Here is a 70,896-nt window from a genome sequence, read left to right as displayed (position 1 = left end):
GCTTTATTTATTTGGTCCAAGATTTGTTCTTTCTCCATTCAACTTTTGCTATATATGAATCTCCAGTGTTGTTGCTTGACACATTTCACCATAAGCAACTCACATTTCGGAAACAAATTTCTTTCTGACAAGAAGGAAAAATTAAATCTATATCATGGTTCATGCTTCTTAGTATCTCTAGTTAGAAATAACATTGTAGTTAATATCAGTAAATTACACCGTCGATGCACAAAAAAAATAGAAAACCTTTCTCAAATCGTTAGTAAAGATAACCGTCAACTTCAGACTACTAAAGTAACCAGATTCCAAGGATGCATCAATAAACCAAAACTACAAGTATTGAAGAAGAAATTGTTCACTCACAGGAACATTGCAGTTCTGAAGGACATCCAAGATGAGCCTATGTGACCTTTCAATCGTACTCCTTGGAGATTTTACTGCACCTTGCAACTGATGCCAGTATTTCCTCCTACTTGCTTTATAGGAAGGTAACAACTGTCGTCTATACTCATTACCTCTTTCTCCATCAATAACCTGTAAAATAATCAGCCAGTTCAAACAATATGTAGTTCATGATGCATTCATATACCATCTACACCTTCCAAGCAAGGTCCTAGCTCATTCAGACGAACTCCGTAGCTTTTTCTTAGACTTTGTATTGAAAAAAACTACTATTAAACATGTACAAATACTTTAAGTACAATAAGGTGAATCAACAAGTAAGATTATATTTATAGAGTATACCACCCCTAACACTTCAATTCTTTTCTTTTTCATTTCTTAGCTCAACAAACAGAGTAATACACAGAGAGGAAGCTTACAGCAATAACAGGATCAGTGAGGCTAACTTGAGAGAAGAAAAGGGAAATCCAATGAGCAAAAGATTGCAAAGAAGGAATGCTTCCTTTGTAACAAATAGGATTAACATCCAAGAAAAAAACCCTCTTTTTTCTTGAATTCTTGTAATGGGTATCTCTACTTTTCCCAAAAGGTTCATTCCCTTGTTGCAAAATTGGGTCTTGCACAACAGGATGACTATGAGAAGAAGAAGAACAAAAAAGAGGGCTTAGTTTTAGCAAATTTCTTTGCTGTTTCAGTGGGGAAACAAGAACTGGGTGGTGGGTAGAGTTTGGAATTGGGTGGAAATGGCGAGGTGTGATAGTAAATGGTGGAAATTGCTGAATCTCCATGGTTGCTAATTGCTAAACCTCTAATGGAGTTCTTCTACCTATCTCATCTAGTCTTTAAGGTTCTAATGGAAACTTTAGGGATTGAAAATAGTGAAAATTATAGTTGATGTCTATAACCATAATAATCCTTACTTTAGGGACCAAAGATGTAATTAGGATAATAATGTAAATTGGGAGAAAATGATCAAAATGGAGTACTACATGTATATATTTGGTACTAGAGGGAAATAATATTTTTCAATTTTCTCATATCTGATTGTTAAATCTTTGAAAAATAACCTTTTTCAAAAATGTCGAAATGAATTTTTTAATGAAATGATATGTATGCATGGTTGAAACGTGGGAGAGGGAAAGGGAGAAGAATGGTCCAAAGAATGAATTTTTTATAATAAACAAACAAGTTTCGTAAATCACATTTTGAAGTTTACGGTCTCCTTCCCATTAATATGGATCTTTTTCCTTCTGAAAATAAGTCCATCAATTAATGTCAACAACTCACACTGTTCCTTTTTACATATTTCGTTCTGCATTTTGTATTCCTCCTAAGAAAATATTAATCNCTACTTTTCCCAAAAGGTTCATTCCGTTGTTGCAAAATTGGGTCTTGCATAACAGGATGGCTATGAGAAGAAGAACAAAAAAGAGGGCTTAGTTTTAGCAAATTTCTTTGCTGTTTCAATGGGGAAACAAGAACTGGGTGGTGGGTAGAGTTTGGAATTGGGTGGAAATGGCGAGGTGTGACAGTAAATGTTGGAAATTGCTGAATCTCCATGGTTGCTAATTGCTAAACCTCTAGTGGAGTTCTTCTACCTATCTCATCTAGTCTTTAAGGTTCTAATGGAAACTTTAGGGATTGAAAATAGTGAAAATTATAGCTGATGTCTATAACCATAAAAATAATCCTTACTTTAGGGACCAAAGATGTAATTAGGATAATAAAGTAAAATGGGAGAAAATGGAGTATTACATGTATATATTTGGTACGGAGGAAAGTAATATTTTTTAATTTTCTCATATTTGATTGTTAAAACTTGAAAAATTAACTTTTTCAAAAATGACGAAAATGAAACGGAATGTAGGGGTGTTCACGGGTCGATTTGGATGGGTTATTGGTCAAAACCAAACCAATTTAATCGGTTTTAAAATTATCAAAACCAAACCAAATCAAATATAATATACATTTATCAGTTTGGTGGTTATTAGTTTCGGTTTGGTTTGGTTTGGTTTGGTTATTAACCATATACAAAAATAAAAGAAACAATTCATTCAAAATGTGAAAAAGTGATAACAATCCATTCAAAACGAAAAATAGTTAGAATGACTTAAATTACTGAACTTTCAATCACTAAATTTACTATCAATAAAGCTTTAAAATTCACTATATTGGCCTAGAATGAAGAGACTATAATATTTTCAGTCCCACAAAGAATTGTCATATAGACACTCATATACATGAAATTAATAAGATAAATGTTTTCATCTTGGGCATTTTTGCTTTCAATAAGTAAATTATAATGAAATTTTAATGAAAATATATATAAGATCTTTAAAAATTGTTTATAAGAATAATATATTAAGTATGTATATTAATAAAATATATGCATATTATTCATCGGTTTGGTTCGGTTATTTCTTCGGTTTTTTTCGAATAAAATCATAATCAAATCAAATACTATCGGTTTTCAAAAATCTAAAACCAAACTCAAATAAAATCAATTTTATTTTATCGATTTGATTCAATTTTTCGGTTTGAATCGGTTTTTATCCAAACCGTGAACACCCCTAACGAAGTGTATGCACGGTTGAAACGTGGGAATGGGGGTAGGGAGGAGCATGGTCCAAAGAATGAATTGTTCATAATGAATAAACAAGTTTCGTAAGTCACATTTTAAATTTAGCGTCTCCTTCCTATTAATAGGGGATCTTTTTCCTTCTGAAAATAAGTCCATCAATTTATGTTAACAACTCACACTGTTCCTTTTTACATATTTCGTGTAACTGATTTGAAAAATGGTTATTTATTTAATGATAAGGATAAAAAAAATAAATTATTCTAATTTGTCCAAATGGACGAAGAAATTTATTTTCAGTACTAGAGGGTGTATTATATTTTGAGAAACATTCAAAATTAAAATAATAATTTTAACTAGGCATAAGCTAAATAAGTCATATCCATAAGTAAAGTAATGACAATTAGCTCAACTTTTTGGCAATTCACAAACTCCATATGTTTTTGCGAATTCGAATTTCGTTTATTACACTTTCTTATTAATTAATCTATTTTGAGAAAAAAGAAAAGGGTGCATATCTCTCTTTTTAAAATGGTTTAACATAAATAATCATTTTCTTCCACATAAATTTCATCGATAACAATAACAAACAATAATAATAGTGATGAAAATCATTACAATAACAATAACAATCCAATTAATCAAGACGACGTAGAAGGTATTCAACTTCGACAAGTTTAGTCAAAGGCATTACCCATTCATCATATAAACGCGAAACTAATAATGGATCAATTTTTTCCTTCACTTCTTCAACACTATCGTTTAAGGTCACTTCTTGACCAAACACTTTAGCTTTCTTCGCTACTCTCTTCTTTACCATCTCTTCAACTGCTTCAAATGTTAATAACTTCATTAAAGCATCTCTATCCTGCAACAACAACGATGCATCAAAAAATATTACTGCGTGAACTGTAAATGAGTACACTAGTTAATCGTAAGTAATGAGATACCTGAGCAAGAATAAATGGTTTATATTCATCAGTGCTATCTTTGAATTTAACTTCAGCAACAAATTTTCCATAGTGAATCCTTCTAGATAGTGCCTTCAACAACAAAAGAAAAAATCAATAAAAAAAATCACAACAGCTTATAAATATTGAAGAAAAAAATTCAATGTTTACCCAACTTTAAATTTTATTTTATTTTATTTTCATTTTCCCTAGTTCACTGGCCTTCAACTAGTAAAGTCAAATTATTTATTTTTGAAATAATTGTAAAAAACAATATTAAAAGGTGTAACATGAAGTGTCAGGTCATGTTATTTTTAATGTCGAATAGGCTTTAATTAAAATGATAAAAATAAGGGCAAAGGGTCTGAAAAATACTTTAATTTTGATTGAAATCATTATTACAATATCAAACTTTATGAAGGATTTTTTATCCCTGCACTATTTAATAGTGTATTTTAAAGGTGTATATGTGTCCACGTGAACACATTACTACTTATAATGATGTTATATTTATGATGTCTACGTGGGCACATATATACTTTTAAAATATACTATTAAATAGTGCAGGGGGTAAAANATGATGCTATATTTATGATGTCTACGTGGGCACATATATACCTTTAAAATACATTATTAAATAGTGCAGGGGTAAAAGGTCCTTTTCAAAGTTCAGTATTATTACAACAATTTCAGTCAAAGTTTAAATATATTTCAGACTTTTTTCCTTAAAAATAATGAGTTGCTCATTCTAACATGTGTTGAAGTAACATTTTTTTTTTAGAATAAGCTGCAAGTTGCTAAAAAAAATCAGAGATAAAAAAATATATAGCTTAATTGGAGAATGCAGAGAACTTTATTCTTTATGTTTGCCTAGCTGGATCAAATTTTATATTGTGTTAAGTGTGGGTTTTTTTATATTTTTTATTTTTGAAATTAAGATTTTAAGACACAAATTCAAATTAGTTCATCTTTAAAATAAATAGTAAACATCGAATGAAAAATCATAAAATAAAAAGAAAATATTCATATTTTGTATTTACAATAAACTAATGAGTGAATGTGAAGCACGTGGTCTCTCGTACGATTGAGTAATATGTATATTCACTTTTATAAAATTAAATTGCTTGATATGATAAAAGTATCGAATGCAAATAAGTATTTACCTGCAATAATTGAATGTCACAAGCAGCAGTAGTTGCAAAATTTGCATCATCATCAGCCTCAGTACAAAATAGTGGAAGCATTTGATTTATATAAATATCCAATATCTTCTCATTTACATTTACTGATTCTGCTGCAGGATGCAAAACCTATATAATATTAATCAAATTAATTAGTGTTAATTATGATAATTTTAAAATCCTAATTAAAAGCACAACATAATTTATTTATCTTTAAAAATATTACATTATTTATCTAATAAATAGATACTTACTGGTGTGCATTTGGTAAGTGGTATAATTGAGTCAGACAAATTATCTGGGAAGAAAGGATTTTCCTCTGGGGATAAGTATCTACCAACCTGTTATATAATAAAATCAATTAAATTAAAGGAATTTAATTTTTCTTTGGGATAAAGCTCCCCATATCCAAATCCAAAATTTTTAATTAAATATTTATTATTTTATCATAATCTTTGATGATAAATATTTTCTTTTCAAACTTATTAAAGAAACGCACAACAATCGTTGAAAGTAGGATCCTAATAATTTAGTCAATTTCTAAAATAATCGCTCAATCAATAGTTATTATCTGAGATAGACGCTTTCTTTCTTTTCTTTTTCAAAGAAATGGAGTAAAAAAGAAAAGTGATTTTTTGAGATAATAACTAGTAATCGAGTAAATCTCTAAAAATCAATTTGATATTTTCCTAATTTAAGAGATCATTTTAGAAAATTGTGAGGAAAGTACCATTATCCTGATATTAAGTAAGTGAAGAAATTAAAAAAAAATCAATAAATAAATATGTGATTTAGATGCACGTCATAATTTAATTTAAGTGTCAGATTTAAGAAAGGAGGAACAAATATAGAATGAAAAAATAGAAAAAAGATAAATAAATCATGGTCAACCAAAACTAAAATAGCAAGCAAGTAAACAAAGGAATCTAATAAGTTCCGAAAAATAAGGAAAACCTACCAAAAGAGTACAAAGATAAAGACAAACACCATTAACATTTCCAAGAACTCCAACAACAAAGTCGAGTCCCACCGAATCTAATAACTTTTATTTAAATTATATATTTATGTTGAGAAAATTCATTAAATCTATATACGTATCAATTTAAAACCTAATTATTAACACTTAAATATATCATTTTAAAAATTTTAAATTCATAAAGTTAAAATTCTGATTACGCTTCTGAAAAAACAAACTATCATTCAACATTTGATCAAAAACAGAGGCGAAATACATCGACAATCCATTAAAATCATATGTACAAACACAAGAAGAGAATTGTTACCTTAGATTGAAGAGCTTCTGTTTCTTGAAACAAGTATTGAAACAAGGATCCTGAAATATTTGAAGAAGAAGGTAATTGTTGTTTGTATAAAGTTGGATTTATTGGGAATTTGATTCTTTCAATAAGGTTGAAAATGATGGTATCTTCTTGTCTAATTAAACTATCTCTTATTGAATCAAGACTCAATTTACCATCATCACCACAAGCCATTTTTTTTTTCTTTTTTTGATTGATAAAATTCTGAAAAATATTTTATGTGGGGAGAGGAAGAAAGAAAAAATGAGAAGAAAGAATTAATGTTATCTGTTTTTGGTTGGTTGGTTGGTTAAGTTTGGACTATATATTGAAGAGGTTTTTATGTTTTTAGTCCCTATATTTTAGGTTCATTAAAGGTTATGGTCCTACTATTATACGTTTACGTAAAAAAGGTTATGATAGTTGTTTAGATTGGTCTCGATTCCTCAAATTGAGCTATAATAGTAGTTGAAGAATCTCTTGTTCCGAGTGGGTTTAAAGCCATGACTTTACTAAAAAATTCTTGCCATCTCGAAGAAAATCTAATGTGAAGCTCGGGCTAGCGAACATGAATAAGGGATGTCTTCCTTTTTTTTCTTGATTTAGGTGACATAGTCTTATCCTATGAATGATAATGATGCATGATATGTGTTTGCACTTAGAATTCTTTTATTTTATTATATGTAAATTATAATTATACAAATTGACAACTTTACATTTTGTTTCTTACTTTTGATTTCCTTAATCATGTCCAATCTTTCTATTCAATACCTAGATTCATTGATTTCTCTTGCAAGTTTGATGAGATCTTTGTGAGAACTGAAAAAATGTAATGACTTAAGAAAATAACGTATGTAATTATGATCTTCTCAAGAACAATATTATCATATTTTATTTAGTTTCTTATAATTCAAGTTTTATTTTTTAAACTAAGAAATCAATAATCGAATTAAGACTAAAAATTTGAATATTTAATTTTCTATTTTGAAACCCTTCCATCTTTATCCTTTTTGAAACAGAAGAAGTATGTTATAATTTTGTAAAGCCAAAATTAGACTTTAATCATAATTCAAGTGCTAAAAGTGCAATTTACTTAACCAAACAAATTAAGTCTATGTGAAGGTCTAGAAATGTCATGTGCACACTTGGAGCGTAGTGCGCAGACAAAATCATTTTTGTTAAAAAATATTTTATGTATATTCAAATTTAATCAAACTTTTTTATAAATATAAAATATCGAATCAAATATTTTTTAAAAAAAAACTTGCTCACTACGTAAGAAGGATGTTTTGATGCGTGTGAAAGACGTGTAATGGGGATCCACACAACACTTTATATGCACTTTCTTGTAACATGTCCTTTGTGTTGTCCACTAAAGTTCATGGAATCAAATTACTTTTTCACTTTTTTTTATCCAATCAACCAAAGAATTGTCCCAAATATCGAGAAATGTGGTTTTTTCTCTGTTTAAATTTATATTATACTTTTAATGTCTCTAGTTATTTGTTCATTTTTTAATTGATACATTTATTAAGAAAATAATGATTAACTTAGCGAGTTTATCATTTTATCCCTATTAATTATGAAGTGAATAAATTAAAAATTTAAGATTTTCAAAAAGCTCTACATTTTTCAAAATTAATTAATTGAGGGTATAATATGTAAAAAAATAATTGTCCTTTTTTGATTTATCAAAATGGATAAATAAATAAATAAAATTGGACAAGTAATTAGAGATAGGGGGAGTATAATTTGATTTGATATAGAGTTTGAGAAAAATGAAATATTTTTTAAATTTGCGATCTAAAATAAGTCATAGATATTTGTGTGACTATAAATCATTTCATTAAGAATAAAAGAAATATTTTAAAGTTAAATTAATAATACTAAATATAAAAATGTATCATTCTTGTTTAAACGAACTAAAAAAAAGTGGATCATAAAATCAAACAAGAAAGTATTTTCTATAACGGTCAAAAACATCCCTTTTAACTATAATTCAAACTTAAAGTCTTAATCTACATTCTTCTATTAGAATAATGAATACATAACATTCTTGAACTATCTTAGAAGCTACAAGTTACATTCCTCTGTTACTTTTTTGTCAAAAAAGTAACGTTTCAAACAAAAAATGTTCTTGAGTTTCTAGTTGCAAGAGTCATCTTTGCTCAATTTTTTTACATAGCTTTTCTCATTTGTATTAATTTTATTTTTATTTTTAGATCAAGTAAATATGACAGTATGCTATTGAGATACATAATTTGTCTTTTACAATAACAATAGTAATACTAATAATAAAAAAATCCAGTGTATTTATTTTTTCTTTTTATAAAGTTGAATCTTTTTCTTCTATTTTATTTTGGTGTCTCGATATAGTCATATTTTGTTCATGTTAATTTGCTCATTTTGAACCTATTCAAATAGTAAATAATCATGTTATTGATCAGTATGGTTTACACATACTAAAAGAGGAACAAAAATTATAGGTGTTAAAATTTTTTTTGGAACCTATCGTTTTTTTTTAGTGATTAAGAAGTTCAAAACTCAACTTGAGATTTCAAGATCAAATTGCCACTGATCATATGAAACGGACTAATTTTGTAAATCGAAGCCTAATTCAAGTATGTATTTCAATTGGTAGTGATCTATATTGCGTACCAAACAAAAAATGTGTCAAATTTGTTAGAGTAAAATATGAACCTTTAACGAGAGAGTTATTTCAAATAGTAGCTAGCAACATAGATAAATATGAAATATTTCATTAGATTAATGGAGAAACTATGTAATTACACGAGCACTCTTATCATTTTTATTAATATTTTTTATAGTTTGAAATAATTACATTTTATATCACTAATTAATAATTTTATATATTAGATTTCAAGTTAAATACATCTAACTAGACATATGTTTTTTGCTACCAGATACACTGATTTGGTGAACTTTTCTCTATTAAGATTGAGCATGGGACTGCTAATTAGTTGTGGAGCCCGTTTGGATTGGCTTAAAAGTCGGTCAAACCTACTTTTAAGTCAGTTTTTTATTTCTAGAATTGTTTGACAAATATGTAATATAACTTAAAATAAGTCAAAAATGACTTAAAATAAGTTACGAAGTGTTTGGCAAGGTAAAAAATGACTTAAAATAAGTCAGAAACCAAAAGTAGGTCTCCCCTACTTTTTATTTTTTGACTTAAAAGTCATTTCCATTTGATTTTTTATTTTTGATTTAAAAACTACTTTTTTAAGTCAATCCAAACGGGCTCATGGTTGACTGATAGTGAAGGTTGAGTATTGAACTTCATCAAATTCTTCTCCGATAAACTCCTCAAGATATCTTCCATCGGCAAAATTGAGTTGTTAAATACTTTCTCTATTCCATATTAACTAAATTTGTGAGGCAATGCACATTTATTAAGAAAAAATATTTAAGGACATAATTTAAACTTTATTTTTCTCTTATTGTCCTTTTTGTAATCATAAATATAACTTTGCAAGTGGTGCACTTCATCTCCTAAAAAAATTCAAACTTTTTTAAAGGAAAAGGTAACCATGGAAAAAAAATATTCAAACATGCATCTTGAACTTTGAACAATGAAAAAAATCTCAATTTTTCGGTTAATATGGAATAGAGGGAGTACAATGTAATATACTTCATTCGTCCAACAATAGTTGTCCACTATACTATTTTGGAATATCCAACAATGCTTGTCAATTTTATGAAAATTAATGGATAATTTTACACTTAGTTCCTAATTTATCCTTATCATTAATTATAGTCATTTTCCTATTACATTTTTTAAGACATTGTATTATTAGTACCATATTCAAAGAGTGATATTGTAAAATTACCTTTCTATTTATAATTTCTTAAAAAGTGTGCAAAATCAATAACCTTCTATTTATAATTTCTTAAAAAGTGTGCAAAATCAATACCCTTCTATTTATAATTTCTTAAAAAGTGTGCAAAATCAATACTCCCTCCGTCCCTTTTTAGTTGCCCACTTTAGAAATGACACACAGATTAAGGCAACAATGATTAGCACAGTGAAGTTACAATTTTACCCTTATGACAACTTTTCACTTCAAAATTACAACCACTTATTTGAATTTAAGTGAAATAAATTGGAGGGAAACAACATACACTTTTACAATTTTCAAGAAGTGTAAATAAGGGTATAATAGGAAAAAATTTGTTGTTCTTTCTTGATTTGTCAAAATGGACAACTAAATAGGGACAACTAAAAAAGGAAATATGGACAAGTAAATAGGAACGGAGGGAGTACCTTCTATTTATAATTTCTTAAGAAGTGTGTAAAATCAATAGTAAACAAGTATTATTGGACCGAAGGAATATTTTCAACGAAATTATTGCATTCTAACATGAATATTTCCTATGCATTGGATTGTCGTCAGGTTTTGGGCTTTAATTTTTTGAAGTCTCATTCGATTCAGTAATATGTCATTTGACACAAGCGCAAATCATACCATTTCGTTCATTGTTGTGATTTATTAATGTATGTTCATGAAAAAATTATATTTTTTTATGTTTTATTGTTGTTGTTGTAGTTGTATTAAATTTGTATAGAAATTGTATTTTTTCTTATGTTTTGTTATTATTTTAGTTGAATTAAATTTGTATGAAGAAAAAAATGGCAAATATACCTCTGAATTATTGTAAATGATATGTCAATACCCTTAGTTCTACTTTAAGGTTGTATATACATTTATCGTTAATATTTTGGATTGCGTATACCCTTGAGACTAACGGCTAAACATGTGGTTACATCTCAATAATTTATCTAATTTTTTTTATAACTGAAATGAAAAAAACTCATCCATAACCCAAATTAAAACACTCATATTTCATAATTCCCTTCAAATAGTGCTAATTGTCCATCTTCTTCTCTTCTTTAGTTCTCAAAAAATTGTTGCACAATTCAAAACTTTCACTAACATTAGCCATTTTTTGTGTTTTAGAGTTCATGGATGATTGTGCACAAAATGATCAAGTTAATTTTGTGGTTGGCCACCTCTGTCGCCGCTGCCTTCTTCTTCGAAGTTCACACAAACATCTAAATCATTAGAAATGAGATTCATGGCGTTTCTCTTGGTGGAATGCAGCGATTTTTTGTGGGTTGTGTGCGCCTTGGAGAGGAGCCCAGCTTGGGATTGACCTTACTCCATTAAGGCCGCCGAAAAACTGCCATTGACGACCAATAATGGCCTGTCGGAGTTCAAGCCATTAGAATGAGCTGAAAATTCTTGATGTAGAAGATAAGAGGGCGGGGAATAAACCCAGAGATCAAAACTTCACGAACTTTCCCAGAAATTGGCAGAAATGCCTTGCGATAGTGCATCATGCTATTACGTTGAAAATTCTCAAAGCTTCTCCATCATTTTCTTTCTCAAAATGTAAGGGAGAATGAGTTGAATATTGGTGAGAGGGTAGATTTGATGATGCTCCATCATCTCCACTAGGCGGAATTTCATGAATCAAACACATGAATTTGTTATTATTGGAAAGGTTTTGAATTTGATTTCGTAGCTTTGTTCAAATAGATTCGAATTATTTCAAAAAGGGTTTCAGGTGGGTTTTTAATTTTGGGTAAAAAATAAATAAAAAATTGGGTTAGTCGTTGAGATGAAGCCACGTGTCCAGCCGTTAGTCTCAAGGGTATACACAACTCAAAAAATATTGATGGTAAGGATGTATACAACCTTAAAATATAACGGAAGGTATTGACATACCATTTACGATAATTCGGGGTATATTTGTCCTTTTTTTCTTGTATGAATATTGTATATGATACTGTAGTTATATTAAACTTTCAGAAATCTAATACAAACTTTAAACAATTATATACATATTTATATTATTTTTATATATGAAATTGTGAACAAAATTTAAAATACTAAGTGAGATTCGAAGTGTGATTTTTTCCCCTCCAAATTTCAAAGTGAGATTTCAAATTGTATTAAAGTTATATGATAATTGTAATTTAAATTTTGTATGTTATTGTAATTCTGTGAATTTTGTATTAATATTGTATGAAAGTTGTATACAATGTCATCGTATTTGTAGTCCAAAACTCATGAACTTTGTACAAAATTTATACATTAATATACATATTTCATACTGATTTAATAAGTTCTTATACACGAATGATGACAAAAAATTTAAGCTTTGTGCGAGATATGCATATTTCATATCGATTCTATACAGTTTCATATATGAAAAGTGTGAGCGAACTTTTAAGACTTGAGCGAGATGTACATATTTCATACTGATTTCATTCATGAAATATTGAGCGACTTTTTTTTCAAGTTTGTTGCGAAATTTCTGATATGTTTTGTAAAAACTCATGCTATGTTTAGTAAACATAAAACTCTTGTCACTTTTTGTAAATATGTTTCTTATTATATAGGTGATTCTTTCTTTGACGGTACGACTTCAATCTAAAATCTCTACCATTCTCTACAAATATCTTGAGTACAACTCTACAAGAAATATGAATAAAAACCTAAACAATTAATGATTAACAATATAATTAATCAACTAAAATGGTAATCTCACATTGTTACAGTTTCACAATAAAACACAAAAAATGACATTTTTCTATTCATTATAAGGTTGCATATTGGTCGGTTCGGTTCGATTTTAAACTTTATCGGATTAACTTATCAATTATCAATATATAGACATGTTAAACAATTATAAAACTATTAAAATATTGATTTATCTGTTATTAATCGCTACCGGTTCGATTATCGATTTAACCATTAAGATTAGACTCAATTTTTTTTTAATGAAAATTACTTAGAAACAAGATGCCAAACCAAATAAACAATGCACATGAGTAAACATAATGCATCATGCTCAAAAGCAAACACACTCACATTCTAGAATAATCGACAGTTTGAGACAGTCAAAAATAAAAATATTAAAGTACACTCTAAATCAAGGACTTTATATACTAAGTAGTATAAATATAATTATTTTTAAAAAACTGAACCGATAACCCGATAATAAAAGAAGTCAAACCGTTACCTAAGCAGCTAATCCAGTAACCCATTATTGATATAACTAATATTTTTTTTTGATTCAGACATATCAATTTCGATTTGATTTTGAACAATCCTTAATACAATTTCAAACATCGAATGAAAAAAAAAAGTTTTGTTATGTTAGCATAAAAAACACTAGTTTGGGTACCAAATTTATAGTTCCCACTTGCATAGTGTCAAAACAACCAAAAATTGATCACCAAAATACACCGGTAATGTAGTTGAATTCTCCGCCCTCTTTCTCTTTCGATGCATTCGAGAAATCCATTTCCATAAAAAACACACAAACCTACGCTTTTCTTTTCACCATTTCTAAAATCATTCATTTTTTCTTGATTTGTTCTCAAAAATGTCTCATCTTCTTCAATCCACCTTCATCCCCACCACACCCACCACCCTCAGCCGCCGTTCTGTGTTTCCGACGACCCATTTACGGAGAACCCATGTTGTAGAATCGAAGATCCGTGAGATTTTCATGCCGGCACTTAGTTCTACTATGACTGAAGGCAAGATTATCAGTTGGATGAAAACTGAAGGTGATAAACTAGCTAAAGGTGAATCAGTTGTTGTTGTTGAATCGGATAAAGCTGATATGGATGTTGAATCTTTTTATGATGGGTATCTTGCTAGTATTATTGTACCTGAAGGTAGTTCTGCACCTGTTGGTTCTCCAATTGCTCTTCTTGCTGAATCTGAAGATGAAATTTCACTTGCCAAATCGAAAACTCCGACACCCACTTCTACTTCTACTCCGGCTGCTGCTGAAGCTGTAACCGAAGAGGTTTCTACGGTAGCAGCTGCGGTTACGGTTACGTCATCTTCTGATGCTGGACCGGTGAAAATGGCGTCGTCTATTCACCCGGCGTCTGAAGGGGGGAAGAGAGTGGTGGCTTCACCGTATGCTAAGAAATTGGCTAAGGAATTGGGGTTGGATTTGAGGAGAGTGGTGGGGAGTGGGCCTAATGGGAGGATTGTGGCAAAGGATGTTGAAGCAGCGGCTGGTTCTGCTCCTATTGGTGTTGCTGCAGCGGCAAAGCCAAGTGGTGGTGCACCAGCGGCTCCAGCAGTAGAATTGGGGACGACTGTGCCATTTACGACAATGCAGAATGCGGTGAGTCGAAATATGGTGGAGAGTTTGGCAGTTCCAACTTTTAGAGTGGGGTATACTATTACTACTAATGCCCTTGATGCTCTCTACAAGAAGGTATGGTTTTTTGCTTTGTATTATTTCCTTGATTAGTTGTAGAAAGATTGGATTTTTTGGGATAAACTGGGGAGTTTATGCTATGTCATAGTTTAGATAAGCTGAAAATGCTAGCTGAAGTGGTATAGCTGAAAATCAGTAGAGAAATGTATTTACTGCAATATCTAGACTTTCTTCATTTGGATGAGATTCTCTGAGAATAGGCAAACAGAAGTGGATCTTCTATGTTTTAGTAAATTTTAAGATAAGCAGTTTCATAATTCAGTTCCTAAATGTATTTGTGAATTTGTAGGTCAAGTCGAAAGGAGTGACAATGACAGCATTGTTGGCAAAAGCGACAGCACTTGCATTGGTGAAACATCCTGTTGTGAACTCTAGTTGTAGAGATGGGAAGAGTTTCACATATAACAGTAGTATTAACATTGCTGTTGCAGTAGCCATAGATGGTGGCTTGATTACTCCTGTACTTCAGGATGCTGACAAGGTTAGTTTGAAAATCATATTTTAATATTCTGATTTCACATATAGATGGTCTACCTTCCTCGGGTTATCGTGAGGTGATTGATTTGATTAAATATTCCTTCCAGGTTGATTTATACTCATTGTCAAGGAAATGGAAGGAGTTGGTTGATAAGGCCCGGGCTAAGCAACTTCAACCCCATGAATACACCACAGGTATGCTATTATGTTTGATGAGTGAACAGTCTTTGATTTGATAAAGGTGTTCATGTATATACCATCACCAGCTGATCATATTTTATTTTTTTTGAAAATGGTAATTGTTTCTATTTCTGTAGAACAGTACATAGGTCATCCTCCCGAAAACCATATTTACATAAGGAACTCTGATAATACTTGACCTATCCCTATAATGAGTCTAAGACATCAATGATAGAGAGTATCATTAGAGTAAATCTGATTACACCAAAAACAGAGAGTCAAAATGCAATTCAGTTTGACTTGTTGCATACTACTCTCCCTATTCTCAAAAACTCTTAAGGTTCCTCTCTTTCCATATTGTCCACCAAATAGTAGCAGGGACAATTCTCCAGTTACTTCTGTTTTTTGCGCTTGTGTCCCTGATGTCCAGGAGATGTTTTTAAGTCTCAGGAACAAATTCCACAACTGGCCAGTGACTTTGCATATTGTTAACTGCAATTGCCTGTCTTTATATTGGATGGTTTTCTTGAACTAGAATATGGGTAGTCCTGTCTCTGCATTTCCAAGATTTAAAGGATTTTCCTTTGATATCTGAAGCCTCTTGAAATCTTTTACACAACCAAAAAAGAGCAGGTCTGCTAAGCTTCATCCTGCGCATATATAATCTTGCATCCTCCACCCATTCAAACCAGGTTCCTGAAGAGAGATGTGACTTTGTCAAATCGTAAGACTTTCCCCCAAGTCGGAAATAGATTCTATCAGCCATCTAAAAGAAAGAAGGTGTGTGTCGTCTTAAAAAAAAAAGGATTAGGTCTCCGGTGAAGGAAGTTCACCGGAGGTGGTGTAGCACAGGGCCAGAAGGGTCCCTAAGCTTATACCTAGGATAACGTGCCTGGGAGCTTTTTCACTTTCAATGTATAATGAGATTGGTTGTTGGTCATGACCTCCTTTGTTAGTTCCTCACACGAGAGAAATCAACACAAATGTGAACAGGAAAAGACCACATCAGACATTGAACTAAAAAGGCATGATGCTGATGCTGATTGCTACCTTAAAATCAAATATAAATCAGCTGATATTTTTATCATAGAAAGCAATTATTAGTTTTAGTTAAACCAAATACCACATGTGTTCTAGACAATGGTCAGAGGTACAACTGGAGTTACTTTATACATATCGTGTCAGATGGAAAGTAGGACATCTTGATGAAACATAGATCATTAACAAGAGACTTACTGGACTAAGATTGTATATACCTGAAGGATTGTTTCGCGTGTATGACCAAAATCTGGATCCATTTGCTGCTGGGAATTTGAAGAGAGAGCTTCTTTCAACATCTTTTATCCATGCAAAGAAATTCAACGTTAGATGGACTTCACAAGAATATTGTTGTCAAGTTAATAGCTTGATAATTGGAGAAAGAAAAAAGAGAGCAGGAATTTAATATTTTGATGTTCGAAAATTCTATAAATCACTAAGAAAGTGACAAATGAAAATCGGTCTCCTTATAGTTCTATTACCTCTTTAGCCTCATCCCCTTCATTTCTCAGTCTACATAAAGCTTGGCAAGTTCTTTTCTCAACGCTGACAGGAAATCTATCTGGAAAAAATGAGACAAATTGGATAGCACAATAAGCACAATACTGACAGAACTCAATCTTATATCTACTTTTGGTTGTAATAGAAAAGTACAAGAAAATTATACCATTTCCTCCTAATGCAAAACTTTCAATACTGCTCCAAATATTTTCAGGAATAAGTGAAATATCTTCAACTGGAGAGTATAGGCAAATACTGGCAAAAAGTATAATCGAAAGTTGCGCTAATGGTCCTTCACAGGTTGGTTGTGATAGCTTTGTCAAACACTGTAGAACTGTATCAGCTGCTGCAAGAAATGATTGCAAGTTGCGTCTTTCAGAGAATGGTACATAGTTGACAAGAAGAGCCATTGCATGGATTCTTAAACGCTGTGATGGGTCAGATGAAACCAGCAAAGCTACCTGATTCCATGTACCAGAAACAAGCGCAGATATAATCGGCTCACATGCAGAAGACTTACTTACTGATGAGGCTACTTTATCGCAGATACTAGAACATAATAATGCAGACCCACTATGTCCATCTTGGCTCATGAGCCTCCCCAAGTGTTTAATTGCAATAAATCGTTGCTCAGGCTCCGGATGGCAAAGCATGAAAGAGAACAGATCAATCAGAGAACCTTCACATTCATGGTAGGTGTGGATGCCTCTTTCACATAACTGAGAGATCCATTGATCACTGTGAAGCCTCCAAGCAATACTTGGGGCACCATGCAAGAAATTTTTAACTGCAGAGCATACATTGCTAATTACACCATGCAAAGAGAAGCGTTGAGGAACAGCAAGTACAGAACCAAGGATCACAGAAGCAAGCTCCCACAAGTGGTTCTTTTGAAGCAATAGAATCATTTCTGCAAGTCCTTCAAGACTGATTTTCCAAAAATCAGTGAAATCTGAAATAGATTCCATCGTAAGCAGAATTCCCTCTTCACTGCCTTCAGAAACTGGAACTTTCTCAGCAACCAAACATAAGCATCTTGAGTACACGAAACTTTCTGCAGAAACAAGGGCAAGACTCTCTGCTAATTTATGGTGAATCCTAAAGCATCGTTCAATAGTTGGATTTAGCTTAGAAATGAGTGCTTCTAGGTCCTTTAAGAATCTTACAACTTCCACAACTTTGAGATGAGACTTCTTGTTCACAACAGCATTATCATCCATGTTTGTTTCATTCATCTCAGTTGAGTAGATATCCAAAAGGAAAGTTGAGTGCTGTTCAGATCTATTACCACATGGTGCAGAATCCATTTCAGACAACGGAGATATAGCATAGGGAAAGACACCCCAGCCTCTCAATGTCTCAAGTAGCAAAACTCTGCAATTTCTTATTACAGCCTGATATGCACAAAGATAATCATGAAATGAAGTAGTTGGCTCACAAGAAGTAAAATCAGCACAGGATATAGAAGACTGCAATAGTTCAACTTTGCGTTGCAAGGATAGATCAGGAAACACCGATGCCAAAACAAAAATTGGCATTGCCCTGCACAATCCATCCTCTCTTAGAGTGTTATGATTCTCATCTTTGATGATGTCAAAAAGTTCATCAAAGCATAATGATTCTAAATTAAGACATGAATCATCACTCACTAAGTTCTCATTGGCAGAACATTTTCCCAAAGAATATGAGATAATTGGCTTTACCAATTGCAACACTGAACTGAGAAATGACACATCACAATATGAAGACCTACACAAGGAAACAAGAACTTGCATCAAGGTTGGTACTTCTGGTACCAGTGCTTCCATGTGCTCAGCTACAATGGCTTCAAGCACATAAAAGACAATTGCTTTTGCATTCTTAGCAACAAAACCTTTTGCAAACCCAGTAGATCTTCTACAAAAAGGTTGGTTCTCTTCTCGAAAAAAAGGCCATGAACAAAAATCAGAAAACCAACACAATAAATCTGGTACAATAGCAGAAGAAAAGGATCTTAATTGCAAAGCAACAGCCTCCAATATAGATTCCCCAAAAACTTCAAACTCTTTTTGCAAATTGGGAAAGAACTGATTTATGTCCGGGGATATAACAGAAAAAGACTGATCTCCATTCTGTGGACTACAACTTTCACCCCCTTTCCTAGAACTTGAATTGCTACCAGATTCTTCAATTTTCTTGTCATCTTTCTGCTCCAGGTGACCTACTACAGGAAGCTCATCTGAAAATATAGATAGGAGATATGTCAACTGTGAAAGATCTGAGACAAGGAAGAGTTTCTCCTTCTGATACTGTTTAGCATTACGAGATATTGCCATCCAGCCAAGAAAACGGGCAAGAGGGGAAGTTGAAGATGAGAATGCAGGTATTTTCTGCAGCCAAGCTGAAGCAGGAACTAGATTAGCAAACCGAAAACCACTCCTGTAGTTAATTGAAAGCTCGGACCCTTCATCACAACCACTTGAAGCAATTATCAATCTCTTAAGAAGAATCCAGCGACGTCGAACTGCCTGCAGCTTCCACTCATTAAACTGGACAGTTCCTTCTTTTAATTGATAGTAAAAAGTTCTCAGCTGCTGGTTTAAGTGCTCAGCAGATTTTATGATTGTGTCAACAATGAGCACCGGAGGACAGTTCAATCTAGTTCCAGAGTGCAATAGAAACAGCAGAATTTGCAATAGTATCTCATGTGTCGGGTGCTCCTCTTTTTGCAGACGATGAATTAAAAAATCACATATAAGTGCTTGATTTTGACGAAGTAAGGTGATAGCATCTGCTGATTTTATATCTTGCTCAGATAAATCAAGTTTTTCATCATTCCCTTCAACATAGGGAGTCACACATTCCCCGTCTGAGTTCTGCTGATACTTCCTGTCAAGCTCAGCTGCTTCAAGAATTATTTCAAGAACAAATTTGTCTCTTTTCCTCTCAAGATCTGCTACAATTTTGAAGTCATTGTCCTCCTCAAAAAGTTCTCGAAGAACAGAAACTTCATGGTTTTTACACGGCTTCTTAGTATTCAGTTTATTCATAATAGGTGAGCTGTCCCTGGAAGACACCATAAAGAACGGATTAACATAACACTCTGCTGCTAAAAGCAAAGCATCTATAGCAGCATCATGACCCTCCGGAGTGATCTCACACTGAGAATGCAAGTCCAGAGCTAAACGCCTAAATTCAGAAGCTTTCATCTGACAATCTCGATAACTTACAAGCTGAAAGTAATCATCATGCAGATTAGAATACTCAACAGTATTATCAATAGCAGATAACAAGCCATGGTCAAACTGATTGTTTGTGGACTTCTCAACAATGTGATTAATTTCCTTCTTGACATCAGAACTTAAGTCTCTGCACTTTTTCTCCAGGCTCCCAGAGACTAGTGAGATTCTATTGAGCTCTAGGGGGGAAAAGAGAAGGTTCACTTCCTCGGGGATGTCTCCTTTTCCAGTCATATCAGAATCAACTTTTGCATCAGAATCCTCATGACTGCCAGATCTAGAAGAAGCTCCAGCATTGCGTAGGACAGAAGAAAGAGGTAAAACATTCAATAATTGTGGTCCTAGCAGCTCAACATTAGGAGATTGGCGCAGGTCGACATCAGAAGGAAGCTGCATGTGAGGTTCCAAAACTGAGAGAAGAACACTGCATATTCATTGAGTCAAGACAAATTCAGTGCAGTCAAGCAGTATGCATATCTTGGGAAAAAGTTTACTATCATATGCATATCTGGGGAAAAAGCTTACTATAATATGCACTTAAGCACTAGTTACCAGACAGAATTCAGGAAACCAGATAACTCTTTCACTATGACACATAATACACCTTTATATATAGAATCAACTCAATAAAATAGTAACTATTTTGTTTCACCAATTACGGCTAGCAAAACAGCCCAATCGGATTCGCCACAACAATCATTCCCATTAAAGTTCTTTTACCTGACAAAGCTTTTGCCCTTTTTTTTTGGTTTCTCAAAGATGTACAGAAATCCTCTTTCCAAGATAATGAACAGTATATGGACTACCTTTGTCCAGGCCAGGCACATTGACGCCAACAACTAAACAATTAATCATTTACAAATAATAAGAATAGTCATAGGACAAATAAAAGTAGTTCTTACTTGCTTAGCACCAGTCTTAAAAAACATTGAAAAGATGTTTAGCACCGAACCTATTTTCAATGTAGAATATCATTTTCCATCAGTACTAAAACCTGCTTTAATCAAGTACTTCATACAGGAAATCTGTCTTTCTGAGACGAATACAAGGTGAAAATTCCAAAGTAGATTGGCAGCAGAATTGAACAAGATGCAGGATATATTCAGAAATAAACCGAAAACTTTATTTCACAATTAGATAATTATGATCACTGGAATATATTCTATGCATTGGGTTTAGAACATCAGGATACCATCCAGATTGATGACATCTTACTCTTTACTAAGCATAGACTACCAAAGTGGCTTTTAAATTAAAGATATTCCTTTCGTAAAACTAGACACCCTTTCAAAGCACTATCTTACCTAGCTAACAAAATATCCTCCAAGTCTTGGTGTGCAATTCAGTGTTCTCTAAGACTCTTACAGAGGGTTAAGCCCTGAAGCTAGGTGCAAAATAAGTTGTGCAAAATAGATTGCTTCACTTCACTTAAGTAGCACTTGGCTGCACGCACTAAGATGCTAAGGCATGCACATTTTTACCCATGAGCTCTGTAAAAGATTCACACATTGGCCATATAAGGGATGGATGATCTCTTTAATATGTCTTGGGCAATCCTCACCTCTTGAGCTAGTTTTTGGGGTTGAGTTAGGCCCAAGATCCATTTCTTTACAAGCTGTCCTGAAGAGAGCCACATTGTGCAATAAGTACCTCGCTTAGTTATAACTTTTATGTTCTTTTATCTGCATTATTGTGGTTTGGGTTTATTTATTATAATTAACTACATATATATTTTTTATCTTTCCCTTCAGTTAGGCCTTTCTTCATTGAAGCCCATGCTTTTCTATCTTTTCTTTCAATGGACCTATAAGGTGACATCTAAATCAGCAATCTGAATCTGCATCTCCAGAGGTATAGGTTCCTCATTGGCCATTGTTGTTCTTGATCAATTGGAAAAAGCCTGCAATCAGTTTTTGGGTTGGATTGTTTCGTATGTATATAGATAGATAGCTTAGTTGACCATCACCATATTGCAATTTCGCAACTTTCAAAAGCTGGCATCACATAAAACAAGATACAAAAGCAATTAATGGCACTGTTACATCAATTAACTGATACAAGCCCCAAAAAGGAAGTAAAGTAATTAAACATGCTAAAAAAATCAGTCATAAAATCAAAACAGTATAGAATCAAGAGGAGATAAGTTCTGAATTATAAAACAGGACATAGAATGAAGTAGTTCCCACAAAGAAACTCAATGTTTCAAACTTGTGCATCCTTCTATTACCTTGGAACAACTGATCCGCGCCTCCACTCAGCTTCCAGAGAGGGAAGGACAGCAGGCTTGAGTACAGCTGTGTGAATCACATTTAACGCAAAAGCACAATTTTTCTCTTGATTTTCAAGGACAACTGAAGAAACGTTCCCAAAGGCTATAATGCTCTGTGCAGGGGTTATTGCAGGATCGAGATATGGTTCTAGCATCTCAACAAGAAAAAGCACTTGGTGCTTAGCATCCTGAAATGATGAAGTTCCCAAATTTAAAAGTTTAAAGGTATTAAATCGAACAGCTAAAGAGCAATTGTAAGATTCCCTGAATAATACAACTACCCCTCAGACCCAAACAAGTTGTGGTCGACTATATGAATCCTCATTTCTTCATTTAAGCTCATATCTTACCATCATTATAATATAATTCCCTGAAGAATAATTGACAAAAATTTCAGTCAAAAGATTACCTTATATTTGACCAAAATATCATCCATAACCCCAGATAAAGCTAAGACAATATATTTAAGGGCTGCACGTGCACGAGCAAATGAGTGGTGGGCGCCCTGATACACATTTTGTCCAAAGGTAAGTATTAATAAAAGCATATATAATGAAAATGGGCTCTCAATAGCAAGAATATGGTCAGATAATGGCACCAAAAGTTAGAAATTATCTTTGCTTAATATGAAATATCCAATTGTTACAGCACAAGAAAAGATAACTGAATCATGACCTGGAGGACTGCCCAGAGGTACTATTATGGCACTACTGTCATATATCAACAATGACTTCTCTGTATTAGGTTGGTGATTAGTATCAGCATTATCAATTAGATATGCTTTTTATGTACCAGGATTTCAAAGATGTAGAGCATCCAGCCATAAACTACTGCAGTCAAAGGCATCCACCCAGCATGTTTATTAGAACAATGTTGACTGTCTCCTTCAAAATCAAGGATACAGTAGATGAGACTGTAGAACATATCTTGTTCAAGTAAGGTCGTTCGATGATGTTGACTACCATGCTTCATATCTTTTACCAAGAAACATTGTCTTCAAATATCTGTACTATGAGATCCTACAGAATTTACAATCTTATCTGGCAGTTGCACTCATCAATGAAACATTCATCTTCCTAGTTGCAAATTTCCACTAAATCTACTTTTCTAGGCCTTCACAAAGAGATGAGAAATTACATAGGAATTTTGTTGCTGCATTAGGTACTGCACCAATATTCTCTCCATCATTCCTTGGGTTATAAAATGTTTAAAAAGGTTCATTGTCCACAAGCAAGTGTTTACTGGTCAATCAGATAAGCACAGAAAGCTAACTATAGTAAAATGAAAGAAAAATAGAAACACACACCTGGATCACAGGCAAAAGGTCCTCCAAAAGCTCAAGTGCTAAGTCAATCTGTATTAAAAGAAATCTAAGAAGAAAATTTTCACAAGCAAGGTTGCAAGGTAAAACCTAAATTCTACTACAGCCTACACAGCAGAGTAAGAAGAAAGTATTGAATAACCTTGGCTATCACTTGAGGCATCCATGGAGCCAAGACACCAGAACAAAGATCAATGAGCACACATGCAGCCCTCCCCTGCCAGCATGTGTCAAATAGATTTTAGTAAAGAGAACCAACTTCAGAACAAGAAAAAACAGAACTAGATACTACTGTAAAATATATTTTTTTCAATTCATTTGTAACATCGTCTTGGATTGTATCATTCTTTCCTAGCTCTATATTTAATTAAATAACTGCCTAGGGACCATGTTGAGAATGGTAACCAAAGTCCAAACAGAAAAGCACAAAACAGGCTCATCTTCCCAGATAAAATTCACAGGTAATGAAGCAAAGGAAAAATACACTTGGTTGATCTTGCCAGATAAAAATTCAATGGATAACAAACCAAAGGCTGAGAAAGACAAATGAAAAATGTTCAGCATTAACCAAAGTGCAGATGTTGTGTTGACAGAACAGAACCTAAAACGAAGTGGGAAAACCTACATTTGATGGTGAAAATGATGATAGGTAACCTGCACAAGCACGAAGCAGAGGACGATACACTGATGAAGACGAAGTCCCAACAATCTGCACAATAGCAACCGTAATGACACACTGATTCTAGATTAAAAAAACACCAAAACAAATGTTATGACAAGATCACAGAACTACCTGGGACAGAGCTTTCTGTACAAAAGGTTGTTTCCACAGAGACAAATCTTCATCAATTGGGTCACTACTGTTGATACTAGGACGAAGTGCTTCAGGTCATAGAAAAGCAAGAGAAAATAAGAAAAGGAAAAAGAATAAATAATAAATAATTTAACTTGTAATGGAATAGGTGGGTGAGAGACACATCTTATATCCAACCAATGAGAGACTGACTCAAAAGTAACAGTCACTACAATTTCATCAGAAAATTTGCTGTGGTAACATTAGCTGGAAGAATGATCAGAGTACTGGCCAATAGAGATGGTACTGCCAAAACAGTAACAAAACAAGACACAGTGTTGCCAAAACGGTCACCAGAAAGAGGAGCGGTTATACGGAACAATCAACAGAAAGATATCGGAAACAATCACTGGAAAGAGGAGTTGTGCCGCCAGAGCAATTACCAAAGGCAAGAGTAATAAGACTACGAAATAAAGAAAACTTAGGTCGGTCAAACAGCATAAGTCTGAGTACTAGTAGGCGGAAGCCATTTAAATCTCTACCAAGATCATAAGAGACTCTAATATCGATTGAAAATAAGAAAAGGAAAAATAATGAATGTAAAAGATGATGATAATGGAATACAAGATACAATAAATATACATTTAGCTGACAACGGCCTAATTGAGTGTTAACTCTGACAGTCTAACTCAATAATATGTTTATATTCCTAATAGTAAGCATACTGAATGCTCTTCCGTTACTAAAATACTCAAAGAGGATTCAATATTCAATGGTGAAGCCATCTAACTAAAAGACAGTCCTGACAGAGAGGAAAAAGAACTCTCCACAAAACCCTAAGGTCTCAAATTGATATGCACTTCAGGTATAAAACATGTCAGTTTTTTTCTTTTTTATAATGATAAAGGGAAAAAGATAATCAATTTTGAGCAAATATTAAATCAACGACGCAGACTATCAAGCTATGATCAAGTAATTATGGAACTGCAAAAGCGGTATACCTGGAAGCAATGCTTGAACTAGGGGCAATGCCAACCAAAAATCAGAAGCATTATCTGCCAACTTGCTGCAGTGTAGGGGCTGTTAAAAATGAAATGTTGAATGTCAAAAGAAGCATCAAATATTAGTACACATGAATACGGTGGTTTATCTGTAGCAGAAAGCTTTGGTTGTGATTGACCTGGGATACACAAGCATACAGAACATGTAAAATCCCTTCTTCCACTAGGCCAATATCTAAGACATTACTGAAAATGGAGTCCCATGTATATTCTGGTATCTTAAATTCATCTCCAAATAAATCTGAGTAATCAGCAAAAGAAGGAGGGGTGGAAGGCTCAGATTGTGATCCTTCATCAGGCACTGAAGTTGTAATTTCACTACAAGAATGTGAAGCTTCTGGCGGCTTTATAGGCTCAAGAAACTTCCACAGAATCCAAGAGGCCTAGATATAAGACAAGAACTGAAATTAATATAAAAGCAAAGGTTACTTTTATTCTCAAGAAACTTCAAATCACACAGTTTTGAACTCTCAACATTTTGGAAACAAAAAATGGAAGAGGCACAAGTAAATATTTGTATCTAGTTAAATCTTGCTTTATTTTCTTTCTGTTACGTCTTCTAATTACTCAGAGGAAAAAGCGAAGGACAAGCTTTTTTTAATAGGGAGAAAGAGTAAGTGTATTACCACTCTGCAAATATTTCCCAGGTTAGAATCCTTGTAAGCTTTCCTCAGTAAAATGACGATGGCATCTGGACGAAAAGCTAAGTAACAAGATGTAGGAAAAATAAGGGTAGACATGTTGCGTGATCTCCTAGGCTGCCATGATAAAAACATACAATTAGCCAGCAGCCATGCCATATAATTAAGAAACGTAACCACCTTAGTGACAAGTGTGCCTAAATCCTTCTACATGGCAGTAACACTTTCTTTCCACAATGAGCCAAAAAAGTAATAGATGAAATAATAGAGAACATTTAAAGATCCTCGTCAACCCAAAAAACATGCAAGAAAATATATGAAATAAAGCATAAAATAAATTCCTAAGCTGAGCCTGCAGAATCACAAAGGCTGGCAAAGCTCTTTTCTAAATAGAGGTTAAGAAGTTCAGAAATAAAAATAAAAAATGACTCATAAAAATAAGATTGACCCGCGCACGATACAAAGTTGCAACCCTGTATACATCAAGTGTTGAGCCAGAAAGTGGAGTAAGCATAAATACGAAGGAAAACCTCCCCAAACTCCAAATGATGCAATATGTCTAGATTAGGTCAAACTTCCCCCTCCCACATGTATAAGAGGCATTTGCACGTACAGGAAATAAACATTACAAGGATATAAGGGCCATCGATACAGTATACACATATACACTAGACACGAAAGGTGAATCATGTCAGAATTTTGAGGCCATCCAAATCTCTTCTGCCTTTCTACATAACTGCCATTGACAATTAGGAAGGCTAGCTAAGCACTCCACTCCAGGAGAAAGAGGGGTTACCATGTTGTGGCAAATGAGAAGGAACACATGAAAAATCTCCTTCTTGTGTTCATTAAACCAACTATATGAAGATACTTCTTTTTGCCCAATGTGCTTAATGGGAATTGGTCAATTCTATTGTCAAGTTGTTAAAGTAAAGGTTCCTCTTGTTTTCTTATCTGTATAAAACTAGGCTAGAGATTAACAATCAGTGTAGTTTTAAAGAAGCAACAGATAATCCGTATCCCAAGAAACTGGATAGCAATTTACTCCCTCAGTCCACTACTACTTGTCCACTATACTAAAAATAGATGACCACTGTCCAATTTTAAAATTCAAGAGATAATTCATCACTTAGTTTCAAATTTACCCTTATTATAACAATAGTCATTTCCCAAAGCATTGAATTTATTATATTCAAAGGGTGATATAATAAACTCTTCCTTTTAAGTTAGGAGTAAGCTCTGCGTACGCACTGTCCACCCCAAACCACACTAGTGGGATTACACAGGGCATGTTGGTGGTTGTTGTTGTAAAGGGTGATATAGTAAAATTTTCATTTTATTTATTGCTCCTTAAGTCAAAATTGGACAAATAAAAAATGGATGGAGGGAGTAACTTCAAAATGTTCATTGTACCCTTTATTGTTTTTTAGACAAAAGGTACTGTTGTATTCCTCAGCATTAATGAATGCTGGCCACCTCCAAAAATTGTTAAATGTTCACAGTACCGTTAATGAGATGATTTATAGCCACAAAATGTCTAACTTATTTAAGACCACAAGTTTCAAAAGTCTTCTTTTGTTTCTTAAATTCAATCCACAGTCAATCACCATCACAGAATCTGGATGGAGAGAATACTATTTTTCCTTTCAGAGGACAGTTAGTTTTTATGAGGTAAAAATTCACAAACTGAATGACAAGAAAAGCAGAAGAGCAGTACCCTATGCATACCTCAAAATTTGATGATACAGTCAAAGCTATTACAGGTTGACTGTTTCTTGAAGCTTCAGATTCCGAAACATTGCCTACTGACCTGGCTGTTTCCCTGCTTAAGCAGGAAAATAATAGTGAACGAATAAATTTTTTGAGAGAAGGTTAACTAATAGTGAACGAATAAATTCGTGCTCAAGGAATGAAGCATGTACAATACTCACATCTAATACAAGAGAAATGAATATTCTTTAACTGGAATCAAGGTTGGGAACCATCTCGAAGAGGCTCAATAATAAAATTACCAACAGCCGATGGTACCCGAAAGATGTGGGTAATCCACAATAAGAGAATTTTACCCAAATGAATAAGCGATCCACTTTCAATGATTAGTAACAGCAATATAGAAGTTACACAGGGTTCATAAGTTAACTTCAGACAAGATAATATCTATAGAAGGGGTCAGCGAGGTTAAGGCTTCATTCACATGCTTCTGTCACAAAATGACTTTATATCAGTTTTATTCTCCATTTTATTTTATTTTTGAAAGTGGTAAAATTGTTTTTCTCAGCATCAAGGGTATGTTGACTACCTCCAAAAAGAGTAGCAATTACAGACTTCCTATCAAATGTATAATCTGATCTATATATTCTATACAAAGTTTTTACACCAAAAAGTAAAGATACAAATACAGTTCAATTTAATCTGTAAACATCTTCCATTTATTCCCNCCCCCCCCCCCCCCCCCATATTGACCACCACATACATGATGGTATTAACCTTATCTCTTTGGGCTTTAACTGTCTCCCCCTCCTAATCCAATAGCTCAAGAGATCAGATGTATGTTCCGGCATTGTCCAGCTCATGCTAGTAATGTTGATGAACAGATTCCATAGTTGAGCAGTGAACTTGCAGTGTAAAACAAGGTGCTTATTTGTTTCCCCTGTCATGTTACAGGGGAAACACCTAGGAACCAATTGCCTGCCCTCTTCTGTAGGACTTCTTGTGTTAGGCATGCTCTCTTTATCACCAGCCCAGTGAAACACTTCACTTTGTTGGGATGTCACTCTTCCAGAAATAGTTCCAATGATATTTTGACCCCAGCCAGCACCTGCAAGCCTCTTTTGTATGCATTACTGACTGAAAAAACTCCATCCAATGCTATGCTTCCACAAGACATTGTATGTGATTGTTGTTATTATGTTCACTCCACCTAGTTTTCCTAGTAAAGCTGCCACCCTCTAGACCTACCAGTCATTTAATAATCTTCTAAATAATATTGTTTCATCCCTGTTCTGTCAAGCAATCACACACTCTAGCATCAAGATTTTCACAAATTAGGAATAGGTTTGGGAAAAGGTCTCTGAGAGAGGTTTGATCTATACAGCCATCCTTCCAAAATCTAGTTTAGTTACCATTCCCACCTTGATAATATACTCTCTTCCATCTGTGGCCACAAGTTTCTGATTGTTCTCCACACACACACCATATGGTTCAGTGGCATTTTCTATACACCAGGGACTCAGCTCACCATATTTTGCTATTATAACCTCCTTCCAAGGAGCTACCCCCTTCCCCAGTGTATCTCCACAGCCACTTCATCGGCAGGCACTCATTTTGTAATCTCAGACAGGTTTCTGATCTCCAGACCCCTTTGCCTTTTCTGAGAATTACAATCTTCCAATTCATCAAGTTGTAACCTTTCCCTTCCTTATTTCCTTGTCATAAGAAATACCTCCTACGTTTGTCCGATTTTTTCACCACTTCTGTTGGGATTGGGAATAAGGACATCACATAAGTAAGCAGAGAAATGTAGTACAAAATTGATGAGGATCAATCTTCCACCTAGAGACAGTTATTGTACCTTCCATCTAGTTAGCTTCTTTTCAGTTTTCTGTAGAAGACCATTCAATATTTCCATTGCCTTATGTTTGTTGCCCAAAGGCATGCCCAAGTAGGTGGTAGGAATTTGATAAACTCTGCATCCCAATATGCCTACCAGTACCTGAATCTGGGGAAACCTTATTTAAAGGGAAACGACTGTCTTTCCCCAATTTACTCTCAGCCCTGAAACAGCTTCAAACAAAAGCAGGATAACTCTTAACTAAGCTAATATGTTCTACTATAGTCTCACATAAGATGATAGTGTCATCTACACAAAGCATGTGATCGACTTCTTTTTCTTCCCCCAACTCTTTCTCCAGCGAAAACCTCTGATCCACCTTATTTGTGATGCAATCCTCATCATACTGTCAAAGCATTCCATTGCCAAGATGAACAGAAAAGTGGAGAGGGGATCACCCTGTCTCAACCCCCTTTCTGATGCAAAAAAAGAAAACAACAAGTTCTCCTAACCTGACTTGTTTTTATACAGAACTCAATCCACTTCAACCATCTACTACCAAATCTCATCTGACTGAGAGTGTTCAGAAGGAAGGGCCAATTCACATGGTCATAAACTTTCTGACCATCCAGTTTGCACATTATGACAGGAGTTCCCCCTTCCAATCTTGAGTCTATGCATTCGCCGACTAGGAGTGTTGCATCCATGATTTGGCTTCCCTTTACAAATGTCATTTGATGCTTTTTGATCAATTTATTCACAACCTTTCTTCCATCAGTCTAGTAATGATCTTGTAAACCCCTACCAAGTTGATTGGTCTGAAGTTCTTCAATTCTGAAGCTTCTGGCTTCTTTGGGATAAAGGCAATAAAAGTTGCATTGCAGTTCTTCTAAGAAGCCTGGTTGAAGTGAATAACTAAATAGTATTAATGATATCTCTCTGGCCAGAATAAAGTAAATTAAGGCACTGAATCTTAATCTTCTGGCTGCTGCTCTTTTTGCATTTGAAAACATCTGGGATTTCTTTCCTTCGAGAGTGTCCACCCCACACAAGTTGGGATGTAACCCCTTTAACTTTACTACTAGCATTTTCAGCTTCTCAGCCAAAATGTAACCTGGTCTGCCATTCACACAAAAAGACTCCCACCATTCTTTTACTTTCTCTTTAAAACCCTCCACTTCTAACCACCGTGTTTCAAATTTAGAGTAGGACTTCTTCCACTCTTCAGAATAACAGAATTGTGGTCAGAAGCTATTCTGGGAAGACAACTCTGTTTGATGAGAGTAAAATCCCCCCCCCCCCCCCCCCCCCACTCTGCACAGTGGAAAATATGTCAATCCTAGAAGCACAAAGACTCCATTGTCACTGTGCAGAAGATAGCTAATAATCAAGCAACATCTTTGATAAAATCCAATACAGACAAAATTGTGGACCTATTAGAGAAATACCGGGTACAAGAAATCAGGGATACCAACCTTTCCTTTACAATTTGAAGAATTGGGTAAAGGGGACCAGCAAGCATTGCAAGAAAACGTGTAGCATATTCTGCAGCATCTGAAAAGCTGTTAAGATCAGCCTGCACGAATATAACAGAATTCTCAACAGAACCACGTAATCCCCCAAAACAGCACTACCAGCTTGCCCATTTCATGTTTCAGAATAACAAAGATACTCTTATTTCTACACTTCAATTCAAAGAAATACCTCTAGTTGGGGAAGGAACACTCCCAGCCGGTTTGTGATATCTTGAAGCAGCTATAAAACCATAGATTAGACAAGAGCTGAAAGATTTACAAACACACTTGCATACATCTAAAACAAGCAATATATCACTGCTTATTAAGACAGCAATCCAATAAGTTTTATCCTTAACAAAAAGGAAAAGACTTAAAGGAATGATGTGCCACAGCACATTTATCTGACCATGACAATGTAGAAGACTCACATATGCATCTTACAATTAATGTGTGCAACAGAAGTTCAGCAGTAGCAGTATCTTCTACCTGATGATGCATATCATCTACCATGACAATGTAGAAGACTCACATATGCATCTTACAATTAATGTGTGCAACAGAAGTTCAGCAGTAGCAGTATCTTCTACCTGAAGATGCATATCATTATCGTCCTGCTTGCTTGATATTATGTGGGGTAGCAAGTAGTTGACGATCGGTTGAAACTCTGGTTCAAGACCAGTAACTGTAATACCAATCAACTGCACAGCAGAAAAGAGGGAATAAGAGATGACATTAGAACTCCGAACTTAACTAGTACCAGCAAACAACCAACAAATTAGGGAAAAAATCAAGAAAGCAGAAGTTGAGCCCAGCTCTTTGCAACAATATCTTAGTTTCCATTGTTTCTTTGTGCCGCATCTAAGGTGGACAGTAGAATGGTTTATAAAGTGATATTTATCTTTTTATTCTACCTGATTCTATCGAAGCTATAAATGTAATCTGTGTCTGACCTAGTTGAAGAAAGGATAGCAGAGCTACTAATGAAAGAAAACAAAGAAATGGAACTTTGAATAAAGTTCAGATAGCTGGGGGTACGATTTCCATAATAGAGTCAAAATAAATTGTTCATAAATAGCAGCCCAATTTGTTCTTTTCTTCTATTTCCTTCTGAGTTTCCCTTTTTCTCAATCAGCTCTTTGTTGGAGCACAAATGAGCATATCCTTCCTTAACAGTGAAAGCTCCATCCATAGAATCCCCACCACCATCCCCAGAGAAAGCTATCTTTAATTTGAGGGTTAACAGCAACCCCAGCCAGTTAGCAGATATATCCCAGTAGTTCAAGTCAACTACCAACCTGGAAAGTTTCTTCTGAAGAGCAGATCCCAAGTGTACTGATGCCAATTTTGAAACAAGAGAGTTTTGAGGGTGTAACGATGAATTTTGTACAATTAAGGAGTAGTCTCTTATCCATTATTTACTTTTGGTGCACCCATGAGGTCCCTTGTAGTGTAGAAGATCGGATGTCTTTCATACAAAACCATCTTCTTTTGTAAATTTTCTACCTTTTGGTATACCTCTTGACTCTTGTATACAGGCTCTGCCTTTATGTTTTTAAAGAAGTTACTTTCCATATATAAAAATAAGACTCTTGATTGCTAGCCATTTTGTATAAGTTTGAAAATTCATGTTTCAAAGCCACAGGGCCGAGCCACTTGTCCTTCCAGAAAAAAAACTTGAGCCATTCCCCAACCTGACTTTGAGTTGAGCTATAAGTCCCACAAAGTTTTGAAATATGCTTCCAAGGACCTGTCCCATGAGGTGAGTTTCTTTGCTTTGAACACAAGTTATTCTTCTCCCACTATTTTGCAGTTACTACATCTTTCCACAGCTTTGTATTCTCCATATTGTATCACTAGTGTCATTTCATTAGCATGTTCTTGTTTCTTTGGCAAGTGAAAAAAAGGGACATGAAATATGTTTGGAATACTGTCCAACACACTATTTATCAATATTGACCTGACCCCCAAAAGAAAGGTATTGTATCTGTCAGGAAGATAATCAATTACTCCTTTCCAAATTACATGAGACTTTTATCTTGCACCATAAGGTAGGTCAAGATATGAAGTATGGAAGGATACCACATTACAGCACATCAACCCAGCAAACTCAAATTTAGGGACTGCGTTTACTGGGGAAAAAAAGGTTTTCAGCATGTTCATGAGCAATCCTAAAATAGCTTCAAAGATAATTACAGTGAGGTTCATGTACATTACTTGGGATCTTTCAGCTACATAGAAAATACGAGTGTCATCTGTATATAGCAAATGACATACAGTTATAGAGTTCCCACTTCCTTTTTCCCACCTTAAAACTCTCCCGTCAGTGAAATTGAGTTGCTTTATGAAGAATTTTATTGAGACCTTCCATAGCTAAAATAAAAAGGAACGGGGGATCTCCCTGCCTGAGACCTTTCTGGGGAAAGAAAAAACTAGTTGGTCCTCCATTAATCAAAATTCAGTACTTAACAGTGGCAATACAGAACTTGATCCACCTAATCCAGACTTCCCCAAACCCCATTCTTCTGAACATTGCTAAAAGATATGACCTTACTGGTCAGAGGCTTTCTCGATGTCAAGCTTGAAAATAAGGCCAGGCTGTCCAGATTTCAACTTCCAACCACTTCAATGCCCATTCTGGAAGTGGTTATGGAGAGATGGAGTTTAGGAGGGCATAATGGAAACCCTAAATATGTGACAAATTTTGATTCGATAAAAGGGGTGACTGATTAGATTCTACAGACCCAATTTATGGAGGATTATTATGAAGTTCCTGGGTTAGTTTCCCCAATTATCAAGTTCAACGTGAACAACAGGACTCCTTTTTGGGATCACTAGAGGTGTGAAAAGATTGTTTTGAAAGTAATGCTTACTAGCTTTCTATTTCTTATGACCGATAATTCCATTTGCGTCTATGTGCCAAACCCTAACACCAACTGCTGTTAAACCCTTCTTCACTTAAATACCAGGCTTAGTTGGCATAGTTTAGAGCACAAACTTGTGACCTAAATCGCAAGTCCCTCCACCTTTGCCACTTGAACCAAGACTTGTGGGCCAAACTTCCCATATTACTATCATAGGAAGCATTGGTTGCAAACATGACCGGCAAACAGGAAGCAATTTAAGCTGGGATTTAATCTTCAGCCAGAATTTCGATAACTGAGGGGGGAACAGTGAAACACCTATTGTCCGCTACTTATGACATTAAAACTGGGAAACGGGAAATTTTACAAAGTCTAAGAATTCACCCGAAAGATGTTCTGCTACTACAAATATGAATATTTGTTGTCATAATGAACACGGAATATACAAAAATCTTTAAATTACAATCAAATTAATGTAGAACATAAATCCAATAAGACCGGTCTTAATAAAATGAACACGGATTATCTTACATATTTTAGTGAGTAATAAATGACTAGGTGACTTTAAGCTCTTAAACTTTTGGAACATGACTAAGAATTTGGATGGTTACATTTGTATAAACTGTCACTGAAGAACAAAAAGGGAATTGGAGGAGTCCAACACAGCAAAGCATTATCAAACTCAGGACAAGCTCCAAAAGTAATTCACCTGTACAAAGAAAATTGCTATAGGGCTCCCTCGCAAGCAAGATATTCGAACATAACGGCATGGAGTATAGTTCATAGGGTACATCATGTCCCGTCGAGGGGCTTCACAACGTGGGCGAACTTTTGGAAATGTCTCTGGCTATGAAGAACACACAAGCAGATAATCAAGAAAACAGGCACAGTTAATCAAGTCCTCATGAGGAAAATCTGAAAGTTTTACAGCCATTGAAGTAAATTGCTGCTAGAAAATAAGAAAACAAATACGCTATTAATAATCAACAAAAGAAGAAAAGAATAATAATATTTATGAAAAACTTGATAAAAATATCCAACAAAGAGCAGAAAAGAAAATAACAAACGAAGGACATAATTGCTGCATTCTCCAGTTCACAAATCTTAATTAGAGAGTAAAAAAGCAAGCAAAGCATTATTTTACCAGAGGTAAAGTAATTTCCGAATGTTCTTCATGCACTAAGCTCCAACTTACAATCAAGGAGTTAAAAACTAATAGAACCTCCATAAAATTGAGAAGTCCCTGAGCGTGTGTAGGGTTCGAATCTGTGACGTGTGTTACCAACACATCACAAAATATGATCTTACCACCAAACCGAATCCCCAGGAGCAAACCCTGATACTTATTTACGTGACAACTTGATACATCATCAAGGAAATAAATTGGTTAGTAATACATTGTTAAAAGCTTAAGTACATACATAATAGTCTTAATAAATTTGGGTAATAGGGGCAACACCAGACCATAATGTGAAGGAATTTAAATGTATTGGGCCTGGATACTTCTAGAAGTTACAGAGAGCATTATTAAATGCTTTTTATTACAACCGAGAAATCCATGAGGGTCAGTGGCACACAGTTCAAAAATCGGTGGATAATGGGTCCACTGCTCTACCCTTCCCGCTTAGATAACACGCTTCTGTCTGCAGCAGGATTCGAACCCATGACAAGTGCCTAGCCCACACATCATTTGTTGTACTCATATCACTAGACTTAAACCTTGGGAGTACATATTATATTTATTGTAGATGTCAAACATTTCGGTACATCTCAAAATATAAAAAAAAATCACATTTTTTTTGATAAAGGTAACATTTGTATATCAATCATCAGCTCAAAGCTGGTATCCAAAATTTACATCATATCGTCCCTCCACACATGTGTGTCGGGCATAAACAAAAGATAAAGAAAAGAAAAGAAGAAAAAAGAGAAACTATCCCTAGATCCTCCTTTCATCTTTATAAGGACCCTAGAATGTCTACAATAGCCACAGGGTCATCTATATACTCTGAACTACACCAATAGCAAAAAGTGATAATGCAGTTCATTTTAATCTTGTGCAGAGGGCTGCTCTTGTTATCAAAATTCCTAGAATTCCTTTCTTTCCATATGGTCCACCAAATAACAGCTGGGACAATTTTCCATCTACTCTTGTCTGTGCTGCCACTGCCCTCCATATTCCAGCTTTCTAGAGCCTGTCCTGTTCTCCCTGGAACAGTCCAACTTATACCTCTGAAGCTAGTAAACAAATTCCACAGCTGGCCAGCCACTTTACAATGTAAGAACAGATGATTAATTGTCTCTGCAACCTGCTCACAAAAACAGCATCTTGGGCACATTTGTATTCCCCTCTTCATAAGATTCTCTTGTGTAAGTACAGCCTCTTTCACCACCAACCAAGTAAAAACTACCACTTTATATGGTATTTTAACCTTCCATATAAGCTTCCAAGGCAGAAAGTTAACTTGGGATCCCATCTGATTCATAATTCTATATGCAGAACTAACAGTGAATAAACCTTTATTATGACATTTCCATTTAAGAGTGTCTTCTCCATCCTTGAATCCTAAGAACTGATCAAGTGTTCCATAAAATTCAGCCAATCTTTCCACCTCCCAGTCTTGCATCAGTCTTCTGTAGGTAAGGTTCCATCCATGTTCAGACCAAACTTCATAAAGAGTCGACTCTTGTTGTTGGTTCAGGTGATGAATATCCGGGAACAAGCGTTTGAGGCTTCCATTCCCTAACCAGTTATCTTCCCAAAACCTGATCTTCCTCCCATTGTTCACATTACATTCAGTTTTTGCATAGAAACCATGCCATAAGTTTCTAATTGATCTCCACAAACTGGTTCCATATGTGGATGTCACTTCCTTAGTCTTCCAGGGTCCTTCCTTCCCATATTTGGCCTGGATCACCCTACCCCACAAAGATTGATCTTCTAAAGGAAATCTCCACAACCACTTCATGAGAAGACTTTTGTTCTGCTTTCTAATATTTTTGATTGCCAGTCTTCCCTGCTTCTTGGATAGTAGCAGTGTCTTCCATTCGACTAGGTGGAAACCTTTATATTCCTTCTCACCGTGCCACAAAAAATTCCTTCTCAGAGCATCAATTCTTTCTTCCACCTTTGCTGGAAGGGGAAAAACTGACATTAAGTAAGTTGGTAATGCATCCAGGACTGAGTTAATCAGCACTAATCTACCACCTCTTGATAAATATTGAGACTTCCACCTAGACAATCTTTTCTCACATCTTTCCACTACTCCATTCCATATCTCTTTGGATTTGCTATTGGCACCCAAAGGCATACCCAAGTATGTTGCTGGTAACTGCCCTATTTCTCCACCCAAAAGATCCCCCAGATTTTGTATTCTGGGCACATCATTGATTGGAAAGATGTGACTCTTTCTCCAATTAATGTGCAACCCTGATACTGACTCAAATAGTATGAGAACTATCCTCAGAATTTTTAGTTGGCTGTCTTCTGCATCACAAAAAATCAAAGTGTCATCTGCATATTGCAGATGGGTGATTTCCAATCTAGTATTCATCTCTTTGACCACATTAAAACCCCTTATCCAATCATTCCTATGTGCTGTTTTAATCATACTGTTCAGGCCTTCCATGACTAGTAAAAATAAGAAAGGTGAGAGTGGATCACCTTGTCTCAAGCCTCTGCTTGCCGGAAAGAAACCTTCAGGAGAACCATTTATTAGTATTGAGAACTTGACAGTGCTAATGCAGAACCTTATCCATCTTATCCACTTCCTCCCAAAACCCATACTATGTAGAATTCCAAGCAAATACTCCCAGTTAACATGGTCATATGCCTTCTCTATGTCCAGTTTACACATTATGCCTGGGATTTTATCCTTCACTCTTGAGTCAAGACATTCATTTGCAATGAGAACAGCATCAGTGATCTGTCTTCCTTTCAGAAAGGCCATTTGTTGAGTGTCAACCAGCTTTGGCATCACCTTCTTTAGCCTTTCTGTAAGAATTTTGGAGATTAGTTTGTAGACACTTCCAATCAGACTGATTGGCCTAAAATCTCTCAATTCTTTGGCTCCATTCTTCTTTGGAATGAGTGCAATGTAAGTTGCATTAAGGCTCTTTTCAAAATCTTCTTGAGAATGGAACTTCCGGATAGTAGCCATCACATCCCCCTTTAGAATCTCCCAACACTTCACAAAGAAGCCCATAGTATACCCATCTGGACCCGGTGCCTTGTCTATAGCACATGCCTTGAGCCCTTTCAGGACCTCATCTTCTTCAAAAGGTTTCTGTAAATCTAGTTGCTCCTCCCTGTTGATTACTGGACAGGGGTACATGTTGTAAGCAGGTCTCCAATTTTCAGTCTCACAGTACAACTTTCTATAAAATAAAACCACCTCCCTCTTGATATTTGTTGCTTCTGTTAGTTCATCACCTTCCACCACCAATTTGTCAATGTGATTGGTTCTTTTGTGAGCATTTGCAATCCTCTGAAAGAATTTAGTGTTCTTGTCCCCTTGCTTAATCCACAATGTCCTTGATCTTTGCCTCCAAGCTATCTCTTCCTTTTTAGCATAGTCTTCAAACTCCTTAGTTAAACTTGCCTTTTGAATTACTTCAACATCAGACAGAGGTCTGTCCTGTTGAATATTGTCAAAATCAGTGATTCTATTGAGCAACTCTTTTTTCTTCTTTTCCAGATTTTCGTAAGTGTTTGAGCTCCACTCTTTTAATTTGGTCTTCAAAGCTTTCAACTTAGAAGCTAGAATATAGTCTGGCCTTCCTTCAAACTCAAAAGATGTCCACCACTCTTTGACTCTTTCATTAAAGCCTTCAGTCTCCAGCCACCATCCTTCAAATTTGAAGTAGGATTTGGAATAGATCCAATAACCACTTGCGAGCACCTACCTCCACAAGAACCACTCTCTCCCCCATGGTGCAACCTTACGAGTACTCAATCCTTTTAGTCTAGTTCCCTTGTGCACCAACAAAAGGAGGACACAATAGTTTTCCCTCAATACAGGATCCTAAATTAACTTAAGTTAGTAAAAAGGGAATCTTTCTTAGTTTAGTGATCTTTAGTCTTGATAGGTTTACCACGGCTAACATTAATTGTTTTTTGTTTGTCTTTTTCCTTTATTATTGATCATTCAATTCGATTTCTTTTAGAAATAAAAGAGTGTGATGACTACTGTTTTAGATTACTACACGTTTTCTTAACATAGATGTATATGCAGAAAGACAAAAGGGTTCTATCCTTATCACTCATATACTCTTCAAACAAAAGAAAAAAATGAAAAGTTTCTCCTTCACACTTCAATTTTTCCATGAAGAAATCAGTTGAATCTTTTGAAATTTAATCTCGCCAATTACTATATTCTTCCATTATCAAGTTTAGACTTGTGTCATGTCGGATAAATGCCAAAAAATATTCAGCGGAAACTAGATCCCACGTAAAATATGAGTGTGTTACTGCAAATTCGATTGTAGTTTGGAATCATTTTAGCCATTTACAAAAAAGGCCTTGAAATTCATTTTTCATCTTTGAAATCAAAGTAAAGAACAAGATAATTGTTTAAAGTCATTTGCTATTTTTCAATAATTTATTCTACTTTTATACATTTTTTATATATAGTGACTGACAGCTTGACGTGATGCACATGTGCAACGCACGGACTCTAAACTAGTTTAGGCAAGGTACTTTTGGGCCTCATCACAATACTTGTAACTTGTAGCAATTTTGGTAGGAGTCTGGAAGCAGCCACTTGGTGGAAACATCTTCCTTATTTAACCCTTACCTTTTTAATCATAAACACTGCTTATATAAACTAGATCTTTTTTCTGATAAACCCAAAAAAACCCTCCAATAGATCTTCTGGGAGATGGTTCCTTCAGAGAGGACGGTGACTATAATTAGTGATTCTGCAAACCACCTTCCACCCTCCCCAATCCCATCCTGGCTGATAAACAAAAATAAACACAAGAAAAACTAACAGTGTTACAAACTTGCCTCTATGTGGAATGAGGCATAGCATATCAAGGGTTAAGGATGCCAAAAAGGTCAGTAACCACTAAGCTTCTCAGAAAAGATAAGTTGTCTTCTTTGGAAACCCGCAGACTCAGCAACAGTAACCTGATATTAAGGATATCATTTAAACCAGAAATTGAACTCCTTTATTGTAAACCCATCCATTGTAGCAACCAACTGTAGAAGGTTTGTGATTAATAAACTTACTTTTTTGATTTCAACAGGAGGTTGGTGATTAAAATGTTGTAAATAGATAGTGATTGACGCCCTTTTACATTAGACATATACAAGAATTTAATGGGAGTAATATAATGTCAATCATAGGGATTCCAAACTTCAAACGCTTCCTATTGCACATAAATGTGAAACAAGAAACAAAAACTTCAATCATACAATCATTGATGCAAAATATCTTTACGCCTAACCTTGTAACGCAAGCCAGCTGAAATTTCCCATTCCAGCACAGACTTGTTGTAAATCCTAATATGTGAAAGTAGGCAGGGTTCCTGTATTGATGAACAAAAGCACACCAACAATCAGTTAACTCCAAAAATTAGTTATCAATAGGAAAAGGAAATAGGCATAGGAATATATAATGACGGCCATCCTAGATAAATAATGCTTAGGAAAGCAATCTTCTGAAGCCAGTAGTTTAATCATATGTAGCAGGTAAAAACGAAATTGTCTAAAACCTAACAATTAACCAGCAACACTGATCATTATCAGAGAAATATTCATTATTAATTGGTGCATTTTCTCAGTAAAAAAAGAATTATTTTGAGCTTTAGGCTTCTATTGATCAAGTATTACAAGGATGATAACGAAAACTAGTTTCCCCAATGAAAGGACTTCAATTGTATACTTGCCTTCCAGCCAAAGACAGCAAATAACTGAAGAGGTGTGGTTCCATCATTTCTTAATCTACTTGTCTGTTCCATCCAAAGACAGAAAATAAACTAAAGAGGTGTGGTTCCACCGCTTCTTCTCTTCAAAACCAAATCCCCGAGACAAAATAAGGTCTTTGTAGATCAGGGCTTTGCCCGAAAGAAGCATTTGAAGAAATATAAGAACAGCATGCTGCAATGCAAGTCACCTAGCAGCAGTGGCCAAGGTAAGCTTATTAGCTATGGGTTCAACCGAACCCATCACTTTTAACACGGAACATGAATATATACGTGGAAAGCCACTAAGACAAAATGAATCTCATGGAGAGTAAATGAAGCAAAACCCCAGCTTCCACTTAAGCCATTAGGAGGCAAATTTTTAACTCGAACACAAACCACCACATGACCTAAGATGAAACAAACGCAATACAACTTAAGTCGTTAGAAGCCAAATATTTCACTTGAAACCAAAATCCACCTCAAGACAAGCCAGCGAAGCAAACCTATAGTCTACTTGAGCCATTAGAAGGCAAAATTCTCACTTGAACCCGAATTCACCACATGACAAGCAAATGAACCAAACTCAATTCATCTTAAGCTATTAGAAGCCACTTTTTTTCACTTAAACACAAAATCCACCACATGAAAAGAAAATGAAGCAAATCCATTTCAACATAAGCTATTAGGAGTCAATTTCTAATGGAACCCTGATATAACCCTTTTGTAATGATTTCCCTTTTAGGAAGAAGATCAATTAGTTAGGCAGTTAGTTGTTAATAGTTGTTAAAGTCAGGCATGTGACCTGCACGTAACCCCAAAAGTTTTTAGGAGTTCGCTATAACTAACTCCCAGAAATCCCATGTTCCCTTCCTGCACTTCTCTTATTAAATAGGGATAGATTCATCCATTGTAAGAATCTGGAAGTTAAATCAAGATCAATAGAGTATTTTCTCTCTCTTTCTCAACTTTGGCTCATATGCGCTTTGAGGAGATGTTCAAGAGCAAGTCTCTTCAATTTTTTCTTTAGGCGACTCATATCTCTTTCTAAATTTGAATTCAAATTTCAGTAGTGTATCAAACCCAAAATCCACCTCATGACAAGAAAATGAAGCAAACTAAAATTCAACTTAAGCAATCAGAAACCTAAATTATCACTTGAACCCCAAACTCACCACATGACAAGCAAATGAAACATAACCAATTCAAATTAAGCTACTCGAAGCCAACTCTCACTTGAACCCAAAATTCACTTTATGACACGTAAATGAAGCAAACCCATTCGACATTAGCTACTATAATCCAAATTTTACAATTGAACCAAGAATCCATCAAATGAAAGAAGAAGAAAAAAACCCAACTAAACACAAACTATTAGAACCAATTACACCTTTAACCCAAAATTCATCACATGGAAAGCAAGTGACACAACCCCAAATCAACTTAACCCATTAGAACCTAAAGTTACAACTAAACAATTAAAAAATACAAGAAATTGAATGAACTGGAAGTGCAAAAGATACATACATCTAATTCGAGTAAAATCCACTCTTTTGTATTGGTACCAGTGGACCAGTGATTTCTGAGGTCCGAGTCAAGTACATGGGAAGCCTTCTGTAAAGGTGATTCTCGAGACATACCCTTTACTTTAAAAGGTAAAGGCTTTACCCTCGGCTCTAACTCCACCTCCATTTTTTTGCTCCGCCGCAACTCGACTGTCAACTGCTTAGATACAGACGAACGGAGAGTATGAATAGACTTGAAGAGTATCGAATTTTTCACTGAAAAATCTCTCTCAGTTGAGTAAATCCCAGTTATTTGGACATGGAAAGGACCTCTTCACTAATCGGGATGAACAAACGGGGCCCCGACTAGCTAAAGGGGATGAACTTTAATTGGGTTTTGGAGTTTTCCTTAACTTAAATAATTTACTACCATTTATGGATTAACAATTGGGAAAATTAAAGAAAATATCTATTGGGTCAAAAATAATATTGTCCAAAATTACTCAAAGCTTATTAAAGATGAAATATTATTTATTTTAGAGTTATTTAAAATGTGGAATTATAATATTCAAATCTGTCACTCCCCGAGCCTACACCCTGGGCGGGACTGGCACTCGGAGACCATTTCTGGCCCCAAGCGAACCCTTGGCCTGACTTACGTAACTTAGCGGAAGACTTAACTCAATGAAACAGTCTCAAATAATAACTTAAAGAATAATAAGTTGGCCAAAATGGCACTTAAGTCTTAAACAACATCTGAAAGATAAAGAAAGACATATGAACTAATAACTATATGATTGTCTATGAAGCCTCTAAAATACTGAGATGGATGTTGGGACAAACCCCACAACATCCTAATAAATGAAAGACTGAAAGTGAATAAAAGAGTTCTCCGGAATGCAAGGAGGCTCACTACTGACTCTGAACTGCTCAACTAGATCAACGAGGTGCTGGATGTTGATCCTGGTTACCTGCGTCTGCATCATAATAAGATGCAGGCCAATTGGCATCAGTACATTGAATGTACGAGTATGCGAGTTGAAATGCTAAATGTAACACCCNCTGGCATCAGTACATTGAATGTACGAGTATGCGAGTTGGAATGCTAAACCACACATAGGCTAGAAGGAATCTGAAAGAAACTGAATAACTTACCTGGTTCACTCAACTCAACCTGACTGACTCATTTCAATATAAAGCAATTTAAAGCAAGTGCAATATAAAGAAAAGTTGTTTAAAACATGTTATAAACTCTGTGTGTATGCAAAGATACAATAAATCTGAGATGTATGTAGAAATACAAATGAACTGATGTATATAGAAATACAATAACTGTTGTGGGAGTTTCTCTAACCGACAACCATTACATAAGAGTTATAGTGATGATACAACGATCAACCTTACGCTGCCAGAGCATCCTATACCCGGCCAAAGGTATAGAACCTGAACTGCCTAATGAATCCACTAGTCTAATTTGAAAGGGATTCATCTAAAGAGTATGAACCTCTTCTACCCATGATGGCTACATGGTTCTATGGGGGCTGTGGGTTCTTTGAACGCTCCCACAATTCGGTGCTCAATACTACTCCCAAAAATGTACTGACTCTTATGTTTTTAAAACATATTTCCTCTGTGATTTGAGATTATTGCTCAAAAACTTAGCTCAAAGGTTATCTTGGAAATCTAAGTTCCCTTACTTACTTCATTTAGAAAGTTATTACTCTTTTCTGAAAACTAGCCCGAAGGCTCTTTGGAAATCTCAGTTTCCGTTCTTATTTAAATGTGAAAACATTTTAACTCTCTTTGGGAATACTTACTCCCTATATACTTTTGAAGAAATGAACTTCAAACTTTACTTTTTACTTTTTACTCAACTTGAACTTTAAGTCTTAAAACAAAGTTAAAACATTTGGAAAAGACTTTTGGAAAACTCTAAGAACTTATCTTGACTTGACTCTTACTTCTCTTGACTTTGGTCTTAACTTTCCTTGAATTGGATTATGGATTCAAGGTTCATGATCTCATGTTTATGGATGATTTCATGATGTTTAGATGTATTTTAGAATGTTAGAATCGACTAGGAAACATAGGTACATCGCTTAGGAACACGTACGAGAAGGTGGGGAACGAATGGGGAGAATTGGCGTCCCTGGCACTCTGAGAGGCATGGGGCGCCAGGCCCCAAACCTCAGAGAGCTGGGTGGGGCGCTCTGGCTGGGGCGACGCGCCAAAGGCCAAACCTCAGAGAACATTTTGGGGCGCGACGCCCCAACCCCTGTACCCATGTGTTTTCGACTTTTCTCCTCCGTTTTTCATCTCTAAACCCTCCAAACTTCCATGATACTTTCCCCAAACCCCTAGGATCAATTGTATCCTCAATATACAACCAATCTAACTCGCAAAACAACCCGGAAACATGAATCAATTGAACACTAGGCATTCAACAATGTTCTTCAAGAACTTCACTTTCTTAACATTCAAACAACTCCAATTTCGCTGAATTGAAACAAGTTAGTGTGTGGGTGAACTAACCCAACACGAAAGAAATCTCACATACCTTAATAGGGATCACCCCCAACGAACTCCACTCGCAAATCTTGAATGATCTTGGCTAATTCTTGCCTTCTTCTCTCGTTCTTTCTCTCTTCTCCAAGCCCTAAGCGTATGTCTAACTTTTCAAAACTATATTAAGTTCTGTTTTTACCCCTATAAATCCCAAAAAACGAATTAGGAAATTAATTAAGGAAAAGACTACTTTGCCCTTCCCTAAATCCGGATTGAAACTTTCCTCAATCCAACAGCCCAACTTCCGGAAGGCATATCTCACTCATACGATGTCGAAATCGTGCAATCTTGGCGGCGTTGAAAAGATCTCTCCAAGGGCTTTCCAAAAATATCAAGAGCTGCTCCTAAATCCTCCTGAGCTAGGAGTTATGGTCGTTTGAAAATGGTCAAAACTCACTTTCTTAACTTAGACAATTTCCAGACTTCCTTATTCTTTCCAAAAATCAAAATTTCCATATTTTAAACTCTTTATAGTCGTTTCTAGGTGCGAGATGTTACAAAATCAAACAATCATTTCAAAGTTTAAAAAATAAGTAACATCGAAAAATCAAACGAAAATATAACTTAAAACTTATCAAAGATAAGGACATACAATATTTTTAGGACTATTATTTAAAATTTAAATATTTACTAAAAACTAATAATGTAACGATTACGTATATATTTGGAGGGAGGACTTCCTACCTATGAAGACCACAAATATGATTTTTTTTAAGATAATTCGAGAAGTCACGCTAAAAATATTGATTTTTAAGTGGGCTAATTCACAACTCGTAGCTTGTTTAAAAATAATTAATATTTTTTTTAATCTTTGTTGATATACCAAAAAATAGTAAAATAAAAAATGATAGAAAAATCACTTTGGGTAAAAAATGTGAGTAACAATCATTGAGGATAAATTAAGAGAAAGTAGATTGAGATGATTTGGTCATGTCTTATGTTAACTTATATATATATCTAAAGCATATTTTCACGCTACAAAATAAATTGCAACAATAGATGGCACCAATATCCTACCAACTTGCATTGAGCGAACTATTATAACATATTACGTACCTCATTTCTTATGAATAAGCTCATCCCAGCCATATAAGTTATATGTATGTATCATGTATGAAGGATCCAAGAAGATTTATCAACCACTTCGATTGGTTAGATAAAATACATTTATATCTTTTTAAAAGAAAATCATGATCATTTGTCAAAATAAATTATTATCATAAATTTTATTCTTGAGAAAATCACACGTCTTATTAATTCACCTTTTTATAATTAGGTTAAAAACTCATTATTTAACTATAGAGCAAATCATCCACACATGATACACGAGATCACATTTAAATATTGTTATCAAAATGTGAGTTGATGGTTAATCTACCTCAACGCCAATTCTTTTTATTATAATTAAGCTAAGAGTCACTCCAACCATATCAAATAATTTTAACAACTTCAACCTACATAAACTAATTCATATCTATTTTTTAATCAATTAAAAGTGTTTTACACTTGAATTAAATTTCTGAAATTTCACTGATACCTAGGTGAATCACCAAAAAAAAAAGTATTCTAACAACAGCGTTAATATACTTATTGAGCCATATAAGTTCAACATTTAAAATTTACAAACACTATTTATTATGACAGAGCTAATATTTTTTATTATGGTGGCTCAAAATATTATTTTTTTAGCAAATCTTTATCCATAACCTTGTGGGTAGGACCTGAAAAACCTCTAACCTCCCTCCTCTTACCAACCACCCTCAAACATGCACAACTAAAATGATACCTCTTCTTTACTTTCAAGATTACCCCACAAGAAAACCCCTTTTTCAATAAATACATATATGTATCTCCCATGACTCAAACATATAAACCCAAAAAAAGAAGAAAAAAAGAAGAAGAAGATTTATGGAGCAATCAGGTAAATGGATGATATTGATAGCAAGCACATGGATTCAAGCATTTACAGGGACGAATTTCGACTTCTCCTCATATTCCTCTGATTTGAAATCTGTTCTTGGAATTTCACAAGTGCAGCTCAATTATCTGTCTATGGCTTCAGATTTTGGGAAAGCATTTGGGTGGTGTTCTGGGGTCTCTCTTATGTATTTCCCATTATGGGTTGTTCTTCTCATTGCTGCTTTCATGGGACTTGTTGGGTATGGCCTTCAATGGCTTGTCATTCAAAGAATCATCTTTTTGCCTTACTTCTTGGTCAGTTTTTTTCTCTCACCTCTCTTTTCTTGATTGGAAATGAAATTTGGGAACTTAATCCATTTTTTGCTGTTCCCTGTATATTCATTGCTTGCTTCTTTCTCTGTAACAATTTCTTCTCTCTGGATTCTTTGGTGGACTGGTGGTTGACAGTTGTTGGAGCTACCACAAGAAATTAGCAAACTTTATTAGATCTAGAAATGACTTTTGGACAACCCCCTTTGAAGTACTAATCAAATAATCTCCTGTAAAATAAACCAAGAATGTCCATCAAGTGAAGTCAAATGATATGTAGAAGGCAAATTAACTTAATTTATCATTTATGAGGTTTCTCATTAGGTGAAAGGTCTTTCTGTTAACAACTATGCAGGGACTGCCTCCAAGGAGAACATTTTATCCTCAATCACCTTCCATTCTAGTCAGTTAAATTTTGGTGCTTGAAAACTTATTTCCAAATCTTAAAAAACTTCAAGATTCAAGTGGTTCTTGAGAAAGATGCCTTTGTAATCAACTGAAATTGAAAACTACAGAAATTCAAGATATTACATGATTATTTTCTTCAGCTCTTTACTTCACTGCGCTTGAAACTTCGTTGGGATCCTATCCTGTTCTCAAGCTTTCACTGATAAATCTTGCAGGTATTTCTGTTGTGTGTGCTGGCTGGCTGCAGTATCTGCTGGTTTAATACAGTATGCTATGTGTTGTGCATCAAACATTTCTCGGCAAATAGGCCAATTGCATTGTCCCTCAGCATAAGTTTCAATGGTGCAAGTGCGGCCCTGTACAACCTCATTGCCAATGCCATTAATTCTAAAGATGACACTCTGTACCTTCTTCTTAATGGCCTAGTCCCCCTTGTCACATCAATTGCAGCTCTTCCAATCCTCTGGCAACCTCGATCTCAAACCCTTCATGCTGATTCTGTTCACAGAGAATATCTCAATTTCCGCTGTCTTACCATACTAGCAGTGTTTACTGGCCTTTATCTCTTAATCCTAAACTCGGTCTCACATAGTGCACAGACAGCTCGTATCCTCTTGGCTGGTGCAGTGTTCTTGCTGGTCTTACCGGTGATTGCACCAGGGGTTATCTGCACAGAAGAATGGTCTGAACTGTTCCATCCTAATTATATTTCACTTGAAGACAATGATACTGATGATCTTGAGATGCTCAATGAATTGATTTGGAAAGAGGCTTCAAGTATGAATGTTTGGACGGAAAATTCTGATGGTTCAAAAGAGAAGGGAAGTTGGACTAGCAGTTTTCTGTTGAGAGATCGTTTGTTGCTGCTTGGAGAGGAACATTCAGCAAGTCTGCTCATGTGTAGGTTGGATTTCTGGCTATATTACCTAGCATATTTCTGTGGGGGAACACTCGTACTTGTTTACAGCAACAATCTAGGCCAAATTTCAGAGTCACTTGGATATAGATCGGAGATCAGCTTCTTTGTTGCACTCTATTCTGCATGTTCCTTCTTCGGGCGCCTGCTTTCAGCCGCCCCAGACTTTCTACGCAAGTAAGTATTTCAAGATTTACTGTTCTTAATCACCATTATGGGAAAAAAACTGACAGCTGAAATGGTTTTTTGGATGCAGCAAGATGAACTATGCAAGGACCGCGTGGCTTGCATTTGCACTGATTCCTACACCACTGGCCTTCTTTCTGCTTGTTTTATCAGGAAGTAAAGCTGCATTGAGTGCTGCCACAGCATTAGTTGGGTTGAGCTCTGGTTTTGTATTTTCAGCAGCAGTGTCAATAACCTCTGAGCTGTTCGGCCCCAACAGTGCCGGAGTCAATCACAACATTCTCATTACCAACATCCCTCTGGGATCACTACTCTATGGACTTCTTGCAGCTATAGTCTATGAAGCAAACCTAGGGAAACCAGACCAAGTGCTTGTATTGAATGGATCAAAAGTTTGCATGGGTAGGAACTGTTACATTCAGACATTTATGTGGTGGGGATGCATCTCTTTATTGGGAGTAGCATCTAGTTTTCTGCTTTTCCTAAGAACTAAAGCTGCCTATGACAGTCAGGAAAGGAACCGAAATTGGATGAGATTAACCTGAGTGGAATTATCTTTCTGGACTGACTTGTGACGGCTATACGAAGATAGATGCCATTGGAATCACTACCTCATGCCACAATTAACAGCAATCCAGCATAACATTCTGCCAAAGGGTGGAAAGAAGTATAACTTTTGACACAATGGCAGGACAGATGCATTTATCATGAGGGTGATGAGACAAGAAAATAAACCCAAGCAGGCTAGCATACTCTACCTTTTGCATGATTAGGGAAGAGAGGTGAATTGAAAATTGTAGAGGAATACACAGAAAGAAATGATGAAAGTTGATACTTGATGGAATAAGACTGTTGGAAGTTACAAGTTTTGCTGACAAGCTATGCTGGCTTCTTCTACGAAAGGTAAATCCTCCAATGAGATACTAAAATACTGTCATCTGTCAAGTTCCCACTTGATCCTGCAAGTCTATAGTCTATACTGCTTGCTTTGATGGCAATCGTTGGTCGTTTGCTTGATTGGAAGGACTGATGCAATTATACCTTTCCAGTTCTTGCAGGAAGGTTGGCTAGAGATTTCTTGTAAAAACATTAGCCTTGATGAGTTCATAATGAGAATATTTTCATCATTGAATCTTTTTTGATTCTATGTATTACTCTCCCTTCAACTAAACTACGAAAGAGGGTTGATCACCTGAATCCAGAAATTCTGTGAAATCTCCCCTTCCTCAACAGTTGAGGAGAGGAAGAAGAAAATCAACTACCATGTAAAAGTAATGAGAATGCAGTTATTTTCCTGACCGTCTTTGAAAGATTCTGCATGATGAATACAATACTGATGAGGAAAATAGAGAAAACTAGTACTATCGACAGGTTCTACAGACAAAAGATGAAGAAGCATTAGAAGAAGGTGAAGCTTCAGGATTTCAAACACAAAAAGTATGATTATTTTCTTATATGAACATGTTAACAGGCATGTGATTGTCAACATATTGCTGAATTCCACACTTAGGACACAACCAGAAGATAAAGACATGTTAACAGGCATGTGATTGTCAACATAATTGCTAAATTCCATATTTAGGATACAACCAGAAGATAACCATAGAGTCACAATTTAGACAATACATACACAACAAATACTAGAAAGTTAACTCTTTTAAAGCAAAGCGAGACTGCATCCACCTGAGGTAGGTTAATAGAACTGCAGATGTATCTTGCAGAAAATAAAACTGACTAAATACGGTTCCAAATCTTGTCATTAATCTACAACTTCCAACAGTAAGAAGATCGAGTACTTTTAACCAAGTAGTATTGGGTTGTCACTGTTTGCACCCTCCTCATCTTCAGGTTTCAATTCAGCTGGGAAATCACCTCTGAGAATCTGAACTCTGAAATGGATTTTGCTAGCGCTGCACTCTAACAGTTCAAACACAAGTCCATCCCCCTCCTTCAGATTATTATCATCCACAAATTTTCTCCACTCAATGCTAAATTTGTGACCAGATTTGACTCCACCGTAAAACATATCCCACTTCTTCTGACCACAAGTAAGGACTGCACTGACTGCACGAGCTCCAGCAGAAGGAAGCTCACTAGTCATTTTCTTGGGTAAATACTGTCAAACATTCAAAGAAATTTAGTAATATAAAAGCCACAAGAACCCAAAAATGGAACCTTATGTCTGAGTATAACTATATATATTTATTTATATATACATTTTTCATAGTTTATTTTTAACCCTTCTTTAGGAGCTCCCACTTTTTTCTCCGCCATATCTAATCTTGAATTCACCACAAAAAATCTTCTCTTTTGGTGGCTACCCACCAGTTATCAATACCCACATTGGGTTCCAACTAAATTTGAGTCCTCACCAGAAAATCCCATAACAAATTCGACTCAGTACCCTACAAAGAATCATCTTTAAACAGATACTAACAAAGGGGCGCGAGGAAGGGGAAAAAAGGGGAGTTACCATACTGTAGATGGGCTTGACACCGGTCTTTGTGAGAATCAAATCAACATAGGGTTTCCCAGAAAGTGGCCAGTATTCACCATTGTCAATTTCTGGAATTCCAGAGCTTTCAATCTCGGGTTGTTTCATGGTGGAGTAACTATGTTTGTGGTTTGAAACACGTTCAAAGGATGATCTGCTCTGAAAAAATCAAGAGAATCATACAAGCTTTAAAATCTACAGGGCTGTCGAAATTCGAAATAAAGAAAAAAATATCAGAGAACTTTGTTACAGAATGATGAGAATGTACCTCCATAGTCGGTTTGATCAGATGATTGAAGTTCTTGTTCTGGCGAACCAGTTTACAGAAAGGGTTTTGGGTTGCCATGTATCCGTATATCTATTGAAATCCGATTAAATTTAAATTCACGTTGAATATTTTAAATTGAGGAGTAACATCGCTACTTAACAATTAAAATTCGACTAATTTGAATTTTACAAGTCGTGAAAATTTTAAAAAAGAAATAATCAAATTCTTATATTATCTTACGAAATTGGCAAACTATAATTCATAAACAAAAATATCAAAATATGGTGTGACTAAATTATACCCAATATTTTACGCGAAGAAGAGGATATGTGTTATAAGGCTTACACTCTGTTTGGATCATTGTTACCCATTGTATTGTATTGTATCGTTACCATACCTACAATGTTTGTTTTGATTGTTACTTAAAACGTATTGTATTGTATTGTTAAATTTCGTTGTTACATAATAATGAAAACCCCCATTTTATGAAACAACCGATTTGGTGTGTTCCCATTGTTACTTAATTTCTTTTTTCAATTATATCATGGCATAATATTTCATAATACTTTTTTACCCTTTACCATATATTATTTAATTTTAGTCAAACCTCCTACCCTAGAATAATTAAGGATATTTTAGTAAATTTATAAATTACAATACAATACGATACAATCAAACCAAATAATAAAAATGTTATTAAACAACAACAAACAATACAGTCTACCCAAACATTGTATTTACCATATAGTACAGTACAATAGAGTACAATACAATACAGTACATTATGAAACAATGGGTAACAATGATCCAAACATAGTGTTAAGCTTGCTGATTAATTGTGGATGTGTTGTTTTATTGTTAATTATGTTACATAATTAAATGCAAAGTCCTAAAAAATAATTTTTTAAATAAGAAAGAATTGATTGAATGCAAAGTCCTAAATTGATTAATTTGAAAGATAAATAGTGATTACATAATGGGCTAATGTTTTAAAATACCCCGATCCAAGGATGAGAGATTAGATTAAAATAATAATAATTCTATCAATGAAAATAATAACTTATAATAACTCTATCGAAAAAAAAAGTTTTACAATAATTATACTTTATTCATATATTTCTCATGTAAGTATCTATTCGATTACAAATAACTGCACAATTGCACTACATTTTCTTTCTCATTCTTCTTACTAAGAGTATTCATGCTTTTAATATAATTAATTTATGTGAACATGAATTGCACGTTAATATCGAGTCAACTAGCCAATAAAAATGATCTATAAGGTATCAGAGTTATAATTAGATATCAATTTAAAGTACAATTTTGAAATTAATATATTTTGATATTTCAGCTTCGATTTAACTGTTGCAAGCAAGTTAATTGCACTCATATCAAAATGGATGAAAACATCATCACTGGAGTTTCATAGAGATAGAATCAAATATGAGCCAATAGATAAATGAGGCATACATCATACATGAAATTACTGGTATTGATAAAGGTTTTTTTTTGGGAAATTGAAACTACTAAAACTGATAGAAGTTTTTTTTTGAATTAAAACTACTGAAATTGATAAGTTTTTAACCAAGTATTATTGGGTTGTCACTGTTTGTACCCTCCACATCTTCAGGAATCAATTCAGCTGGAAAATCACCTCTGAGAATCTGAACTCTGAATTCAATTTTGCTAGTGCTGCACTCTGACAGTTCAAACACAAGTCCATCCCCTTCCTTCAAATTGTTACCATCCACAAATTTCCTCCATCCAGTGCTAATAAATTTATAAGTAGATCTGGCTCCGCCGTAAAACAAATTCCACTTCTTTTGACCACAAGTAAGAACTACAGGGACTCCAGCAGAAGGAAGCTCTTTGTTCATTTTCTTGGGTAAGTACTATCAAACATTCAAAGAAATTCAATAATATAAAAATCACGAGTCCAGAAGAACGCAAAGCTTTCAACTATATATATATATTAAAACCTAAACTTTAAGCCTAAAACCTATGGCATCTAATCTTAAAATTCAACACTGTGAATAATTTTTTTTTTGTGTTTTTTCACTTGGTATCTGGTACCGAGGAAATAAGATCTCTATAACTTGAAATTTTTTTATTTACAAAAATTAACCTTTTTAAATCTTTTATGTTTAAAAAATAAAGATCTCTTATGTATAAAATTGAGAATCTCTCGTAAAAAAGACATACAATTAATTTTTTTTTGTAAAGGGCTAGAAAATCATTTCTCTATTCAATACCCATATTTCCAATAAATTGGATCCACCTCAAAAAGTCCCACATTGGTGTAAAAAGTTTCCAAAAATAACATACTCATTACGAGAACTTTGATTAAGGATGATCGTCACTACTACAAAGAATCATTTTTAAGCAAATACTGAAAATGGAATGCTTTATATAGAATGTGGAGGGGAAAATGAGAGTTACCAAACTGTAGGTAGGTTTGACGGCGCTCTTAGTGAGAATTATATCAACATAGGATTTTCCAGAAAGTGGCCAATATTCATCATTATCAATTTCCGAGCTACCAATGCTTTCCATCATGATGGATTTACCTTTCTGGTTTGAAACACATTAAAAATCAAAGAAAAATATAAGTTTTTAAATTAACACGGGGTGTCAAAAATCAAAATAAAGAAAAATAGAAAAAGAGAAATTTGTTAAAAATGATTGAAATGTACATTCATGTCGATTGATTAGATGATTGAAGTTCTTGTTATGGTTTGATTCTGTGTACAAAGAGTACACAAAAACCCTAGAACTGTCAAGAGTGGCTAGTTTGGGTTTTGGGAGTAGGGGGTAGGGTTCCTAGTGTTTTCGAAAAACACTCAAGTACTTTTTTTTTGTTAAACACCTATTCCTATTTACTTCTTTATATAATATTATGCATCGTTACATAAAGAGGTGGTCGCATTACTACTACCACGAGATTATTCTAGCCTAAAGAATTATAGACTCAAATTATATAACGACTTATTAAAACTGGTAAAAGTAATTATTTCTTTGTCTTCTTTTAAAGTTTTAACATAAATAACGTGGGCTTTTGTTTGTTTGCTTTTGGAGTTTTAACACAAATAACGTGAGATGTTTGCCTGTTTACATAGTTTTTAACACAATAACACGGATTTTCTTGTTTTTGAGTTTTTAACACAAATAATGTGAGTCTCTTGAGTTTCAAACACTAATAACGTGGGTCTCTTTGGCTGCTTTCGATGTTTTAATACAAATAACGTGGGGTCCATGTCTTCTTCTGAAGTTCTTAACTCAAATAACGTGACCTTTGCTTGCTTTTGAAGATTTTAACACAATTAATGTGGAGTGGGGATGGGATGGGATGAGATGGGAGAAAATAGGCAATCATACTTGTTTTGCCCTTCTCATTTTTGTTTTTAATTTTAAATAAAGAATTAAAAAATTTATTCTTTTTTTTTGTGGTTGGTGGGGTGGGGATGGGATGGGAGAAGATATTTTTAAATATAGAATTTTTAAAATGGGATTTTGAACAAGGAAAAAAATACTTTTTCTTTTAATAAGGATTACCAAATTCGAAGAAAGTTGCTTTAATATTTTCATTTTAAAGCAACTAAACAGTAGAAAATTCATGAAAAGTCATTGAATTTTTGAAAAACAAATTTTAGCTATCTTATCGCAAAAGGCTTGAATAATACAATTTGAGATTTGATCATAAACACATATATTTAGTAAAATCATTGAAATTTTATTATTTTAATCATTACAGACTTTCTAGATGGACTCGACCCCTATGTCGAGTTCCACTAAGATGAATGTACGTAATACAAATAGAGCATAACTTATAAGGGATTCCACATGTATTGAGTTAGATTATCAGTGGTCTAAACCAATCCAATTTGATAGTGTCACATCAAGTTATAACTGATTATCCAAACTAATTGAACTCCCAATTTTTTTTTGAAAAATCGATTTGCAATTTTTTCGATCACTGCCCAACATTCGATCAATCGATCATATTTTCAAAGTTTTGCCTTTATTTTCCTTTTTTTATTTTTATTTAAAAACTACCCTCCCTTTATTTATTTTTATTTTTTTTAATTTAAAAACTACCCCCCCCCCCAACTACATTCCTAATCACCCAATTACTTTTTAGATATTTACAAATAACCTCCCTTTCTTCATTTCTTTTCATTTTTGTCTTAGATTGCTATCGATCGTTAACTCTATTAATTTTTAGTTTTATTATGTTAAACTTTCAACATTACATAGATAAATCTACTCTTCCTGGAAGGTGAGCAAAACAAGTCTCATGTGACGATTTTGTAAGCTATTAAATGAAGATGTAATTCAATATCTATTTTATGATGAACCGTATAAGTAAAAATTTACATTGAAATATAGCGAGAATATTGTTTTTTTGCATAGGCACTAGAGTGGACATAGCCACTCAAATTCAGATGCAGATCTTTCTCAAAATTTGAATTTGAATTTGAATTTTCTCTTGTTTAGTTGCTATAAAAAGGAAACTTTAGATTTACAAGTTCTTAAAAACTAGAACTTGCAAAATTGATTGTATTGAATATCTTGACGTTTAAGTATTTAAAATAGTTTTTTAATTTCTCTGTACGTGCATTGCACATGTATAGCTAATAATATAATACACATTTTTATAAATAATATCAATATTATTAAATAAGGTACTATTGAGCAAATATATTTACATCCATAAGGAAATAAAGTATAGGTTTTAGTGTATGATCAATGTGAATTGACAAATGATTACTTGTTTGTTGAGGTCAAAATAATTGAATTTCTTCTTAACCTACGAAGATGAATATGTTACACCAACAACCTCAATAAAATAAAGTTCTTATTCCAGTTTGATTCAGTTTACAGAGAGTACCCAAAAATTCATGGACTCCTAAATGTGGATAGTTTGGAGTTTTGGGGGTATGAGTATGGTTCTAGTGTTTCGAAAAAATAACACAAAGTCTATTTTTTACTAAACAATTACTCCTACTTACTTATTGATATAATATAATAAATCGTGACAAACAGAGGTGGCCACATTACTACTATCACGAAATTATTTTGGCTTAAAGAATTACAAAATCACATTACATGACAGCTTTTTGAGCCAAACAAAAGTAATTCTTTCTTTGTCTTCTTTTGAATTTTTAACACAAATATGTGGGGTCTCTTTATCTGCTTTTGGAGTTTTTAGCATAAATAACATGGAGTTTCTGTTTGCTTTCAAAGTTTTTAACACAAATAACGTGTCTTTTTAACTTACTTTCGGAGTTTAAACACAAATAACATAGATTTTTTATTTCTGCTTCTAAAGTTTTGAACACTAATAATTTGGGGTTTCTTTGTGTGCTTTCAAATTTTTTAATACAAATAATGTGGGGTCGTTCTTTGCTTATGAAGTTTTAACACAAATAACATGATTTTTTACTTACTTGCTTTCAGAGTTTCTAACACAAATAATGTGGATTCTCTTTATCTACTTTTGGAGTCTCTAATATTGATAATGTGGGGTCTCTTTATCTACTTTTGGAGTTTTTAACAAAAAAAAAGCGGGGTCTATTCAATTCGGAAAAAAGTTGATCTTCATTTAGCTTTTGGTTTGAAGTTTTAATTTTCTACTGTTTAGTTACTTTAAAATGAAAACATTAAAATTTGAAAATTTTCAAAAAATAGAATTTGCAAAATTAATTGTATTGAATATCATGACGTTTAAGCATTTAATATAATACTATTTTTTTGCACGTGCATTGAACGGGTATGACTAATAATGTAATACACAATATTATAAAAATAAAATACTTTTGAGTAAATGATTTTATATATATGAAGAAATAAAGTATAAGTTTTAGTAAATGATCATTGTGGATATTGTCATATTGTTACTTGTTTGTTAAGGTCAAAATGATTGAATTTTATCTGAACCTACAAGGATGAATGTGTTACACTTACACCATTTGTAAAATGAATTTTTTTTTCAATTTGATTCAGTTTACTAAAAGTTCACAAAAACTTTTGAACTGTCAAAAGTGGATAGGTTGGGGTTTTGGGAGTGGGGGAGGGGGTTTCAAAAAAATAACTTAGTTTTTAAAATTAAAAAAATTATTCCTACTTACTTCTTCATATAATATTATGCATCGTTACAAATAGAAGTGACCACATTAATACTAGCACGAGATTGTTCTGGCTTAAGAAATTACAGAATCAAATAACATGATGACTTTTTATGCCAAGCAAAAATAATTCTTTCTTTGTCTAATTCTGAAATTTTTATCACAAATAACGTGGGATCTCTATGTTTGCTTTCGTATTTTTTAGCACAAATAATATGACTTTTTGCTTGCTTGCTTTTGACGTTTTTAACACAAATAACATATCTTCTCTTAGTCTGCTTCTAGAGTTTCTGATCTGCATAATGTGGGATCTTTTTATTCTTAATACAAATATTAAGGGGTCTCTGTTATGCTTATGAAGGTTTTAACATAAATAATGAGGCTTTTGGAGTTTCTAACACTAATAATGTGGGGTTTCTTTATATGCTTCTGGAGTTTTTAACACAAAAACAAGGGGTTCTATCCAATTTTTTAAAAAAGATGACCTTCATTTAGCTTCAAGCTAGAAGTTTGTATTTTCTCTCATTTAGTTGATGTAAAATGAAAATATTAGATTTACAAATATTTTTAGAAATATAACTTGTAAAATTAATTGTATAAAATATATATTTTGATGTTTAAGCATTTGATATATTACTAGTTTTCAGCACATGCATTGCACATATATGCATAATAATACAATACACATTTTATAACTAATATCAATATTATTAAATAAAGTACTTTTGAGTAAATAATTTTACATATATGAAAAATAAAGTATAAGTTTTAGATAATGACCAATGTGGATTATTGTACGGTTATTTTTTTTGTTGAGGTGGAAATGATTTAATTCCTCTAAAACTACAATGATGAGTGAGTTGCACTTTAAAGATAGTACAATAAAATCCCCTAAATGCTAAAAGTGGATAGTTTGGATTTTTAGGGGTGGTGATGGAGTTTTAGTGTTTTCGAAAAGTAACTCAATGTATTGTTTGGTTAAACAACTATCTTATTTATTACTTTATATAATATTATGCATCGTTACAAATAGAAGTGGTCACATTAATACTCGCACTAGATTATTCTAGCTTAAAGAATTACAAAATCAAATTACATAACAACTTTTTAAGACAAATAAAAGTAATTCTTTCTATGTTTACTTTTGAAAATTTTAACACAAATAATGTGGTCTCTTTGCCTGCTTTCAGAGTTTTTAGCTCAAATAATGTGATTTTTTTTCTGCTTTCGAAGTGTTTAATACAAATAACATTGCTCTTTACTTGCTTTCAGAGCTTTTAACACAAATAATGTGGATTCTCTTTGTGTGCTTTCAAAATTTCTAACACTAATTACATAGGGTTGGATCTCTTTGTCTGCTTCTGACATTTTTAACACAAACACTAATGGGTCTCTCTCTGCTCCTGATATTTTTAACACAAATAATGTGGTTATTTGCTTGCTTTTAGAGTTTTTAATAAAAATAATACGTGTTTTTTTGTTTGCTTTCAAACTTTTAACAATGCAAACGCGGAATGTTTTTGTCTGCTTCTGAAATTTTTAACAAAAAAATTGTTGGATTTGTCCAATTCGTAAAATGATGATCTTAATTTAAATTCTGAAATAAAACTTTTGTTTTTGAATAATAAATATCAAATCCGAAAATAGCTACCTAAATATTTCATCAAAGTAAAAAATCAAATGTGCGTGATTTTTTAAGTTTTTTAATTTTAGAAAATAAAATAAGCAACCACACTTGTTTTGCTCCGCTTTTTTAGTTTTTTTTATTTATTTAAGTAAACGAATAAAAAATCCTCTCTCTCTCTCTTTTTTGTTGTGGTTGGCTAGAGTGGGTGAAAACTTTTTAATAAAAAAATTTAAAAATGAGATCTTTAAATAAGGACACATCTTTTATTAAGCAGGAAACTTTCACAAATAGCCATTATAATAAACTTAATTATGTTTCATAGCTATAATTTGCATATTTACGGATTGTAGCTACAGTTTAAGCTACCTCGTTTGTATAAATCGCAGGTTTATTTGTATAATTCAGTTATTTTTGTATAAACTCGAAATAACGAATTTATACAATTACAAACATCTGAAGTGTAAACAGTTATACAAATTACATTATACAAAAGTTATACAAATTATATTATACAAATGTGTGAATTATACAAAACTAAAAAGCTGAGCTGCGTAATTATAGCTAAAAGTAGGTCACAAATTGTAATTAAGACAAACTATAGCTATGTTAAGTAATTAACTAGTATATGTTTGCTTATACGCGTAATTTTTCCTTAAACATACGTATGCAAGGAACATGCAAAAAGCTAGTAATATATAAAATGGGAAATTACGCGTATAAGCAAACATATACTAGTTAATTACTTAACATAGATATAGTTTGCCTTAATTATAATTCGTGACCTACTTTTAGCTATAATTACGCGGCTCAACTTTTTAGTTTTGTATAATTTGCACGTTTATATAATTCAAAATATGTATAATATAATTTGTATAAATTTTGTATAATTCAAAATTTGTATAATATAATTTGTATACTTGTTACACTTTTGATGTTTGTAATTGTATAAATTCGTTATTTTGAGTTTATACAAAAATAATTGAATTATGCAAATGTACCCCGCGAATTATACAAACCTATGAATTATATATATCCATGAATTATACAAACGAGGTAACTTAAATTATAGCTACAACCCATAAATATGCAAACTATAGCTGTGAAACATAATTAAGTTTATTATAGTGACTATTTGCGAAAGTTCCTCTATGTTTAATTATGTAATACACATTTTATCATTATTTAAATATTATCAAATGTAGCACTTTTGAGTAAATAATTTTACATACATGAAGAAGTAAAGTTTAAGTATGTGAATGATCAATGTGGATTTCCATATGGTTACTTGTTTGTTGAGGTCAAAACTCAAAAATGATTGAATTTCGTCTGAACCTACGAGGATGAAAAAGTTACATTTAGACCCTTAATAAAACAAAGAGTACACAAAAATTCTTGAATTGTCAAAAGCAGATAGTTTGGGGTTTCGGGAGTGGTGGTGGGGTTCTAGTGTTTTTAGAAAGTAACTCAAAAGTTTTTTTTTGGTTAATCAACTACTCCTTATTTCTTTAAATAACTTATCATGCATCCTTACAAATAGAGGTGGCCACATAAATACTAGCACGAGATTGTTCTAGATTAAAAATTACAAAATCAAATTACATAACGGGTTTTTAACACTAGTAAAAGTAATTCTTTCTTTGTCTGGTTTTAAAATTTATAACACAAACAATGTGAAGTTTCATTGTCTACTTTTGGAGCTTTTAGCACAAATTATGTGGGGTTTCATTCCGCTTTCAAAGTTTTTAACACAAATAACATGGCTCGGGTTCTCTTTTTCAGCTCCTAGAGTTTCTAACATGTCCCGACCACAAGGGCCTACTGTACGAAGCCTTACCTTGCATTTTTAAGTGCTACTATTGAATTATAAAGAAAATGCCAAAGATCTACCTACCCTTTACTGCACCTCAGAACATAGATTGATGAGAAAATGTCAAAATGTTACTCCGAAGATAATTCAATAGTAGCACCTAAAAATGCAAGGTAAGACTGCGCACAATAGGCCCCTGTGGTCAGGCCCTTCCTCGGACACTGCACATAGCGAGAGCTTTAGTGCACCGGGTTACCCCTTGCTGTAAGATGACAGATTATCAATCTAGTCTAAGAGTATCCTTTTATCCTGATCACTTAATCAAAAGCTAGTGCAATATCTATAAGCTCTGCATAACAATTAAGCTTACTACCAGCCTTTCAAGTAACTACACAACATAGCTAATGGCAGAACAGCAGCAAGCATCAGTTACTGGCTGACAAAATATCTTTGTTGAACTAACCAAATAAACTTTTCCACTTAACAGAAGGTATTCATTCCAGGGCCATCTGATGCTACAGGCAGTAAACTGTATCCAAAGTATTAGAGGCAGAAAAATATTAGACCATAATTCTCATAAACGCGTTAATTGTTTAAACATACGGTTGGTTATTGGATGTTCAAAAGGACTGCTTTTCTCTCTTCTTTACTGCCAATCAGCCTCTCAAGTAACTCCGGGAGAAGGATACACCTCTTCCCGTTTCTCATTGTTGCAAAGCACCTCTGACTATATGGTGTACTTTCTTGACAAATCAATTGACATTATTCTGGGTTCAAGATACGAAGTTATTTTGGACGTTAAAGAAATCATGTCAGAAATGTCTACTACCAAAAGCTGAAAACAAGTAGGAAGTAGCACAATATAATTAGTATGACGTCTTTAGAGGTTTAAAAGAATACGAGCAACTTGAAAGCAAAGCACATGGGGATTTGAAATCGCTACATGTCCATGTCATCATGGGAACATAATCGCTACATCTATAGGTTTAGGGCTCATAATTTTTCACAACAGAAAAGAAGTTCATGTAATCGGAAGCAACAACTGAAGGGTTGATAAGAGCAAACAAAATAGATCTTTATGCAATACAAGTCAAACACAAATGTATATAAATCATGGGACTTGCAATTGGTAAATCATTGTAGACATGGTTATCACTGGCATTATTCCATCCATCCATCAAGAAACAGTTTTTCCACTCATTTTGATAGCTAAAACAACATAGTACCTGCCACAGATGTCTTAGGCACAATGTCCACATCATTGTTGCTCTGTAGCATAACATACAAAGACCTAATAACAGAAACAAACATAAACATCTATTACCACTCAAATGGAAAACACACAAACACAACATTAATATGCTATAAGTTGCTAACTTGCCGTAAAATTCACAAAACCGTTCATAGACTTACGTCAGTTACATTACCTGATTTAGTTCTGTCATTTTTTTATTTTTTTTTGGGGGGCAGGGGGGATATGGATTACAAGGTCAATATAACCTCACCACTCAATTCTATAGTAATGTGGAGGCATCCACATGCATACTACAACAACAACATAGCCAACATAATCCCACAAGTAGAGCCTAGAGAGGGTGGTGCACACGCAGTCTTACCCTACCGGGTGAAATGTAGAACATACTGTTTCAAAAATAAGAAGTCCAATATAAGACTAACTGTGGCCTAAAAATTCCACAAATTCAAGCACACATTATGTCCCTTTGACATTGGTAATGAACTGCACTTACAATTATAATTGTAAAAATTTGAAATTGAACAGCAAGATGTCCAAATAAACTCAGATCAAAATTGATGGGAACATCATCACCAGCATTTCAGAGAGATAGACTCAAGTATAAGCCACTAGATAAACCACAAAAACCAGAAAGCAGTAACTATAAAATGAGGCATACATCAGACATGAGACATGAAACTACTGGAATTGATAAAGTTCTTGTTTTGAAGTAAGAAAATTCAAAATGCCGTCGATCAAAAGTATCTCGGTGCTAAATGAACCATTCTCCTAGTCCTTCTTTTCCACTGCCTCTTTCTTTGGCTTTTTAACCGTTGCCTGTGAGTACAAGAAAGTTCCAAATATGGCAATAGCAGAGCCAAGTGCATTTAGAGGCCTGACTGGATTCCTGAATACCAACACAGTGGCGACAATCACCACCACCCTCTTCATAGTATTACCCACTGAAAACGTCAGGGGACTAATATCATCCAGAGCTTGGTAAGAAGATTGGTTATAGAGATGATAGAAAATCCCAGATATGAGAACCCATAAATAAAATGTGTTAGGATTTCCTAGAGTTCCAAGAGCTTTGTGATACCCTGCCACCCATTGAGAACCTTCCACAAACACTGCTACTGGAAATAAATATATAAATGAGAGTATGGTTATCCATCCATACATGTTCAAGCCATCCACTTCCTTAAAATTCTGTAAGCTCCTTTTCGAAAAAATGTTGCGAAGAACAAACCCAACATTACTGATCATAGCACCCGACAAGCCCCCCAAATTGAAGGAAACTTCAGTGACAGCAGCCAGAGAGCAACCAAACACAATGGGAAGAATTGAAAGCCAAACAGTCAGAGGATATGTATCACCAAGAAATGATGAAAACACCACAGTAAACACAGGTTCTGCAGACTTAATAACATGGGTAAAAGAAACAGCCACCTTTGAAAATGAAACACAAGCTGAAATATGGCCTATTGTGTGAAACAAGGCAGGTCCAAGAAGGGCAATGATAAATGATTTATTGATTTTTGGGCAAGGTTGCAGCTTAAAAGACCACAGAATTAACATCCAAACAGAACCACAAAACAGCTGGAAAGAAGCAAGAAGCCATGGATAAGGAAAGATGTTCAATACCTTCTTGTTAAATATGTTAAACACAATGTTCTGAAAATACCACAGACCAAAAATGAGAGCCAGTTTCATATTCACTTTTGGCTTTGAAACTTCAATCTCCCCATCTGGACTCGCTTCTTCTGGGGTTCCAGATGCTGCTTCAAGGATCTGAGTCGTATTTCTTGAAGAAACCCCAGATGGGTGTCTCAAGATTTTGGAAAAATCCAATCTTGGACGAGAGATCTGAGAATCTTGATTTGCAGAACACCTAAAAGGATGTCCATTTTGAATCAAGGGTTTGGTGAATGACAAAGTTCTCAACTTTTGGTTTCTACTACCAAGATTTGGTTGAAAAGGTGAAGGGCTGAGAGGATACTTAGGACGAGATTTGGAGAGAGTGACATTAGTGGATGGAAGAAGATTTAAAGTAAGCATCTTTGAATGAACACACAAGATTCTGAACACAAAAAAGCAGAAACTTTAAAGATATGGGGACAAGATATTTAAACAAGAAGATACCAATAAATCTCAAAATGTTCACCCGGTGGCAGCCACCTACCCACAACCTCGGGACACTGACTGTGACTGATTGTTGTATTTGAACAAACAGATTCACAGTTTATTCCGTTGAAGTGAAGTAACAATGGGCTCACTCCGTCCCACTATGTTTGCCTTCTGATTTTCCACAAAGTTTGACCCAAAAAAAAAACCTAGGTTACACTTTTTATCCATGAACATGCGATATGAAATCAGATTTAACCCTTATGATCGAGTGACTAAAAATTATTATAAAAATGTATAACATAAAAGGCTTTATTAAGGGTTAGGTTATAAATTGAGTAAATTTTAGATTTAGCAAACATAAAAAATATATTCGTATGTTATAGTTATAGTTTGTATAATTGCACTCCATAGCAAACTTTATGTTTGTTATGACTATTAATCTGTATATTTCGGTATACATATACATAAAAAAAATATGTATTTGGGTCTATTACAAATGGGTCCTGCATTTGTATATTTCGGTATACAAATGAATCCTGCATTTGTATATTTCAATCTATCTGTATATTTCGGTATACAAATGAGTCCTGCATTTGTATATTTGGGTATACAAATGGGTCCTGCCTTTGTATATTTGGGTATACGAATGGGTCCTGCATTTGTATATTTCGGTATACAAATGAGATGGCAAAAAACATGAAATGTTTATTGCGAATTACAAATAAAAGAAACTATGGCTATAACATTTAATTTGAATTAATAATTTGCTATTTTATACAATTTTTCCTTATAAATTTACCCCAGCTCATTATTTGTAAAATAACTCTAACGCAAGTATTCAAATTCCCTTTTAATGACATTGCCTAGCAATAAGGAACAATGTCAGATCGATAAATGATAATTGAACTCACCACATAATTTAAGAGTGAAAATCACTTGATTATAAAAAAAAAAAACAGACATTATTTAATAAGATTGTGATCAATCTACTCTTTTATTCATTGCTTAACAATAAGTAATTCCTACGTATTGTCCTAATTATATTTATTAGCAAGTCTCTTTGCATCAAGAAGATAATATTTGTTCATTCTATTTTTCGTGCCCTTAATTCCTGAACACAAATTTAATGCTATATGAATCACTAATTTAGGTCGTAAACAATTTTGGTGTCCATTTCAGCTTGTTCATATCTTAAATATTACATCAAACTTATTATGCTATTTTTTTTTTACATATATTAAATATTTATATCAAATTAATATATCCATATCATTTGTTTGAATATACATGTATTTTATTTCGACTAATTAACATGTATTTTTATTTCGTAAAATCATTTAATCATGATAAATTATATTAGTTCGACATAAATAGTTGAGGAACTTAACTTATCCCAAAATTTATACTAAAATAGTTAGATAAAATAATCTTAAAACTAAATAACACTTATTATCAAATACAAAATAAAATAATTGTATAAAAATTACTCACAATTATTATCCGACCCACTAAACTACATATCAAGAAGGTCGAGTTTCCCATTTTAAAATGTATATTTAGACATCAAATATTATTTTTACTAATATTAAATTTCAACATTTGCAAATAATGAGTGCAAATATTAATGAAATATTTTTTGCTTTCACAAAAGTTTATTTATAAGAACACAATTTCAATTTAAAACTTTATTTCTATTTTCTCCTTTCCTTTTGCTCTCACAGTGAAACTTCACCAAATTCAAACTCTTTCTCTCTCGTCTTTGAGTTTCGCCAGTAAATTCTGAAAGCCCAATTGCGAAGGATACGATCGAATTTGGGAATGGCAGCGAAGCAAATGGAAGAAATACAGAAGAAATTGGCTACATTGAATTACCCAAGAGCCAATGCCCCTGCTCAGTCCCTCCTCTTTGCCGGCATGGAGCGATACGCTCTTCTTGAATGGCTTTTCTTCAAGTATAACCCCTTTTAATCCCTTTCCTCATAAGAAACAAGTATTAACTCTAAATGGGTGATCTTTATTTTTCTTAATTTTTACTTTTTTTGGTTCGAGTTCACAGGTTATTAGGGGATAAGTCACCATTTTCTCAGCAAAATCTACAAGGGGATGCTGTAGATCGCGATGAGGAGACTTCCCGCATTCAGTGTATAGCATTTTTATTTTTCTTTTTTGATCGGTCAGTGTAGAGATTTTTTCAATATCCTTAAACCCTTTTTGGATTGAGGTTGGAAATTGGTCAGAATTCTAGTTCTGGTGCATTTATTTTGGAATGCAGTGCAACTTGCTTGATTGTTCTTACTGAAGTTTTGATCTTAGTATGAGTATATTCGTTATATGACTTCATTAACATCAAGTGGGTTTATGTTTCTAATTATCAGTCAAGAGCTTTGTTTTGGTTCACTTATGAAAGTGCAGATTAAATCATTCATTAGTATAATCAGGAAGTCCTTGAGAATGTTTGTTTAGGTTAGATCTGGAGAAATTGTAGGAAATTGTTGTATAAATGTTGCTTCTTATGTCTGTTTTGATCAGGTACATTTCTGTATTTTTGGCAGATTTAGCAGAGATTGCAAAGTTTCTAGGCATAACTACTACTGTTGATCCAGAAGCCATCCAAGTGCGTCTTATTGCCTTTTTCCTTTTAGACGCATATTATACTTCATTTTATGTTTTGTGCCACTGGTAATTGTGGAATCATATTTAGTCCTTTTTCTTGTTAAGATTTGGTCAAGCACCTTTCAATCTTCTGCAGTTTTACCATTTGGTTATCATCAGCCTGGTTGAAAAATTTGCCACTGACCCCTATTGATCATAGGCCATACTGTACTTGGATATTAAAAGAATTTGTTATCTGAATCTCATAGCTTGTGGAGTAATGACATGAAATGTCAGATAAATTCTGATTAAAGGTTACACTAACTGGATCTACTCAAACAAAGAGATAAATATGACATTGATCCATTTGTTTAAAGTGTTTTACTTTTCTTACCTTGCTTAAGGCTAAGTACTGCCCCTTTGACTCTTCATCTCAATTTTCACTGTTAATTGCTAGGATTGTATTACTATAATTTTTTTTAATAAATAAAAGAATATGCAACAAATTAAAGGTAATGTTTGAAAAAGAAAGTTGCAGTTCTATAATTAGGTGAAGAAGACAAGTTCTGATGGCAAAATCCTTAGGGCCCATCATGTCTGGTTAAAATGTTTCTGATTCCTGGTATTCCCTTATGGCTGGGCCTATGATTCTCATTTGTCAACCTATATGTGGACGCAAGCAACGAGAATTTAATTTTTTTCGGCCCTCATAAAATGAAAATTTTGGAGTTTCTCTGATCTAGCTAACTCTTGCTGGCAGAGTTACTTGGCATTCATGATGGTAGGAGGTGGCAGGTACTTGTGGAATAGTTAAGGACATGCGCTGCCGTGGCACCACCGATGTAAAAAATAATACTGATTGCTGAATGATTTGGATTTCTCAATCACCATAGCACATTATTATTTGTAGTGTAGTGTTCAACCTTTCTATATGATGATGATGACTTAGATTTTGGTGGTTAAACCTTAAGACTGCTGTCTCAGGTCAATATAGCATTTCATATGGTCTCAAAGGTTCAAAACTACGGTTCTTTTGTTCTTAATTAGTTCATGGAGAACTGATAGGAGTAGCACTACTATTAAAGCTGGATCATTTTGAGGTACAGTTTGCAGTTATCTCAGGAAGTGCCGGGTTATTGTAGTTCTTTTGTCTCTGGTGATACTGACACTTATAAGATTCTGTCCATTTTAATATCATCATAGATTATAGAACCTTTAGACATCTACTGGCATAAAATAGATTTTATTAGTCATTGTTAGTTGTCATATTTTCTTCAGTGTTTTAGAGAGATAAAGGAAGTACAGAACTTACGGATTTCTTGGTTGATACTTAGACTTGTGTCAATTTGGGAACTAATAATGTCTAAGATCCTCCCACAATTAGAAGGTTGTTAGGATTCCTATGATCTGGTGTACACGCCTCAGTGGGTTTAAGTTTGTGTCATGCTGCAGTGTGTATTGGCAATTAAATAAGAGAGGTTGACGACTAGGTAAGCACCATAATTTTTTATCTTAATTGACAAACATGTGAAGAAAGACAAGCTCCTAGTGGTATGATAAAATGAACAACGTCTGTAACAATGCACACATAGATTAGTTTCCTGAAAATGAAAAAAATTGATCTTGTTGTTGCTGGCTCCTTCAGCAAGTTCTGCTTATATTTTGTCAAACTTTGCTATTCTAATTAAATTTTAGTGGTATTCCTTTTTAGTCATTTGTCTGGATATATACAACAACAACAACATACTCCGTGTAATTCCACAAGTGGGGTCTGGGGAGGGTGATGTGTACGCAGCCTTAGCCCTATTTTGTGAAGGTAAGGAGGCTATTTCCGATAGACCCTCGGCTCAAGTAAAACATATAAAAAATCAGCAAGTAAAGCAAATACAGTAGCGAAGAAGCCATGCTAAAAACAACGAAGAAGAGAACAGTAGCAACAACAAATAATACGACCACTGAAGCAAAAGAAAATAGGTTATACTAAAATCAAAGAAAAAAATCGTAGGAGAGTAATAATAACAATGTAGGGGAACTAGACAATGCTCAACTACCTACTAACCTTCTACCCTAATCATCGACCTCTATAACTTCCTATGATCCTATTTATGTTCATGTCCTTGGTAAGCTACATATGTGCCTTGTCCTGTCTTATTACCTCTCTCCAAGACAGGTTCGACCTATCTCTACCTCTCTTTATACCCAATATAGCCAACCTCTTGCACCTCCTAAAGGGGGCATCTGTGCATCTTCTCTTCACATGCCCAAATGACTTCGTGCTCTCCTCCTTCATCTTGTCCATCAGGCCACTCCCACCTTATACCGGATTGCTTTGTTCCTGATCCTAGCAATATAAATAACAGGAATGGAACTAAACACATTGATTTGGTTTCATGCTTGAGATATTCCAATATACATTTAGATAGAGCATGATGGAAGAACTTGGTATGCAAATTATCATTTAAAATTTCCTTTTATTTTAGGTCTTATATCATACTCACTTTTCAACTTTGCTTCAGTTAGTTAATTGGTGAGGGTCTTTATAGTATCACTGGTTATTGGTGGGACACCCCAGTGTTAACAAAATGCATGCATGATGTTAGAAATGCATGTGAAGAGGATATGAACATTATCTGCTCCAGGAAAAGCATGTATGTCATGATGTTATTTATTCAGTATAAGGAAGTAAGGGACATGCAATTGGAGGTGGAAAGTCAACTTTGTAAGTGGGAGTTTAGGTTTGTATGGAGTTTGGTTGATGGGATATTCTGAGGTTAGAACACAAGGATACTGCTTATGATTCTCCGGACAATGATTGTATTCTGTAGTATCTTTGTACTGTTGGGCTTGAAATATTCTATTGCTTCCAATACTTTCGAGGTTTTTGATGATTTCAAAAAAAAATGTTTTGCTGATTCTGTTGCAGGGACGAGGTAGTTATGAAGATCGTATGGAAATGCTACGCCTTATTGTGGATCTTGTGGAGGCAAGCATGTATGCTGATAACCCTGAATGGAGGTTAGACGTTTGATTGCACCTCAATGTTTGTGGAGATTTTATTCCATACATACATTATAACACACATTTCATCTCAGTTTGATTATTAATTTATATTTGAAATACCTTAATCGTCTCTTCTCCTTGTAGTGTGGATGAACAGGTGGCAAAGGATATTCAATTGATTGATGCCATAGCTGAAAAGCAGTCTCAAATTTTTTCAGAAGAATGCAAACTGTTTCCTGCGGATGTTCAAATCCAGTCTATCTATCCTTTGTAAGGAAGATTTCTTTTTCTCCATCAAATTGTACGATTAATTTATTTACTTATTGAATATGTTATTTTCTTTCAACGGGAACTGCTAAAGTCATAATGTGCTTTGAAAAAGAGGAAAAAATTACCTATATGAAAATTTGTATTCAAACCCTTCGGGGTGGCCCAGTGGTTTGAGCTTGGGACTTCCATGTTGGAGGTCTCAAGTTCGAAACACCTTGCCAGCGAAATCAAGGGGTTTGCTTTCTGGGTCGAGCTCGTCGCACCAGGCTTGCCTAGTGCGGGTTGCCTCTCCTATGTGGTTTGCGAGCTATTGCATAGGAGCGGGGGTTTTGCGGGGGTTTTACGCGGGTTTCCCTTGTCATAAAAAAAAATTAAAAAAATTGTATTCAACAGTAGCACCTAAAGTGAGAACCTTTTGAGATTGTTGCTGCTTCTGCACCTGCAATTTAGTGTTCAGCAAAAGGCCATGACCAACCAAAGGAGCTTTTTCCATAATTTTTTAGGTCTGGCACCTTTTTTCTGCCTCA

At 34.2% G+C, this 70,896-nt stretch overlaps 9 protein-coding genes across 10 annotated transcripts in view; 3 read left to right on the top strand and 6 right to left on the bottom strand.

Moving 5' to 3' along the window:
- The window catches only part of LOC125850071 (uncharacterized), a 5,063-nt gene extending 3,823 nt beyond the window's left edge, over positions 1-1,240 (bottom strand). Inside the window, exons 1-2 of the mRNA XM_049529980.1 lie at positions 822-1,240; positions 364-534 (exon numbers count right to left, since the gene is read on the bottom strand). Coding sequence (XP_049385937.1) covers positions 364-534; positions 822-1,190 — 540 coding nt within the window. The 5' untranslated portion in view covers positions 1,191-1,240. The remainder of the gene's footprint in view (positions 1-363; positions 535-821) is intronic.
- Positions 1,241-3,525: 2,285 nt separating this feature from the next.
- On the bottom strand, positions 3,526-6,703 carry LOC125850073 (chorismate mutase 2). Its single transcript, XM_049529982.1, has 5 exons — positions 6,395-6,703; positions 5,366-5,452; positions 5,094-5,240; positions 3,931-4,023; positions 3,526-3,848 (listed from the first exon to the last, which is right to left on the bottom strand). Exons 1-5 carry the CDS (start codon positions 6,602-6,604, stop codon positions 3,618-3,620), a joined length of 768 nt encoding a protein of 255 aa, XP_049385939.1. The 5' UTR covers positions 6,605-6,703; the 3' UTR covers positions 3,526-3,617.
- Positions 6,704-13,667: 6,964 nt separating this feature from the next.
- Positions 13,668-15,396, top strand: LOC125850054 (dihydrolipoyllysine-residue acetyltransferase component 5 of pyruvate dehydrogenase complex, chloroplastic-like). Its single transcript, XM_049529963.1, has 3 exons — positions 13,668-14,680; positions 14,973-15,164; positions 15,268-15,396. The coding sequence occupies exons 1-3, from the start codon at positions 13,826-13,828 to the stop codon at positions 15,394-15,396; spliced, it is 1,176 nt and encodes a 391-aa protein (XP_049385920.1). The 5' UTR covers positions 13,668-13,825.
- Positions 15,397-21,844: 6,448 nt separating this feature from the next.
- Positions 21,845-42,875, bottom strand: LOC125850068 (uncharacterized). Its single transcript, XM_049529978.1, has 17 exons — positions 42,544-42,875; positions 40,561-40,641; positions 34,820-34,957; positions 31,837-31,947; positions 31,437-31,487; positions 31,208-31,308; positions 27,911-28,004; positions 26,168-26,299; positions 25,661-25,924; positions 25,482-25,560; positions 24,481-24,569; positions 24,313-24,396; positions 23,830-23,904; positions 23,673-23,720; positions 22,776-22,871; positions 22,325-22,554; positions 21,845-21,997 (listed from the first exon to the last, which is right to left on the bottom strand). The coding sequence occupies exons 1-17, from the start codon at positions 42,706-42,708 to the stop codon at positions 21,916-21,918; spliced, it is 1,920 nt and encodes a 639-aa protein (XP_049385935.1). The 5' UTR covers positions 42,709-42,875; the 3' UTR covers positions 21,845-21,915.
- Positions 42,876-46,912: 4,037 nt separating this feature from the next.
- On the top strand, positions 46,913-49,957 carry LOC125850063 (protein NUCLEAR FUSION DEFECTIVE 4-like). 2 transcript variants are annotated; one of them, XR_007444740.1, is made up of 4 exons: positions 46,913-47,300; positions 47,939-48,816; positions 48,896-49,728; positions 49,875-49,957. XR_007444740.1 is itself a non-coding variant. In XM_049529974.1 (3 exons), exons 1-3 carry the CDS (start codon positions 46,995-46,997, stop codon positions 49,368-49,370), a joined length of 1,659 nt encoding a protein of 552 aa, XP_049385931.1. In that variant the 5' UTR covers positions 46,913-46,994; the 3' UTR covers positions 49,371-49,957. The 2 variants fall into 2 exon arrangements, 1 of the variants encoding a protein (XP_049385931.1); XM_049529974.1 differs by having other exon boundaries at positions 48,896-49,957.
- Positions 49,958-50,372: 415 nt separating this feature from the next.
- On the bottom strand, positions 50,373-51,533 carry LOC125850064 (B3 domain-containing protein Os06g0112300-like). The gene is made up of 2 exons (XM_049529975.1): positions 51,299-51,533; positions 50,373-50,941 (listed from the first exon to the last, which is right to left on the bottom strand). The coding sequence occupies exons 1-2, from the start codon at positions 51,425-51,427 to the stop codon at positions 50,624-50,626; spliced, it is 447 nt and encodes a 148-aa protein (XP_049385932.1). The 5' UTR covers positions 51,428-51,533; the 3' UTR covers positions 50,373-50,623.
- Positions 51,534-53,167: 1,634 nt separating this feature from the next.
- On the bottom strand, positions 53,168-54,143 carry LOC125850065 (B3 domain-containing protein Os04g0386900-like). The gene is made up of 2 exons (XM_049529976.1): positions 54,027-54,143; positions 53,168-53,479 (listed from the first exon to the last, which is right to left on the bottom strand). The coding sequence occupies exons 1-2, from the start codon at positions 54,141-54,143 to the stop codon at positions 53,168-53,170; spliced, it is 429 nt and encodes a 142-aa protein (XP_049385933.1).
- An 8,790-nt stretch (positions 54,144-62,933) lies between these two features.
- On the bottom strand, positions 62,934-64,688 carry LOC125850058 (xylulose 5-phosphate/phosphate translocator, chloroplastic). The gene has a single exon (XM_049529966.1). It carries the CDS (start codon positions 64,436-64,438, stop codon positions 63,170-63,172), a length of 1,269 nt encoding a protein of 422 aa, XP_049385923.1. The 5' UTR covers positions 64,439-64,688; the 3' UTR covers positions 62,934-63,169.
- Positions 64,689-66,210: 1,522 nt separating this feature from the next.
- Positions 66,211-70,896, top strand: part of LOC125850075 (AUGMIN subunit 7) — a 6,786-nt gene continuing 2,100 nt past the window's right edge. The window contains exons 1-5 of the mRNA XM_049529985.1: positions 66,211-66,459; positions 66,564-66,649; positions 67,060-67,121; positions 70,023-70,114; positions 70,244-70,369. Of these exons, the coding sequence (XP_049385942.1) occupies positions 66,326-66,459; positions 66,564-66,649; positions 67,060-67,121; positions 70,023-70,114; positions 70,244-70,369 (500 nt within the window). The 5' untranslated portion in view covers positions 66,211-66,325. The remainder of the gene's footprint in view (positions 66,460-66,563; positions 66,650-67,059; positions 67,122-70,022; positions 70,115-70,243; positions 70,370-70,896) is intronic.

The sequence above is a fragment of the Solanum stenotomum genome, unplaced genomic scaffold (genome assembly GCF_019186545.1).
Source record: "Solanum stenotomum isolate F172 unplaced genomic scaffold, ASM1918654v1 scaffold13383, whole genome shotgun sequence".
Taxonomy (NCBI): Eukaryota; Viridiplantae; Streptophyta; class Magnoliopsida; order Solanales; family Solanaceae; genus Solanum; species Solanum stenotomum.
This window is presented reverse-complemented; position numbering and strand designations above follow the sequence as displayed.

Coding starts and splice junctions, on each gene's coding strand:
- LOC125850063 (XM_049529974.1), top strand. CDS start 46,995: ATGGAGCAATCAGGTAAATGGATGATATTGATAGCAAGCACATGGATT. Junction 47,301..47,938: donor TCTTTTTGCCTTACTTCTTG/GTCAGTTTTTTT, acceptor TAAATCTTGCAG/GTATTTCTGTTGTGTGTGCT. Junction 48,817..48,895: donor GCCCCAGACTTTCTACGCAA/GTAAGTATTTCA, acceptor TTTTGGATGCAG/CAAGATGAACTATGCAAGGA.
- LOC125850064 (XM_049529975.1), bottom strand. CDS start 51,427: ATGAAACAACCCGAGATTGAAAGCTCTGGAATTCCAGAAATTGACAAT. Junction 50,942..51,298: donor TCAAGCCCATCTACAGTATG/GTAACTCCCCTT, acceptor AATGTTTGACAG/TATTTACCCAAGAAAATGAC.
- LOC125850054 (XM_049529963.1), top strand. CDS start 13,826: ATGTCTCATCTTCTTCAATCCACCTTCATCCCCACCACACCCACCACC. Junction 14,681..14,972: donor TTGATGCTCTCTACAAGAAG/GTATGGTTTTTT, acceptor GTGAATTTGTAG/GTCAAGTCGAAAGGAGTGAC. Junction 15,165..15,267: donor TACTTCAGGATGCTGACAAG/GTTAGTTTGAAA, acceptor TATTCCTTCCAG/GTTGATTTATACTCATTGTC.
- LOC125850068 (XM_049529978.1), bottom strand. CDS start 42,708: ATGGAGGTGGAGTTAGAGCCGAGGGTAAAGCCTTTACCTTTTAAAGTA. Junction 31,488..31,836: donor ATAATGATATGCATCTTCAG/GTAGAAGATACT, acceptor ATGGTTTTATAG/CTGCTTCAAGATATCACAAA. Junction 28,005..31,207: donor CTTCAAATTGTAAAGGAAAG/GTTGGTATCCCT, acceptor CTGCTTAAGCAG/GGAAACAGCCAGGTCAGTAG.
- LOC125850073 (XM_049529982.1), bottom strand. CDS start 6,604: ATGGCTTGTGGTGATGATGGTAAATTGAGTCTTGATTCAATAAGAGAT. Junction 5,453..6,394: donor CAGAAGCTCTTCAATCTAAG/GTAACAATTCTC, acceptor ATTATATAACAG/GTTGGTAGATACTTATCCCC. Junction 3,849..3,930: donor AACCATTTATTCTTGCTCAG/GTATCTCATTAC, acceptor TTGTTGTTGCAG/GATAGAGATGCTTTAATGAA.
- LOC125850065 (XM_049529976.1), bottom strand. CDS start 54,143: ATGATGGAAAGCATTGGTAGCTCGGAAATTGATAATGATGAATATTGG. Junction 53,480..54,026: donor TCAAACCTACCTACAGTTTG/GTAACTCTCATT, acceptor AATGTTTGATAG/TACTTACCCAAGAAAATGAA.
- LOC125850058 (XM_049529966.1), bottom strand. CDS start 64,438: ATGCTTACTTTAAATCTTCTTCCATCCACTAATGTCACTCTCTCCAAA.